This window comes from Balaenoptera ricei, chromosome 6 (assembly GCF_028023285.1).
Source record: "Balaenoptera ricei isolate mBalRic1 chromosome 6, mBalRic1.hap2, whole genome shotgun sequence".
NCBI classification, from domain to species: Eukaryota; Metazoa; Chordata; class Mammalia; order Artiodactyla; family Balaenopteridae; genus Balaenoptera; species Balaenoptera ricei.
The window spans coordinates 31,290,601-31,360,425 of record NC_082644.1 but is presented as its reverse complement, the minus strand read 5'-3'; the positions used below and the strand labels follow the sequence as shown (position 1 = coordinate 31,360,425).

General features: G+C 52.0%; 3 protein-coding genes and 1 pseudogene across 9 annotated transcripts in view; 2 read left to right on the top strand and 2 right to left on the bottom strand.

Moving 5' to 3' along the window:
• LOC132368042 (NUT family member 2G-like) overlaps nt 1-5,337 on the bottom strand; it is a 7,562-nt gene extending 2,225 nt beyond the window's left edge. Inside the window, exons 1-4 of the mRNA XM_059926658.1 lie at nt 5,322-5,337; nt 2,654-3,368; nt 1,571-1,699; nt 385-524 (exon numbers count right to left, since the gene is read on the bottom strand). Of these exons, the coding sequence (XP_059782641.1) occupies nt 385-524; nt 1,571-1,699; nt 2,654-3,368; nt 5,322-5,337 (1,000 nt within the window). The remainder of the gene's footprint in view (nt 1-384; nt 525-1,570; nt 1,700-2,653; nt 3,369-5,321) is intronic.
• Nucleotides 5,338-11,160: 5,823 nt separating this feature from the next.
• On the top strand, nt 11,161-13,087 carry LOC132368041 (RNA transcription, translation and transport factor protein-like; annotated as a pseudogene).
• Nucleotides 13,088-32,470: 19,383 nt separating this feature from the next.
• Nucleotides 32,471-43,487, top strand: NINJ1 (ninjurin 1). Its single transcript, XM_059924424.1, has 4 exons — nt 32,471-32,660; nt 40,531-40,756; nt 41,577-41,739; nt 42,896-43,487. The coding sequence occupies exons 1-3, from the start codon at nt 32,586-32,588 to the stop codon at nt 41,729-41,731; spliced, it is 456 nt and encodes a 151-aa protein (XP_059780407.1). The 5' UTR covers nt 32,471-32,585; the 3' UTR covers nt 41,732-41,739; nt 42,896-43,487.
• Nucleotides 43,488-51,236: 7,749 nt separating this feature from the next.
• On the bottom strand, nt 51,237-65,778 carry CARD19 (caspase recruitment domain family member 19). Of its 7 annotated transcripts, XM_059924420.1 has the most exons (6): nt 65,442-65,773; nt 55,004-55,146; nt 53,369-53,522; nt 52,112-52,171; nt 51,793-51,864; nt 51,237-51,502 (listed from the first exon to the last, which is right to left on the bottom strand). In XM_059924420.1, the coding sequence occupies exons 1-6, from the start codon at nt 65,446-65,448 to the stop codon at nt 51,387-51,389; spliced, it is 552 nt and encodes a 183-aa protein (XP_059780403.1). In that variant the 5' UTR covers nt 65,449-65,773; the 3' UTR covers nt 51,237-51,386. The 7 variants fall into 7 exon arrangements, with proteins under 7 accessions (XP_059780403.1, XP_059780405.1, XP_059780404.1 ...); XM_059924422.1 differs by lacking the exon at nt 52,112-52,171 and having other exon boundaries at nt 53,365-53,522; XM_059924421.1 differs by lacking the exon at nt 52,112-52,171 and having other exon boundaries at nt 65,442-65,772.
• Between the last annotated feature and the right edge of the window lie 4,047 nt (nt 65,779-69,825).

The following is a 69,825-nucleotide window of genomic DNA, read 5'->3' as shown; positions in this document are numbered from 1 at the left end:
TGGGTGTGGGAGGGGTCAGGACCATCTGAAGCCTCATGCACAGTTGGAGAGGGGAGGTAAGGGGGTCATCTAAGGGAGTCACAAGTAAGGAAGTGGGGAACCTCCAATTTTCTAGGGGTCTCCCCTTCAAGCCCACTACTTAGGCAGACTTCGTGTGGGGTCCTTTGACAGGGAGGTGTGAGAGGAGTTACAAAACTGACCAAGGCAATACCCCGTAGTGACAAAGGGCAGCTGAGACCCCACCCCCCCCACCCCCCGCCTCGGTGGCTGTTTTGGTTGAAAGACCAATGCCCCTGTCTTGAAGGAAAAGGATCCACATGGGGACGGTGGCCAACCCTAGGCCCCTGTTACCTGTGCCTTCCGCTCCAGTGGGAACCTGGGTGCCTGGCTGGAGGCGCACTTTCGGGGCTGGGGGCCCCCGAGGATCCAGCTTCGGTGGGGCTGGAGGAGGCAGGTCCTGCGCGCACTGCATCCACTGCAAATGCTGAATGTGCATCTCCTCCTCGGCCGCAAATTCCATGAACCTGGGGGGTGACGGAGACACAGGCCACCCTGAGAAAAAGGCCTGGGTTCTGGAGCCCAACAAAGGCAGCCAAGAATGAGGCACTGGGAGAGGATGTGCCTTGGGGCCGTCAAGGCCCTGTGAGGTGCTGTCCACAGCAGAGAGCTGCTCCTGGAAGTGATAACAAGATCTGGGACCCTTCCTGCCTCACCAGCACTGGAGGGCATTCAACAGCATAGACCCAGGTCGCTGAATTGAACCAGGTCAACGGGACACATGGCTGACCCAGGGGGCACCCTCCTCACGCCCCCGTCCCCATCCAGAACCACATGAAGGGCTGACAGCCAGAGGCTGGAACAGGCATGTGTTCCCCACAGGGGTCCTTGCCCGAATCCAGGACCCTGGGCTGGGAATGAGAGTCCTGGAAGATAAACCTGGAGACAGGGCCCAGGAGAGGCTGGATGATGTGGATGCTGAGCTTAGAGGAGAGGCCTTCCTTTCCTCTGAGAGGCACTCGTTTGTTTGGTTTTGTTTCTTAAACCAAGGGGATTACCATGGAGCAAACACTGGAAGGGCCGGAGACCCTTGGGCTGACGACAGCTGGCTTCCCCAGCTTCTTCAGGGATTCCAGGGTACCCACTTAGGCCACTTTTCATAAGGAGAGGGGGTCCCAAATCTATGTCAGTGGCCGCCAGCCACCCACCACTAAGGAAGCAGCAGGCTGGCGGGTGGAGCTCTTTCCCCGGCCCAGCCCATATGGCCGGAGTTGGACCCCTACTGGACTCACAGCTTCACCCTGCCCCGTCCTGAGACCTTCATGTCAAGGCAAGGGTAGGTCAAAATCAGGGGAAGGCAGAGCTCCTGGTGGAGGAAGGACAGAAGTCTCAAACTCTCAAGGTGAGGGAGGGGTTTCTAGAGGACAGTAGGGCCCCTGGGCTGCGGGGACCCTGTGCTGGGTGACAGCCCTTCTCCTCTGTCCTCTCTGATGAGCACCCCCACGGCCAGACCCTGCCCTCACCCACTCGCCTCACCCTCCACGCAGCCCCTGGGCCCAGGACGCTGACTCACTTTTCCGCCATCTTGTAGTAGATCATCTGGTCAAGGTTGCTTATGCGCCGCCATTCCTGCACGGCCCTCCACAGTCCCTCCTCCTGCGTCATGCTGGGCTTCAGGCGGGCCAGGGATCGAAGCACTGGGCTGTAAGCCCTCGGGGTCAGTCTCTGGGCACAGCCCAGCCCCCACCTGCCTGACCCCACCCGACAATGTGGACCACACATCACTCAACACAGCATGACTGAGCAACAGGAGGGTGAGAGGCGGGCGTCTGGGAGGGCAAAGACAAGCCTTCCCGGCCACTGCTGTCACCGCCTCACACTCACTCAAGGATGACCACCCACTCCCAGGCTAGAGCTGGGACATTGTGCCTTGGGGAGCTCTTTTCCTCTTCAAGGCTGCATTTTCATCATAAAAATCACTATCATCAATGAGGCGTGGCATGTGCCAAGCAATCTGCTAACACTTCATAGATTAGCCCAAGGAGTCTTCTGCACAGTCCTCTGAGTGAAGTGTAATTGTCCCCTTTTTACGAGGGACCGGAGGTTTAGGATGGAAATGCCTGCCAGGCTCACAAGTCTAGTGGGAGAGAGCCCACGCCCTTAGGAGAGCTCTACCATCACCCTGTTCCTCGTGGAATTCTCCACAACGAAGTGGAGGCATGCATAAAGCGCCCTCCTGGGCCCCGCGCTCCTCCCCCTCCTCTGAAGTGACCTCCCCTGGCCATGTACACTCAAGTCCTGTATGAAAGGAGACGGCACCACAGGAGAGTGCGGTATCCACTCCTTGGCTCCTCACCTTACACCATCACCCTCTCTGACTGCAGGTCTTCAGTCCATATTACCATGAGAATCATGGAAGAGCAAGCTGGCCAGACTCACAGGGTGGTGGGGCCAGTTGAGATAGGGCACATTTCAGTCCTGATGTCACGGACTGGTAGGCCCACCCATGTGACCGACAATGTGCCTTCTCATAGCATGGACATCGCCCTCACACCTTCCTTCCAGTATCCCTAGAAAGCTAACGTGCGAGTCCATCCCCAGTTCCTCTTTATCTAAAAGCTCCCATAAGCTCAGGACCCCCTGAGCGTTCACTCACATGAGAAAGCAGGAAAAAGCTTCTGCATCAGGACTCCGGTGAAAGTGTCTCTGGGCCAGGGGCTTGAGGTGCTGCCAACGTCGGAAGTTACTGTACACGCTCTGGGTGTTAGAGGAGCCATCCTGCGAGGCGTTGGACTGGTTGGTGGCCAGGCGGCCCTCCCTGGAAGTGCCATGTGGCCATGGCCCAGAGTTCACTGGGCGAATGATAGGGGCCAGCTGGGCAGCTGGTGGTGGAGCTTGAGGAGGAAAGCCTGGGGTCCAGCCTCCCTTGCCAGCCTGACTAACTCCAACAGCTGGAGCAGTCACAACGGTCCCCATCACAGGGGTTGCTATGAATACGGGTGCAGGACATGCAGCACTCCTGCTGAGGGCCCCTGGAGCGCTCCAGTTGAGGGGGGCCTGAGTAACGACAAAGGTCTGAGTCTGGGGGGCCTCCACTGGCCTCCCTTGTGACCTGACTTGGACAGTGAGGTTGCAAGCCCCATGGGCACTGGGGCCACGGCCACCATTAGCCACCAAAGGCGTCCTGGGGAAAGCTGGCAGCAGCAGGCTGCTGCCAGGAGGGAATGCTGGGGTGATGGGACGTGGCAGGTGCTGCTGCCAGGGTGGCCGGTGCTGGGCGCCAGGAGTGGGTGGAGGGAAGGGCACTGCCGTGAAAGTAGACAAGGAGGCACCGGGGTTCATGGTCACATCCGTTCCCAGCACTGGCCATGCTGTGGAGGCAAAGGAAAGGAGTGAATGGAGGAGGAGAATGGGCAAGTGGGACTGAGGCTTTCTGTGGCATCAGAGTGTACATCTCCACAGGTGAGGGACACTTGGACAAGGGAAACTGTGCAGCGTGCAAATGTCTTCAAGTGATTTTCACGCCCTGACCTCCAGTTGAGAATTATTCCACTGGTGACCCCGTGCCCATCCACCAAGGTCCCTGACCCCTGTCTGCCGAGAAGAAATCGCCTCAGCAAGCACTGACTTGGAGAGCCTCCCTAAGGCACCCCCTGGCACCTAAGCCTCACAGGCTGTCTCCCAAGACCTGGAACTGGGTGGACATCCGCTCTGTGAGAAATGCCCCTCAGCCGGCGTACTAGCAGGTAGGGACCTTCTCCAAGGTAAGTTCTAGGCCCCCAAAGGCCCTTTGTGGACAGGCACTGTGTAAAATATTGGGGCCCCACCTCCTCCTCAGTCCTCCTTTTCCTGATGCTCAGTATAAATCCCCTCTTTCTTTCCTAGCCTCGCAAAACAAAACAAAATGCTGGAAAATATCTCTCTAATGGAATCTTGATACAAACCCTTAACACTGGCCCAGAATGCACCTGCATCTCAGAACAACCCACAGCAGACATGTAACATGGGCCAGGTCCTGCCACCCCCTCCCCAGTGCCCAGAGTCACTGTCATCACTCAGGAGTTCTGTTCCTAGGAGGCGGCGCGGGTTGGGGGGGTCTGAGAAGTAGGTGCGTGTCCCTTAGATTCTGTCATTTCACAGCCAGTGAAGGCTGCAGAGGATTAAACAAGGGCCAAAGAATTGTCATGTTACATTGGTCGTGGGAGTACAGACCGCCTGTGGTCCTTCCCCTTCCAGCTCCCAATAATGGAAAGACAATCTAAGAAGCAGGCATAAGCCAGGTGCCATGGCGATCAAGTTGTCTGGAACACATCCCTGTTCAGGAGAACAAGGTACACACCACGGTGCACCTAATTAATTAGAACAGGTGTCATAGGACGTTTAATAATAACACAGAAGATCGTCTTCCTGCCCCTGGGCTACACTCCTTCCCCCTTTAAAAGAGGAAGCAGCCTTCACAGACAATCCACCCATAACAACCCCACTCCACATCTGTCCCCTGTCCATGAAGGAGTGACATGAAATATGAACAAACTCTTCCTCTCAAGGCAGCCTGAGAGTCCACCATGAGATATGGGACGAGATGAAGTAGGTCTGAAGTACTGCGATTCCACAAAAGGAAGAACAATTCAGAGCAACTCAGGAATCTGAGCCCTCTCTTGGCTGAAGTTACACGGTTGCCCATCCCCTGTTGAATCCAAAGCAACAGTTACCTGAACTGAGAAGTGAGCTCTGGGCTGGGAGGAGTGGACGAGGTGTGGGCTGCGGCAGTTAGAGTAACCTCCTGCCTAGCTCTCGGAGAGGACACTTCACTGCAGGTGTGGCCACACACAGCCCCACTGAATAGTTTTCTCACCAAGACCATCTCTCCCCACGGCCCCCTTAGATACAGTATGCTCCTGTTCAAATCCCTTAGAAAGATATGGTGAGGCAAGCTTCAGGTGCCTCAGGAACACAAGACAGGTCTAGGCTTTCCTCATGACCCTCCCTGTGTCACCACCAGGACATCACACACATCCTTACACACACGTTTCAAAGTGGCTTGTCTCCCTTCTAGAAAGAATCAACCTGCCTGCTGCCATCCTTTCTCCATAGCCAGGGCAATTCCTCTTGATCCACCTCCAATGACCCCTCCTCCCCAGTGCAGTCTCGGGTTTCTTCAGGCTCCCCAGTCTCCCCAGGTGAAATGTCCTCGTGTGTCCAGGGCTCTCTTCTCCCTCTACTTCAGTCCAACTGTGTGCCCACCGTGAAGTGTCACGTGTGAACCCGAAGGATGTGAGGGATGGCAGGGTCTCTGAGAACACACCCCCAGCCTATAGGCTTACCTCCTTCTGAAGCCATCCTGCAGGCTTGGGCACGGACTACTGCTGCCTGGTAGCCTCAATGAGAAAAGTCAAGACCAGGACCCAGAGAGTGACCTGCTTCAGCAGACGCTCAGGATCCAAGTGAAGGAGGGGCAGGTTTGAATCTAAACATTCTGCAGTGGCGGAGGGGCAGAGGGCACGTGGGTCTGGGTAGGGTGGGGGTGGGGAGACATTCCACGAGGGCTCTGGCAGGTAGGCAAGAACCGGAAGTTCCTTCCACCTCACACAGTGGCAACACAATTGGCGTGTGCCTCTTTACCCAGTTTATAAACTGTTTTCTTCATTCACGGCACCGAGGTTGGACTTGATGTTCGCTTCCTTTCACTTCTTTTTCCATCAACCTAGTTTTGTGTCCCTCAACACACTCTGCTTCCTACCTGGCTCTTGACTTACTTCAACAGAGACTAGACTTTCTGATCAAAATTCAGGACTGTTAGTCTGATAAACACTTGGGTATTTATGGCCACATGGAACTGAGTATTTGAAATTAGGATTGTCTCAGCAGATCCAGTGTCTTTGACTGCTGTATGTACATCACTCCTAAGGGAGTGGTCCTTGTGCTCCAACCAACATCCAGCAGGACCAGCCTTACTAATGACCCTTTGTGCTGGAAAGCCCCCGTCCATCAAAAAACCGTCATGCAGCCCCCATGTCCAAGACCAGAATTCACTAAATGTCTTTCTCATAGTATTCCATGGTTGTAAAAGATTTAGTTTTTTACCTTTTAAATGATTTTAGTGTAATATTTTAAGCGAGTAACACCTTCTCATGGTTCAAAATTAAATTGTGCAAAATGGAATATGCAGTGGCAAGTCCTCCTCCCACCTCTTTCCCCTGTCAACCCAATCCTCTTTCCCGGAGGAAACCAGTGTTATCTCTTTCATTAAAATCTTCCCAGAGATACGTCATGCAACTAAAAACGAAGGCAATCTGTTTTCATTTTTTAAAATGCCTTCATTTTTTTTCTAGTTGAAAATTCATATATGTTCCTATATATCTGAGGATATTTCCAATGATTGCCTTTGTACGGGTATCGTGGCTCCTCTGTTTCTGCACTAGATTCCTAGAACAAGAATTTCTACAGTCTCTTACATTTCAAAGCACCTGAAAGAATAGGGTGGCTCGATCTAGTAAAGAAAAGTAACAAATGCCTAACTGAATTTGACTTTTGAATTTCACATAAACAATGAATTCATCTGTAGTACAACTTTGTCCCATGCAACATTTTGGACATAGTTTTACTGCAAATTCTTTCCCTGTTTATCTGAAATTTATGTTTAACTCGAAATCTGTATTTTATCTGGCAACACTACCAAAAAATTAGAACATACTAAGCTATTATCAGTTACTCATCCTTATGAGAAAGAGAACTTGGAGTGACGAGACTCAAGTGTGCATCTTGGCTCCAACAGAAAACACAATTGTAAACATACACAAAATCTGCAGGCTCTTTGGATGAAATGGATTTGGAACAGCCATCATATAGCACTGAACATCTTGGCTTAGTAGGGGTAAGGACAGAAGTAAGGAACAAGAAGGCAGAAAATCTTCTTCTCTTTCCTTATGTTAAAGGGACTAAACATCCTAGAGCCCTGGTTTTTCTAGGTGTTAAAAGTCCACTACCCATGAGATGGATGTGCACCTTGACACAGTGCCAAGAGTTTATCTACCAGTGTCCAATCCCCATTCAGACAAGCCCACTTCCATCTAAATCCTAGCCTGCAAGCCCTGCTTACAAGTTTGTTAATTTCCTGTCTGCATTACATACACTTGCTCTTTAGAATCTAGGCTCATCATTGCATATGGCCCCATCTGCATGGGAATGATGGTAGCATTCCTTTTACAAAACTTGTCTGATTATTATTTTCATATTGAGAATCCATGTCAGTCAGTTTACCACTATCAAAATGATATGAAAGAGTATTCGTGGTTTGTGTTGTGAGAAGAGAGGACTGTTAGGAAACTTGTCAAGGGAGATGAAGGCTGAAAACCTCAGAGGATGGCAACCAAATCTCTTGGGAGATGAGATTCTCTCACTGCTGTAGCTGCAGTAGAACTCCAACTGATTGTGGGGTGTTGGGGAAGGAAACAGAGGTTTAGAAGGACTGTTCCACAGTGTGAAAAAGACTCCTGTTGGTGCTTAAGAAGTTCCTTGCCCCTTGTCAGGAAAAATTGACTCAGAAGAAGATGAGAAGATAAGGTGAGAATATTTCAAGCAACAGCATGGTGAACTTTATATCTAAAGAAACTCCTGTCGGGGACTGAAAAAAAATAAACAGTTTGGGAATATCGCTCAGTACTGGAGCTTTTACAATGAAGGAAAACTCATATGATTTTCAACCAATAACTTCATACTAGAGGGATGGTGAGGCAAAATATTGTACCCAGGCACTCGAGAAAGGCAGGCTTCCTTGTTGCTTCCTCCCTTTGTTCAGTCATTCAACCAATTATTTACAAGATTCTCACTCATAATTCTGATACAGTATTTGAAGGACTCTTCTCAAGGCCGCTGATACAAAAATTGCACTGTGCAAAAATTAGCCAGTCCCAATTCTGCAATCACTTTTGTAATACTTTAAAATCCTACACCCCAGGGACAGAGATAATCAAATTAGCCCAAATGTAATTTGGGAAGAGCAGTCACAGAAGGGAGTATCTAAAAGTCCTTTGGATCATGATCTCTGACTATTCCTGCACAGAGGCTGCGGGCAGGCATTGACTACTGAGAAAAAACAACTCTGGACATGCATCACAAGCCTCAGAAGACAGTTCATCTTCCACTCAATCACGAAACATTAAAGAAACGAAGAGATACCGTGTTTGTGTCTTGTGGAGTTTTCAAGTCTGTGCACTTGGAGGCGCTTAGTGCTGTTAGACGTGAGGGGTCTTCAGAGGCATCCTGTTGAGTGAGAAATGCTCTAATCTTGTAATTGACCAGAAAGAGGATCTGATGATTGAAGTTTCTTTGGGAAGTATTACAAAGTCAGGTCAGTAAGTTGATCCTGCTACTATTTTTGTTGTTGTTGTTGTTTTTAATGCCAACTGAAAGTCTGCAAGATATTACAAAAAAGGAGGGAGGGAAAGGAAAATTTTTCCCATACTACCTGCTGTGTTGAAATTGGCCCAGATTGTCCACTCTCTCTCAAAGTTATTAAAAAAAAAAAAAAAAACCGTACAAAGGAAACACCTGTGAATCAACATTTATTGAAAAACCTCCATGTATTAAATACACTGAGAAAAAATATTCTAGTAGAGTAAATGCGTTTGGAAAAACTCTAGGAACGGAGTCAGGAGACAGTATCTTAAGAGTGTTTCCCAGGTCTGAATTCTTTGCTAGAATTGTTCTTTAGCGGAAACTTCAGGCTTGCTAGGAAAAAGGACCTACTGTTTTTTGAAAGGCATAAAGAAGAACCAAGGAACTGCAGTCCAAAGGGCATGAAAGCACTTGCCCCAATTTGAGGCTACTGTGCTTAGAGCGGAGCTCTCCAGAACTCTTTGTAGCTAAGTGCATGGGTTTCAGGTGTGCAATGGAAAAATCACGAGTGCACATCTCACAAGAGCTGGTTTTAAGAAGACACCGTCACAAAGGTTCCCGGCAAGGAGCGTCGCCAGAGATGCTGCGTAGCGTGCCCGACCCTGCATTTCTCTCCTCTCCTGCAGAGACCTCCTGGAACAGATCCCCGCGCGCCCCGCGCCTGCACGCCTGCGCACGCCCGCGCACGCCCACTGGGGCGGGGCTCTCTGGCACGCGGACCGCTCCTGGCGTCTGTTGGGGCAGTTGGCTCTGCTCCGGAAGACAGGAGCGCATGCGCGAGCGCGGAGGTTGGGGCCCCAACGGCCGTCCGGCGGGGGCGGGGCCTGTCATGGCCGCCTCTGGAGTCAATTCTAGGAACCCTGAGGTAAGGGGTACGGGGACTTTTCACCCCTCAGGTGTCACCGCTCTGCGCTGGTGTTCACCCTGTGGGATATTTGTGCCCTTGTCCGTGTAAGGAGACTCCCCACAATGTGGATTCACGCCCCCATAGAGCTCGATTCCCTTGAGGGGTTTACCCCAGGGTTATTGGCACCACTGGGGAGCCGGCTGCATGAAGGGTTCAGTGATTGCGGGGCCTACGGTGGGGGGTAAGTAGTGTGTGCGAGCTATTAAACAGGTGCCGTTCTAGTCTGCGCGTTCTGAAGAGTACAAAAGCTAGAGGGACGTTCTTGCGAGTTGAAAACCCTCATCTGGTTCCAAAGGTGTAGCTCAGGTCACTGGAATATGAGTGAAGATCCAGCGAACATCCTCATAGCTTCACTAGTAACTTTTTAACATAAAAATATCAAACAACACTTATGTTCAAACGGTACTCTTTTGTCAATGAGAGGAGTAAGTTTGCTGAATCTAACAATAAACATGTATTCGTAGTCTGATACTCTCAGATCATGACGGAATTGCAAGCATAGTTTGGCTGGTGATGCAAGAGTTCAGCAAAAATCAACGAAAGGATTAGGTAAGAATCAATTCTGTATATAGAATTTACAGTGAAGAATAGTGTACATTTTCAATTATTTGTAAATTATGTGCACACATCCATTATATCTTTAAAATTAATTATATGGTATATATCTCCACATTTCTTTAGGGAGTGCTGATTCAGGTTATTAAGGCTTTGCTTGATGACACACCACTGCAGGTGCGTATGGGGCTTAAGGTAGTTTATGTTTGTATTCTGAGGTTGTGAAAGTACTGTGTGGGTGTGTTTGTAGTGTGAATTACATATATGTGCGTTTGTGGCTTGTTGGAGTTCAGTGTCCGTATTTAAGGATATTAAGAAGTTACATCCTTGTTTTTGGCAGTTGCGGAGTTGTGGGTGTTTATGTGTATCTGGAAGTGTCATGTTGTATATGCGTATTTGTAGATCTTCCAGGGATTGTAGGACCTCATGGGCAGTGGGTGGTTTTATGTATATCATTATTTGGGAGTCTATTGGGAATGTGTTTCCATGAATTCCTGGCGTGAGGTTTATTTGTGTATTTATGGAGTTGGTGAGAATCTGAGTAGTGTATTTGTATTTGTGGGTTGGTGATGTCTGTGTGGATATTTGGGGTTATGTGGAAGACATGAGTGTGTTGTTGTGAGAGTGGATGTATCTGAGTTTATGTAGAGGGTTTGAGATGTAATTCAGATGTAGTCAAGTTGTTTGGGTTATGTATTTGTAGTGTAAGACTTTGGGAATGTGCGTTTATTTGTGTGTTTTCTCCCAGCATGTTAGAAATGCGTGTCTGATGGTGGGTCCCTGCAGCCACAGGTGGAGGCAGCCAGGAGGCTCAGTGGTCTTGAGCGGGTGGTGGCACCCCTCTCCAGCCTCGGTTTCCCCACTTGCAAGGTGAGGACAGGCAGATGAGTGAATGAATGTGGTAGTCTCTGCTCAAAGGATTAGAGGATGGAAAGAAGGGCAGGAGGGAGGGAGGGAGGGACACACAGAAGGAGGGAAGGAAGAAGGTGGAAGGAAGGAGGGAGGGAAGGGAGGAAAGATGAATAGGCAAAAAGACAGGATCACAATCTGTTAAGGATAAACTAGGAAGTTGCCCCCGTATGGTCAGCTGTGAAACCCTGGACAGGTTCACTGACCTCTCTCAAACTTACTCCTCTCTCTGAGCTCTCCTTGTTGACCTGCAGGATGGAAACAACTATAATAATAGAGGGGAAGATAGCTTGTCCTGGATTCCCAACACCTGGAGCTCCCAGACCCGGCACTGTTCTGGCACTTTTCTTGGCTGTGCACTTTAAGAAGCACACCGTGGTGCTCAGTGCCCGGTCATGGTCAGCTCGTGAGATACACCCCGCTGTGCTGGGCTCCTCAGGGTGGGGAGGTGCTGCCTCTATCTGACTTCACCCTAACCTCACTGCGGATCAGCAGTTCAGTCCCAGGGCCAATTATAAAACAGTGTTTATTTGTTATTTAGTTGAATAAATTAATCTACTCTGAGGTACTGCGGGTACCTCTGGAGATATTTTTTGAATGCATGCATGTTGTGCATGACAGAGAAAATCAACATCATCTGGTCCAGCCCCCAGCTGATACAGGAAGCCCCTCCCCAGGACCTGAGGGGTGACAGCCAGCCCTGCTGGCATCTCTCCAGGATGGGAGCACACGGCCTTCAAGATGCCCAGACTTACTGCACACCTGATGTTCCTGTGCTGTAACTGCCCTGGGACAGCCAAGCAGGGTCCCAGAAATAGTGAATATCCCCACCCCACCTACATAGCCGGGCCCCCGGCTGTGCTCCTGTCTGCCACATTGCAGTTTTCCATCACATCCCCCCACCTAGCCCCAGAGAAAGAATCACAGTGCGAAATGAATGAGGACATGAATTTGACAGAAAGCTGAAAATATGTGGAAACTGGGCAGAAATGTTTAAGAATGCCCTGGGTTGGGGGGCCAGAGTTGCAAGGACATGACCAACCCTCAGCCACCACATATCACACTGAGCAAGAAAGTCTTTTTTTAATTGAGACATCACTTGCATACCATAAAATTCCCCTTTTAAAGTGTACAATTCAGTGGTTGTTAGCACATTCACGGACTTATGCAACCATCACCACTAATCCAGAATGTTCTCATCACCCCCAAAGAATACCCCGCCCTCCCGACTGAAGCAGGGAGCACGATGGCCTTCAACTACCACCACCTACCTCTTCTACTGAAGAGATGAAACAAAATTTAGAAACGATGTTTGCATTGAAGACCAGAAAAGTAGACACTACAAGACTGAAGACAGAGGTAATCTAAGAAACATCCACAGCAGTGACCAGCCCAAGTTCTTTGAAAAGTATCTCAGAGATGTCAACTGTTCTTTCAAGATTCAAGATGGACAAGAAGCAATTGACTGGCTTCTTGGTTTAGCTGTTAGTCTTGAATATGGAGATAATGCTGAAAACTACAAGGATTTGGTACCCGATAATGCAAAAAATGCTGACAATGCAACTAAAAATGCAGAGCCCATGATCAATTTGGATGTAAACAATCCTAATTTTAGGGCTGGTGTCATGGTCCAGGCTAACTTTCAGCGTCAGCTCATGGTGGTTACCTGGCATTACTTCAGGCAATTAGCATTTTGGTCCAGGAGCCCTGACACAGGATGCAGTTGCTAGCACAAACCCAGCAGAAGAGGGCTTGCCTGTTGGTTTAGACAAGTATATTCTTGGTTTTGACACAAGAGATGTGGTTCTTAATGAAGCTGCTCAAATTCTGCACTTGCTGCATATCGAAGAGCTCAGAGAGCTGCAGACAAAAATTCATGCAGCCAGAGTGGCTGTTCAGGTGATTACTGCTGATCCAAAGACAGACCACAGACTGGAGAAAGTTGGAAGATGAACATTTTAGAATTTTAGCTTCCCCCTTACCTAGTACTCTCTGGCATATATTTGGAAATCAAATATCACATTTTCAATGGAAGAATCCCAGAAATTTGACTATGTTCTAGAGAGCTACCATCATTGCCTTTTCTTTAATAACTTTTGGGAAAGTGGAAAACAAAAAACAGATCCTGTACCCATCAGGCAATCACTCACCACTCAGGGCCCCTCAGACCTTGACAACCATGAATCTACTTTCTGTCTCTGGATCTGCCTATTCAGGACATTTTATATAAATAGAATCATACCATACATGACCTTCTGTGCCTGGCTTCCTGCACTCAGCATGTTTTCCAGATTCATCCACATTGTAGCATGTACTGGCACTTCACCCCTTTTATGGCTGATTAACATTCCATTGTTTGGATATACCACATTTTGTTTAATCCATCATCCAATGGTGTACGTTTGGGTTGTTTCTGTTTTTTGGCTATTATGAACATTCGTGTACACGTTTTTGTATATATCTAAGTGGAGTTGCTAGGTCATAAGGTAATTCTGTGTTAACTGTTTGAGGAACCACCAAACTGTTCTCCACAGTGGCTGCACCATTTTACTTTCCCACCAGCAGTGTATGAGAGCTCCAATTTCTCCACATCCTCACCAACACTTATTTTCCATTTTTTCTATTCTAACCATCCCAATGGGTGTGAGGTGGTATCTCACTGTGGTTTTGATTAACATTTGTGATGTTGAGCATACGTTCATGTGCTTACTGACCATTTGCATATCTTCTTGGGAGAAATGTCTATTCAAGTCCTTTGCCCGTTTTTGAATTGGGTTGTTTGTCTTTTTGTGGTTGAGTTTTAGGAGGTCTCTACATATTCTGGACACTAGACCCTTGTCAGATCTGTGAATTGCCAATATTTTCTCCCATTCTGTGGGTGGTCTTTTCACTCCCTTAATAGTGTCCTTTGATTCCAAAAGTGTTTAATTTTGATGAAGTGTATCTGTTTTTCCCTTGGTTGCCTGTGCCCAACAAAACCTTTGACTAAATTCTCCACACTCCTCAGACAAAGTCCTGTGCCCTCTCCCTGCTCAGTCTCCTGGACAGCAGGTCCATTCTCAGACCCTGGTGCGCTGCGCCCCCTGGTGGCGCCTGGCCATTCAGGACACGTGGGCGATCCAAGCAGCAAAGCACAATCAGGCTCTGAGGGCATCAATGTTAGATGTGACAAAGCAACATCTGTGCTCAAGGCTACTTTCTTCCTCTGGGAAGAGAGAAAGAGGAAAACATTGCCGCTTTCCAGTCCCAGGCACAGCTGGCCACTGGCCATCTCTCTTTGTATCCTGCCCCCTATACTGTGAGGTGAAGATTCCAGTCCCCACTCTACAGAGGAGGAAGCTGAGGTTTGGGGAAGTGCAGTAAGTACCCAAGGTCCAGAGTTACTGATGGAGCTTCAGGGACGAGCTGACTCTTTCATTTATTCTTTCAACAAATATTTGTGAGGATGCATCCCCACAAAGACCCCAGCTGAGCCCTGGCCAACTCAGTCAGGGACAGACTTAACAGGATTAATGCCATAGGGAACTTCAGGCCAGGACCCCGAGGATCCTGGCCCAGGGTCTGGGGTCAGCGTTTGGTGGGGAGCGTGGGAGAAGGGATGTCATTGTTCCCAGGCTGGTAGCCCAGAGCTGAATGCTGACTGAAGAAACCCTGAGAGGGAGATGTCAGAGGCCTCATTGGTCCTGCTCCTGCTGTGAGTGGAACCTATTGCCCACGGAGCTCCTGAGTCCCCCGAGAGCCGGCCAGGTGGGCCTCATCACCTGACAGAAAAGTCAAGAAAAAGTGCAAAGTGCAGGATGGTGAGAATGCGGCCCTGCCCTCATCTGTGTGTATGGACAAAGAACCTTGGTCTGTGTCTGCTTCACTCCTTCCCAACAAGAGATTCCAGAAGGAAACCCAAGGCAGTGGTTTCCTGGGTGTGGGGACCCTGAGCAGGTGGGGGCAGGCATGAGGGGAGGCCTTCTTAAAATGCCTGAGTCACTTGAATATGACTTTTCAAAAAATAAACTAAAAATAAAAAAGAATGATCAAAGTGTCCTAGAATTGATTGAGGTGGTGGATACACAATTCTGAATATACTAAAACCACTTTAAGTGGGTAAAATGTATGGGGTGTGGATTCTTTCTCAAGCAAGCTGTTAAAAAAGGGGAAATTTTCTGTGGTCCTGAATGTTCTCCGTGAAATGGTGGGAAGGACAGCACGAGTAGTGGGCTTCCACTGGCACAGACGGGCTGGGGCACCTCCACACATAGATGTATTTGCAGGCTCAGGACCCCCAAGGGGTGGCTGAAGCACAGATTCCTGGCTCTCTCCCAGACCATCCAACTCAGCAAGTCTGGAACAGGGGCCTAAGAATCTGCATTTCTGAAGTTTCCTGATGATGCTGGGCTGGTCCTGGGACCCACTTTGAGAATTGTTGGCCCAGACAACCTCTGGTAGCTCTGGGTACCTCTGGGGGCAGGTGTGAGAGGGAGAGGTTTCACCACACACCGTTTTGAATTTCATACTGCGGGATCAGGCTACTTAACAAAAAATACATAGGGGCTTCCCTGGTGGCGCTGTGGTTGAGAATCTGCCTGCCACTGCGGGGGACACGGGTTCGAGCCCTGGTCTGGGAAGATCCCACATGCCGCGGAGCAACTACGCCCGTGAGCCACAATTACTGAGCCTGCACGTCTGGAGCCTGTGCTCCGCAACAAGAGAGGCCGCGATAGTGAGAGGCCCGCGCACCGCGATGAAGAGTGGCCCCCGCTTGCCACAACTAGAGAAAGCCCTCCCTCAGAAACGAAGACCCAACACAGCCATAAATAAATAAATAAATAAATAAAATTTCAGAAAAAAATACATAAATAAGATTTAAACTTAAACAATGGTTAGAACTTATCAGAATTAGGTGTGTGTTGGGCTTCTCTAGTGGTGCAGTGTTTGAATCCACCTGTCAGTGCTGGGGACACAGGTTCGAGCCCTGGTCCAGGAAGATCCCACATGTCGCAGAGCAACTAAGCCCATGTGCCACAACTACTGAGCCTGCGCTCTAGGGCCCACGAGCCACAACTACTGAGCCTGCGTGCCACAACTGTGAAGCCCCTGCGCCTTGAGCCCGTACTCCGAAACAAAGAGAAGCCACCGCAATGAGAAGCCCGCGCACCGCAACGAAGAGTAGCCCCTGCTCACCACAACTAGAGAAAGCCCGTGGGCAGCAACGAAAGCCCAACACAGCCAAAAATAAAATAAATAAATTTATCAAAAAAAAAAAAAAAATAACATTCTAACTTAAAAAAAAAAAAAAAAGAATTAGGTGTGTGTAGCAGAGATGGCTAAGTGCACTCCACTATCCTTTCTCTTCCTCTATCATAGAAACTTTAGTTGGGAACATGGATGGATACCTGGAACAGGAAGTACATCTCCCTGATTCCCTTCCATCTAGGTATAGCCACGTGGCTAAGTTCTGACCATAGATGTGAGTGGAAGTATCCAGAAACTTCTAAGAAGTGTCTTAGAGAGTTCCCTGGTGGTCCAGTGGTTAGGCCTCGGCATTTTCACTGCCATGGCCCTGGGTTCAGTCCCTGGTCAGGGAACTAAGATCCTGCAAGACGCACAGCGTGGCCAAAAAAAAAAAAGGAAGTGTCTTAAAGTGTAGGATGCACACTTCTTTCTCTCTTCCTCCTTCCTGCTGGATAGATGCAAGCATGATGGCTGGAATTCAAGCAGCTATTTGGGCCACAAGGTGGAGACTACGTATTGAGAACAGCAGAACAGGAAGTTAGGAGGAACCTGGGTTTCTGACAGCATGGAACTGCCACACCAGGCTCATCCTGCTTGCCTTGGGACATCCTTTACATAAGAAAGATCATCTTTCTTGCTTAAGCAGCTGGTATGTTGGGGTTTGTGTTACTGATAGTCACACTTGCCCCGAGTGACACAGCATATAAAGTAACTGGCACAGCATCTGGCCCATCACAAGAATCCCAGCTGAGGATCCTACCCAGTCACACATGTATGACGGGAGTGGAGTAGAAATGAACCCAGGCCTGTGAGCCTGGGAGGGAAGCTGACACAAAGACCGTGAAATTCCACTGCCCCACCCCAGCCCTGGCCCAGCTATTGGTCATTGGTCCTTGGTCTCTGAAGGCCAACACCTAACAAAATGACATGTGTTAAGCCACACATTTTTCTGACTGTATGTTTTGCCAATTCAATTAGATTTTCCTCTGGTTGATATTGGAGTGAGTCTTCATTTCCTGACCATCTGCTGTTTGGGTGGCAGGAAAGTCCTCTGAGTGCTAGAGGAGAAGCCCAGATTGAACGTGCTCCACGGACGCCCCAGGAGCAGAGGGGCTGATGGCGGTGTTCCCGGGGAGCTCCCGACAGCTGCGCCACACACAGGGAAGCTCAGGGGCTGCCAGCCCCCGGTCTGAGCCTGCGTCCAGAGTTCTTCCCGCTCCAGACGCTCGTAATATTATTCAGTTTAAAAAGGAAGGCAATTCTGATACATGATGCAGCATGGTTGAGCCTTGAGGACATTATGCTAAGTGAAATAAGCCAGTCATAAAAAGGACAGATACTGTACAATTCCATGTGTATGAAGCATCTACAGTCATCAAATTATAAAATCAAAAAGTAGAATGTGGGGTGCCAGGGGCTGGGGGAAAGGGAATGGAGAGTTAGTGTTTAATGGGGAAAGTTTCTGTTTGGAATGATGAAAAAACTCTAGAGATCTTTTGTGCAGCGATGTGAATACACTTAACACTACTGAACTGCGCACTTAGAAATGATTAAGTGGTAAAAAAAAGATTACCTACCTATATCTATATTGATAGATCTCTTGTATCTCATTGGTCACAGACCTTCTTGGAGAGTATCTCTGTGACTGTGTCAATCTGTGTCCAGTCAGACGGTAGGGACCACACAGTGACCCGAACAGGATGTCTAATAGGCCCAGTTAGTAAGCACTGATGAGACATAAAAGAAAGCTCCAGAGAACCCGGGGCTGAGGGAGGGCACTCGCGGAGGTCAGCTTGGAAGGAGCTAGGCCTCAATGGAGAAGGCATGCCTGAGCCCACTAGATGTCAGGGAAATCTGCTGGTTTGTGTGGGCCAGGCTGGTCTGCAGCCACCATGGCGCAGGCGCTGTGCCTGGTGGCCAGGTACCTAGCAAGCTCAGGGCATCAGGATGCAGGTGGGGGCTGAGAGCGGGAAAGCTGAATCTAGAGGCCTTGGAAAGGTAATCACCAGGGTGGGGCTGCAAGGTCACAAGGCAATGTCATTTGGGGTGCATGGCTGGGCACCAAATGTCCTGACCCCCACACCTCAGACCCCCAGGCATCAGAGCCTCCTCCCCCTTCCACCCCTCCAGTGCCCTGAACTGGAGGAGCCTGACATTTTGCTCACCAGGAAGGAGAAACGTCCAAGGGTACTTGGAGCTCAGAGGCAATGAACTGGTACACTGACCTTGGGAGAATAAGAGGCCTCCAGTACAGGATGCCAAAAAAAATAACTGGTAAAATAATATAAAATTATTATTTTATCTGAATTTATCTGAATAAAATCTAATAAACTGGACTACATAAAATTGAAAACTTCTGCTTATCGAGGAATGGGCTGCTGATACACAAATAGCACTGGTGAACCTCAGAAATATTTTGTGAGTGAAAGAAGCCAGACATATAATAAATGAATCCGTTTATTTGTGGTTCCAGGACAGGCAAAGTGAATTAGAACAGTGGTGGCTTCTGTAGTGGGGGGAGAGGGCTTGACTGCACAGGGGCCAGAGGAAACTTTCTTGGGGACAGCAATGTTCTAAGACTTGATATTCGTGATGGTCCATCTAAACAGTTCTCAAAACACATCAGCCTGGACCTCCAAGATGAGTGCTTTTTCGGTGTATGTGAGTTATAATTCACTGCTAACATCTAAAGCATATCTCACCCTGTCTAGCCCTGGCTGGAGAGGTAGCTCGAACATGGGCTCTCCCTGCAAAGTTCAGAGAAGTAAGACCAAGGCCTGAGGCTGCACGGCCAGAGGGCAGAGGCCAGCCTTGAGACGAGAGTGTCCCTCAGGTTCCCTCTGCCCTCCCCAGTCCACACCCTGGTGACTAACTTCTGCATCCAGGAGCCACCCGCACACCTCTGGCCACCCCAGCTGACACAGGGCGTTCCCTAAGGAGTGTGTGATGGACAGTGCACTCAGTGGGTGGTGGGCTGGGAGCAGAGGCCACCTTTGGTGGGGGGCAGGGGGGCGTCCCTCGGTATCACTGGGGGGCTATGGGCATCATGGAGGTCATGAACATCACAGGGGCCATGAGCACCACTGGGGACATGTACATCACAGGGGGTCACGGGCATAATGGGGACCATGGGCACCATGGGGCCTGTGGGGGTCATGGATATCATAGGAGCCATAGGCATTTGGGACAATGGGCATCATGTGGGCCATAGATATTATGGGAGCTATGGGCACCAAGGGGGCCAAGGACATCATGGGGTGTCATGGACATAATGGGAGGACATGGGCATCACAGGGGCTGTGGGCATCATGGAGGACACGGACATCATAGGGGAATATGAGCATCATGGGGGCCATCAGCCTCTGGGGCCAGTGAAGTGGGAGATGTCCCCAGCCTTAGGCTGGGCTCTCGCTTTGGCCTGAGTGGGTGGTGCCCAGGAGCCCAGGGTTATCCCCACCCCATCTCTGGGGATGCAGAACCAGGACCCTGGTACTCTCTGAAGCATCCCTGATCCTACCTGGCCTGTGCCTTCTCCTGCATCCACTCCTGGGGAAGCTTAGGGAATGCTGGGAAGCTGTCACCTGAGAGGGGACAGTGAAGCCAATAGACGTGCCTTTGACTAGGGATCAAAAAGACCAGCAATACTTTTTAAGTTGTTTCTTTTAACTATTTTGTCTGGTTATAAAATAATGTAGGAAGTATACACACAGAACTGTAACTGACAGAGGCAAGTCCTCTAAAAAAAAAGGCATTTTTGTCATGCCATTTTTGTTATGGATGAAGAAAGAAGCCAGCGGGCTTACAAGGTGTCACATGCCCACTGGAGAAAGCTTGGTAAGTCAGCAAAGGTGATTAGGAGGAAGACCTCATCCCACCACCCAGGGAGAACCATGGTTAACATTTCAGTGGGTTTTTTCTAAGGAAGTGTGTTTGTATCATTGAAATCATTTAATTTTGCAACCTCTCCCCATAACAGTGTAGTGTCAGCCATAACAAGCTGCACTGTAAGCATCTCTTGTAATGGTCACATGATATTCTACCACGGAGGGGCCACAAATCATCCTTTCCCTGGCATGCATTTAAGTTGCCTACAATTTTTCATTTCTTCATATAATGCTATGGTGAATTATTCATAATGCTTTTATCATATTAAACAATGTCTCTTTAGAATAGATTCCCAGCAGCAAAATTATTTGGGTCAGAGGATATAAATATTCTAAAGGCCCTTGATATATATTGCCAAATTGTTGTGTGGAAGAGTCAGTCACTGTGTTTGCAGATGCTTCTCATGTAGCAACTGTGGAAATTTGTGTACATTCAGGGTTTGTTGTTCATTGTGAATCATGGTTTCAACATACAGGTCTTTAGCTCTGAGGCTATTTTTTAAAATATGTGGTAGCCATTTATATTTCTTTTGATTCACTGGCAGAGACAATGCTCAGAGTTTGTCAAATTATTTTCTTGGTCCCATACATCTGGGTGTGATCACATGACTAATTCTCATGTGTGAGAGGAAGTGACCTGCTACTAGATTGAAATACGCTGGGTCCCTGGGCACCACTTGGTTGAAAAGCAGGAGAGCCCCCTTACCCACATCAGGTGTGTGAGAGTGAGAAATAAACCACTCTGTATTAGCCACCAAAATGCTGGGGTTTATCTGATACCACAGCAGAGTTTGGCCTCTCGACCAAAATACTCACACTATTAGTTATCTATCACTTTAAAACAAATAAGGGGCTTTAAAAAATAATCATTTAGTGTCTCTAATAGTTTCTGTGGGTCAAAAATTCAGAAGTGTCTCTGCACAGTGGCTCTGGCTCAGGGCCTCTTATGAGGCTGCAGTCAGATGTCGGCTGGGGCTATAGTCTCACCTGAAGATTTGAGTGGAGCTGGGGATGTACTTCCAAGGTGATTCACTCCCTCATGGCCAGCTGGTACCGGTGGCCATTGCTTGGAGGCTTCAGCTCCTCCCCACACTGGGCTCTCCTCAGTGCTGCTTGAGCATCCTCACAATATGGCAGCTGGCTCCCGCAGAGAGAGTGATCCAGGAGAGGAAGACAGAAGCCACAGTGCCTTCTATGACCAAGCCATAGAAGTCACACACCATCACCTCTGCTGTAATTTATTGGCCATATACACTAGCTCTGATTTACTGTAAGAAGAGACTACAGAAGGGTGTGAAAATGAAAGCAAGGATTATTGTGGCCATCTTTTTTTTTTTTAATTTTTGGCTGCATTGGGTCTTCATTTTTGCACACTGGCTTTCTCTAGTTGCGGGGAGAGGGGGCTACTCTTCTTTGCGGCGCATGGGCTTCTCATTGTGGGGGCTTCTCTTATTGTGGAGCACAGGCTCTAGGAGCGTGGGCTTCAGTAGTTGTGGCTCGTAAGCTCTAGAGTGCAGGCTCAGTAGTTGTGGCACACGGGCTTAGTTGCTCTGCAGCATGTGGGATCTTCCTGGACCAGGGCTCGAACACATGCCCCTTGCATTGGCAGGCAGATTCTTAACCACTGTGCTACCAGAGAAGTCCCTTGTGCGCATCTTGAGGCCAGCTATCTCACTCCCTAAATCTGCTTTAGAAATTTATTCTTTAAAAAAGTCATGGGTATGCGCAAAGATTTAGGTACCAGGAGAGGATGATCATTGCAGTATTGATTTTAGAAGCAGAAGAAAAAGGTGGGGGGGACATAAATTTCATAAAGTTGAATAAGGCATAATATGACATTAAAATAGAATTGTATGCAGTCATATGTTGCAGAAGAATTTTTATGACACGGAAAGTTGTGTTTGTAACATAATTAAGCAACAAAATAACATAAGTAGAATGATTCTGTTGTGTAAAGAACATGTCTTTATAAAAAAGGATAGAAAAGGTATGAAAGGCTATACGTCTGGGGTAATTTGGATTATAAATGGGCATGTATCCACACACCTCCCCTTCAAATGTGAGTGGAGGACACTTTCCCACCATGTTGATCTTGGGCTTGGCCAAATGGCTTGCTCTGGCAGCAGCATCAGTAGCCGATTCCAATCCTAAACCTTCAGAGGACTTCCATGCTCTTCTTGCCAATCTGGGAGCTCCGGACTCCCAACAGGAGAGGAGCATGCCGAGAAGCATGTCCCAGGAGAATGGGAGACATGCGGAGCACACCTGGACCACACCTGAAGCTGAGGCTGAGCCCCATCCAACCCACAGGTGCAAAAGCAAGACGTACACCCTCACCCTCCTGCACCTCCTAGTGTTCACGATGGCTGTGACTGATGATACAACATCAAACTAGGAAAAGCTGTTATTCCTGCATGATAGAATCATTTTCCTTTTTTTCTCTTACCTTCATTGTCTAAATTTTCTGAAATGAACATAATATTATGTTATTATATTAACTAATTATATATTTTATTCAATATATTCATTATTTATATAATACATTATATTTTATTATTTAATTATATTATATTATTTATATAAATTTTTATTGTTTATTTAAATGTTTTTATTATTTTATATAAAGAATGTGTGCATGTGTGTGTATGTGTAAAACAAGGTTTTGGGAAGTTTAAAAAGAAAACCTTGCCCTTAAGGCCACCCTGTCTCTCTGTTCCCTGCCTCCTGCAAATGCACCGTAACTAGTGATAATCACAATGCACATTTTGATATCCTGTCTTTTCTCTGAAGTTACATTGTAAACACTCTTTTTGTTACTATATGTCCTTCATGAGTAACATTTACAGTGATGACAGAATATCCCACCAAGTGAATATAATAGCATTCTCATGTGTTTTACCTGCTGGAAATTTAAGTTACAGGCATAACTTGTTTTACAGTGCTTTGCTTTATTGCACTTTGTAGATACTGCATTTTTCACAAATTGAAGGTTTGTGGCAACCCTGCATTAGATGATAGTTAGCATTTTTTAGCAATAAAGTATTTTAAAATTAAGCTATGCACATTGTTTTTTTAGACATAATGCTATTGCACACTTAATAGACTACAGTATAGTATAAACATAGCTTTAATTTGCTCTGGGGAACCAAAAAATTTGTGTGACTCACTCATTGAATTGTTCATTTTATTGCAGTGGTCTGGAACCAAAGCTGCAATATCTCCAAGGAGGTCTGTATTTCGGAATTGTCGTTTAGTGAATGTGTGACCATGAATATATTCATGCATGTGCATTGTGTTTTTCCCTTTGCTTCCCAAAGATAAAATCACAGACTTGAGACACACAGGAGGGGATGAATATTTTACTCCCTCTTGATATGTATTTAAAAGTTTGCCTTCCAGAAGGAATCAGCCAATGTACCTCTCCACCAGCTGTACTTACAGGTGTGCCGGCCTGTAGAAGACACCACAGATTACCCACTGCATGTCCCTCAGGAAATGAGACCTGATTTGATTCTGGAGTGTGGGGGGCAATTTGCCCATCCCACCCTGTATCTATGGGTAGCTAATGAGATGTAAGCAGAATTACTGAGTGAGTCATCTGGAAAGCTCCTTAAGAGGGGATAACTGGAAATGAGCCCTTTTTGCCCCCATGCCTGCTTTCTGTTGTGATGGTTGGATCTCCAGCAGCCATCTTGGGCCATGAGGCTATTTTGAGGATGGAAGCTCCACACTATGCAAGGCAGAAAAGAAAGATCCCCCCCACTCCCCCCTGCTGAGCTGACATTGCCCTGTTGCATATCCCAGCTGCTCTGTGGGTTTTGTGAAACTGTGTGTGAAGTCTCTATCTCATTGTATTATATGCAGGCAAGACTGAACTCTCCTACAGATGTCTGGAGTAAGCTACGGTGTAGTGTTTTTTTTGGCACATAATAAGCACGTTACAGCAGAAAATAATAATAATAATAATAATACTGTGGAGGAGCCATGCCAGCCTTAGATTTCCTGTCTCCAGGCTTGTTTCAATGTGAGAGTAAAATAAATCCAGTATTAGTTAAGTCTTTGAATTTTAGACCTCTATTACTAGTAACTGAGCTACTTCTTAACCTCTCCAGAACATTACTAGCATTGGCTTTAGAACATTACATTTTTTAAAATTATGTATAGGTGTCAAATAAGACTTAATTGTTGCTTAATTGTACATTTTTGGAGGAACATTACAGGCAGAAGGAGTAGCACAAGCAAAGCTGTGCAAATTGGGAATGACAGCCATTTTCAAAAACACAACAGTCACTTCCTGGGGCATAACACCGTCTGATATCATCTTACTGAGAGGGTGTCAGGTAAGACATAAATGCACGTCACTCCCATCATGGAGAACCATTGAGGCAGAGCATCCCTATGGAAACTCAACCTGTGTTTTCATGTCTCTAGTCTCTCTCTCTCCTCTCTTGCTCCCTCTCCCCCTTTTTCCCTCTCTCTCTAACAGTTTTAGCAGGAGAGGGATCAGCGAGTCCCCTGCCCAGGACAGGGTGAGTAACTCACATAAAAAGGGACAGGTTGCACAGCTTGGAGAAAGAGCTGGAAAACTGACACCCTCAGAGCAGGAGAGCCCAGCCCTGCTGGCACTCTGTGAAAGGCTACTTCTCTCCTCCCTGCATTCAGATGGAGACACACCATCCAGCCCAATAAATGCCCCTTTGTGCTGGATGGGTTTCCATCAACTTATGAGATGTCTTTAATGAGAGCTGGTTGTACTCTGCCCAGCCTCTGCCCAGCAACAGGCCTGCCAGCCTGGACACCATAAGAGCCAGCAACAGGAGATGGACGTTTTGGGGAGACTCCCCGGAGTTTTTAGCATCTGCACAGTGCAGACAACATCCACGGGCTGGACAGGCAGCTGGCCCCATGGAGAGGCCAGTGGGTCACATGCAGGGCCTGGCTCTTGGACCTGCCTTGATTATGCAGCTGGAGGCCCCAGTGGTCTGGTGGTTCGGCCCCCAAGCAGTTGTGGCCCCAGAACCAGGCCCTGGGGTCAGCCAGCTCCCATCCCACTCCATGTCAGACCAGGAGGACACACCTGCTTCCTACCTGCTCCTAAAGGGACAAGAGTCCTTTCCTTGGGCAGGCCAATTCACCCCTCAAACCTCCACACCCTCTCCCTTAGATGGGAGGTAGCAGTTGTGGAATTGAAATGGAATATCTCAGCTTCCAAATTCTTCTGATCAGCCTTAGCTGAAAGCAAGGAAAGAACCAGGGGTTAGCCAACCAAACAGGATTCAAGAGAAACTTGAAAGAAGAGGCTGTGGGGACCAACCTTTTCAGACCGAGAAGCACAGCCCAGGCATTACAGCAGGCGAGCAGCGGCCAGAGGGTAAAAGGCAAGTTAAAGTAAAACCATCTTGCTCCCTCACCTCGTTGCCCTACAGTTGTTCTTAGCAAACAAGGTCCTCTGGGAACTCCTGCTTTTTGATGACATAGGCTTTACCAGGATGAAGGTAGCCTTGCTATCTGTTGGACCAAATCTGCTCATCATCTGTGAGAAATGACCGATGACAGGACATCACCTGGTCATCGGGAACCCAGCCAGCATGAAAACTGTGTCGGCTGACCCTGGAACCTATATAGGATCCCTCTTTAGGACTCTTTTCTTCACGGATTTATGCAAGTAAAATAACTAAAAATGGTGCCTTTGCAGTATAGTCATTTCTAACATGCTACACTGAGCAGTCAATTTTTCCACAGCAGAAGACACATGCCCTGTGCTGAGGGGCAATTAGTGAGTGCATCTGTGCAAGGGTGCCATGGCAGGTGCTGAGAAGTGGGGTCTCTTCCCCTCTGCACCCCTCAGTCAAATCCACTTGACTCAAATTCCCACCTTGGGGCTCAGAGTGGGGTCCCCAAAGCAGCCACACCAGCCTCCCTGGGGCCTGGGTAGAAACGCAGGGGGTGGGCAGCAAGTAATGTCTCTCAGCAGTTCTGATGCTGGCCTAACCAGGATCAGAACAAGGACACCCCTTTGGATGGCACTGCATGACATCCAGCAGGCACAGGGGCCAACCACTGTCCCCTCCCCACCTCAGAGCAGGAGAGATCTACGCCTGTGCTCAAAGCCCCCACCCTGTTGTGGCTCCTAGGGCATTTGCAGGGGTCTCCCTAAGGAAAGTGAAGCCATGGGTCAGCCTGAGATCTGAGGTGGGCCACGCTTCTCCAGGGTAGAGAGGAAAGGGCCTGAGATGGCTGAGTGCTCCTGCGGGACTCACCCCAGCCTCGCGGTAGCTCCCAACACCCATCTGGGGTAGGTGGGGTGGACTCAGGGGACCTGGGTTAAAATCTCAGCTCTTAGAGCCTCAGTTTCCCCACATGCAGAATGGGTTCATAGTGAGATAGTGCACAGCAAAGCCCCAGACCAGGGTCCCTTAGCAACGCCTGCTAGTTCTATCCTCGGCTTCTCAGTGGCAGTGTCTCCACTTGTCCACAACCTGTGGGAAGCTGTGGGTGCTAAAGGAGACAGCCCCCAGCCTGAGCCTCCAGAGCCTCAGTGGGGCTGGGGGTCGTGAAAGGTGGTGGGAAAAACCTGGGGATGCAGAAAGCATGTCCTCAGGGGCATCTGGAGGTTTCCTGGAGGAGGCAGTCCCCAGACTTGGATAATGAGGAGACTGACCCTGGGCCAGGAAAGGCAGGAAGGCGGGGGGCTTCAGGCTGGGTATGTGCGGGCCCCACCAGTCCCTCAGCAACTTTTCTCTGAACACCTGTGTGGAGCTTTCAGACCCAGTTTACTATGGAGGAGCCATCGCCTGTCCACAGGACCTCCTCATGGCCTGAGTTTGGGCCTTCTGCCCAGCTGGCTCCCTGGACAGGCCAAGGCTAGCAATCAACCTTCGGGAAAGGAAGGGGGGTACTTAGACTAGACCTGACCTGCCAGCAGACACCTCTTTGCCAAACCACAAGCCACCTACCCCAGCAGAGCTCCAGACACCTGTCCTCACTCCCACGTTCACCTGTGGCCCAGTGGTTTCGTGGTCTGAGTCAGCGGTCAATGTCAGAGCCAAGAACATGGCGCTCCATCATTAGTGGTTTGCAAAGCATGGGCTTGGCCGAGCCGGCTAGGCTGAGGAACTCCTGGAGACTGGACAAAGCCCACATGGCCAGGGCATGCCCCGGGCAGCCACCAGGTGTGGACTGAGGGTCAGCAGTACCTGGGGTTTTGCGTCTGTGGTTGCGAGGGAGGGGGCAGTCAACACACAAACAGCAAGCATGGTGCTTTCAGGAGCTGACCCAGTGCACGGGGTAAGGGAGGCCAGGGGCTACTGCAGACAGGTGGTCTACAATCAGAGGTTATGAAGAAGCAGGCCACATGAAGACCTGGGGGTAGGATCTTCAGGTAGGGAATATGGGGAGTGCAAAAGCCCTGAAGTAGAGATGAGTCCAAGGAACAAACAGAAGGGCAATGGGGAGGGTGAGGAGAGGGGAGGATGTAGGGGTTTCAGTTGTACAGGTTCCAGGAGTGAGGATTTTCATCAGAAGACTTCAGAGGGACTTAAGCTGGTCAGTGATATAATCTGATTTACTTTTTCGAAATAGGATTGTGGGGAGGGATGAGTGTTTTAATCTGTTATATGTCCTGTGTTTAAAGAAAAAAAAACCTATTTATCAATGAAAAATATAACATATAAAAACTAGGACTGAGATCAGATGTATCAGGAAAAAAACAAAATTACAGTACCCTAAAACAAGACAGTGTTTTTTTTTTTCACATTTAAGAAATATTGAGGTGGGCAGCCTAGGGAAGGCCTGTGATCCAAGCACTGGGGACACAGGCTCCTTCTGTCTTTGGTTCTGCTGTGTGAGACTCCCATGCCCAAAGTCTCATGTTCCAATATAGCTGCTGGAGCTCCAGCCATTACAGCCACATTCCAGCCAATGAGAAGGCAGAAGTAATAAAGAATGGCATACGTCCTCTGTTTAAGGTCTCTTCCCTAATGTTGCACAACCCTTCCATTGCCAGAATGTAGCCACACGGCCACACTTCGATGCAGGAGAGGCTAAGAAATGCAGGAGAGACTCCTATTCTGGGAAGCCATTTGCTGAGCTAAAAATCAGGAGCCTGTGACTAAGAGAGAAGGGAAGAACCAATAGTAGGGATGACCACTGTTCCTGCCACCTTTGCCCTGCTCCTGGCGACAAGGACTTTGCTGGGCATAGATACCCATAGACAGCAAGTGGAGTCAGCCCCTCGGGGACTGGGGAGAGACCAATGCACAGACAGGCAGGACGGATGGGTGGATCAGGGCTCCACAGAGGAAGCTGCATCTCACTGTTCTCTCTCCACAGTACTGGGTGGGCACCTCCAAGCCAGCTGACCTGCCTCTCACTAGCTCTGTCGATAGCTACATGACAGTCCAGAACATGATGAGCATAACTCAGCAACAACCTCATGGGGGGAACTCACTTTGTTTTGGGGTTGAGGGCCTTACTGTGTGACCTTGGGCATGTCACGTCTCACTAGAGGATCAAGTGAGGTGGTGCATATGCCTGCCTGGGTGCCCATCTCATGCTACCTAGTCCATTACCATGCTTGACCCAGGCATGTCTGCATGACCTTGGCCAGTGCCTCCCCACCCCCATCTTTAAAATGGGGGTGATGACACAGAACCTCCTCACAGGCCTGGCCTCCTTCCTCTGTCCTTCTGGAAATGGGGTGGCAGCCCTGCCCTGCCTCCCGGCTCTGTGCACTGAACTAGTGGGAGCAGTGGTGCCTGGAAGTGCCTGACAGAAATGCAGAATCCTAGGCCCACCCCACTGCCATGAGATGGTTCCCCTCAGGTGGGTGGCGGGCAGGCGGGCCACCAGCTCCCAGGGAGTGCCCATTGCCCCAGGCTGTCCTCCTCCTCCCGCACTCCCTGGTGGTGGTCATGTGTAGGCCAGCCTGGGCCCTGGCAGAGGCAGGAGCTGTAGCTGCAAAGCCAGCCTCCCAGGGTAGGGTTGAGCACAGGCCTGCTTCACTCAGCCTGGGGCACCTCAGACATGCCACACCATGTTTCCAACCTTGGTCTCTCTCTCTCTGTAAAATGGAAATGCCATCTCTGCCTCCTTGCCTCTCAGGAATGGAAAAGGGCCAGGGATTCAGCCACTTTCGAAGGTTCCCATTCATGAGGTCTATCTGAATGCACATCTTCCCAGATCCCAGGTGACACAGTCATGATCTCCCCACAGTAATTCGGGGGCACAGGCAATGTTCATCCCCCTCCTGGTGGTGTGTTGGGTGAAGTGGGACCCAGGCCCTTCTAGCCATGAGACCCCCATCCCTCCTGATGAGTGAAGCCGGTCAGGCATCCTCATCTCTGTATCACCCAGAGCATGAAGCCACCGCCCTAAGAGCCACCAGACTCTGGTGATGTGGCCCTTGGCTATCACTGGCCAGCAGGATTTCAGCACCTGCTCAAGGCAGCAGCATGAGGAGGGGGCTTAGGTCAAGGCCACCATCACCCTCAATGCCGGGAGCTGGTCTGGGCTTCACCTGGGCTGGGTCAATTCATCTTCACAGCATCCCCATTTTACAGACAGTAAATGTATCCCCAGTCACACAGCTCGGAAGGGGCAGGTGAACTCAGCATCATGCTGCATGTGTGTGTCTGCACATGTATGTTGGCTGCACATACAGCCCCTCTATCACATGTGTCTCTCTGCTGGAGCATAGCTGCTGGCCCTGTCCCTCCCCAGCCCACCCCCCTCTCCTGGGACATTACCCAATTGTCACTTCCCCTTGGACCCAAGCCTCATGGTCAGCATCTGGGAACCGGCCTTGGACAGTCATACTGGTCTCTCCAGCATTAGAATTTGAAACCAGGTAGATGTGAGGACACACGGTAGGCACTGCCCCTTTCAGTCTGTCCTGGGAACAATCTGGTAAACAGACACAGCATAGGCAAATGAAAATGACAAAGCAGACAGGGGAAGTCCCTCCCTGAGGACAGGCACGCCTGGAGAATGAGACCCTGCCCAGGGCTGACCAAGCCCCCCACAGGTCTACCCTGGGAAGGTGAAGTGCCTGCCTGAGTCCCTGGTGGTCAGTACAGAGCAGTTACAAACCCAGGTTTAAATGCCCAATTATTCCACCACGATCTTCCCTCGCTTCCGCCTTTTGGACAGAGGGAATAATGAACCTCAGCACAGAGCTGCCATGTGGCCCACATGAGAGACCCCTGTGACACCCACCGAAACCCTCTCACTCAGCAAACAGGCAGGAACAAAGCCCTCTCCTCCCGCCTCTCTTCATCTGCCCCACCCCCGGAACCTGGGGCCTCCCCTGCAACCTCAGAGCCCTCTCTCCTGGCTGCCTTCTCCCTGGCCCCTCCAGGAGCCAGCACTGCCCCTAGGGCAGAGAGGCTAGTGCTTTTGTATGAATAATACCAACTTAAAATATCTGGATTTCCAGCTGCTCATGAATAGTTAGCTGTGGGTTATGTGAGAATAACAGTAACTGCTACTTGTAATGGCCACCATGCCCAGGCCTGATCAGACCCCCAGGCACTGCTGTGTCCCCACTCATGGTGTCTTTGTGAACTAGGACTGAGGCAGCAGCCACCTCTGTGAGCCTCAGTTTCCTTAGCTATGAAGTGGGCCAACAGCAGTTCCTCCTTCATGAGACGGCTGTGTGTGGGCAGAACTGATGTCCCATTGGGATGCATTGGGCCCTCAGCAGTGCTGCGACTGGGCAGGCCCTGTCCACACCTGCACAAAAGGGATACCTGTCGGTCTGAACTGTGGGCTGCAGGACTTCAGGGCTAAGGTCAGGACAAGCTCCCAGGGCAGCCCATACAGACCCTAGATACTAGGCCCCCACCATGGGCAGAGCACTGAGGAAGCAAATCCAAACACCTCACTGAACGGAGAAGGAAACCAGCCACATCACACAGCGGGCGAGCGCCCAGCTGGGTTCAGCCAGTACTGTGGGCACCCCATGGCCCCCAGTCTGTCCTCTACCACAAATGGTTTGGACATGCCAGCAGGTCAGGAGGAGGACGTGGAGCAGGGTTTAGCGGAAGATTCCTTTTTCTGATAAGTCTCCAGGGTGACTTGCATTTTCCATGCCTTCTATTTCACTTTCAAAACTCCCTCTAGCAGCGGGGGTGAGGCTCTGGGCAGGGGGAAACAAGGAGTGTCCAGTGTGGAGGGCAATCACAGGTGAGGCAGGCACTAGGTTACAACGCCCATGGGTGCCCACCTGCTGGCTGGGTAGACTAGCCGGGAGAGCATCCAGTCCACGCTTACAGGACGGCACAATCTCCCCAGTTCTGAGTGTGGCCCTCCTGGGTCTCTTCCCAGCTGTGCCTCAGTTTCCTCCCATCATGTGAGGGGGTAACACCTGCTTCCCAGGGCTGTAAGACAAAAAGTGATGCACCTGGCCCCACACAGGGCTGTCCCATGCCACCTCCCACCTGCCCCAGAAGTCCTGGTCCAGCCCACAGCACCTAGAACAGGGCATGGCATACAGCAGGCACTCTGTGGTTACAGGATGAATGAATGAGCCTCCAGCTCCAGACCAATGTAACTCACTATCTCCTGACCTTGGGCACTGCTGCTTACCCTCTCTGGTCTTTGGTTTATGTGGAGGGGGAAGGTCATGCCCACATGGCCTTGGTTTCCCTCGCAGGCAGGGAAGCTGATGCACAGAGGTCAAGCCACCTGCCTGAGCCACTCTGCTGAAGACATCAGCAGACACCGTGACAGAGGGCAGAAAAGGGGCAGGGGTGGGGAGGGGGAGGGCGGCGCAACTAGGAGGAGTGAAAAGCAGGTGGGCCTGAGAGCCGGGTCAGGGTCAGGACAGGAGAACACAGAGGCCTGTACTTTCGCATACCTGCCCGGGGAGATAATGCCTGGCCCCTTCGCACACGCCTGGCTTCTGGGAGAGGCCCGCGTCCTGGCCGACAGAGCCAAGGGCTGGAGGAACCAACACGCTCAAGCCACCCCCAACGGCTGGCACAGGCACAGACAGGGTGCCACCCCAAACAAGGGGGCCCTGCCTGAGGACACAGAGGCTGTTTCATGAGGGGCAACGGCGGGCACTGGCACAAAGCGGGCCCAACCTGTGGTGATCCGCCCTCTGCCTCCCCCCTCCCTCCCCTCGTGAGTGCGTAGGAGGCCTTCATGCCCCCATTTCCTAGACGAGAAGGCCGAGGCTCAGAGGGTGTGAGACCCACACGACTCGTTGACTCAGGTTCCGGGTGCGGGGCGGACGATGTGTTGGCGAGACCTGCAGTGGGGCCCCCGGGGTGAGCCTCACCCCGTTAAAAAAAAAAAAAAAAAAAAAAACAAACCCACACCCGCGGGAGCGCCCAATCGCCTTCACAGCTCGTTCGGCAGTTAGCGAAGCGGCCGGGGAAAGGCCGGTTCTCGTCCTCGTTTTATGGATTAAAAGAGTCCACGACAGGAGCACAGAGGGCGACGTGCTTTACCCACGAACACGCGAGGTCCGGGGCCTAAGAGTGCCGAAACGCAGCGCGGGGTCCTGCGGCCCTTAACGCCCACGCGGCGAAGGAGAGCGGTAGTCTACGTCTAGCCAGCCGGGCCTCCAGACCCGGCCTGGGGGCGGAGTCTGAGGGCTGTGGCGTGCACTGGGCGGGCCGGGGGGGCGGGCGCGCAGCAGGGTCTCAGCGGCTGAGGCGCCGGCCTCCCTGAGGCCCGGAGCAAGGCTGCCCCAGCGCCGCACCATGGACTCGCGACCCGAGGAGTATGAGCTCAATGGCGACGTGCGCCCGGGCTCGCCTGGCTCCCCGGACGCCTCGGTAAGCACCCCTAGCCCCGTGCCGCTGTGCGACCTTGGCCGATGCCCGCCCTCTCTGAGCCCGGCGCCAGCGGCTCCCAGGGACCTATGGGCGCCGACCAGCTGCGCGCCGCGGCCTTAGGGTGGCGGTGGTCGCCACGCGCCGTGCGTTCCGCCCCCTACCCGCGCGGTCGGGGGCCCCAGCGGTGGCCCTGGGGCTCCAGCCACCCCGGAAGGTGAGCGGGGGCGTGGGCTGTTGGCAGAATGCCGGACGTGGCCCGGGGCAGGTAGCGCCCACACCGAGCTGCACAGCCGAGGGGCCTGGGCGCCACCTTCCTCCCTCCCCCCGCCACTTCCCGCGGGCCCCTGCCTTCCCGGCTCCCACACCACACTCCAACTTTGCCTCTCCTCCGGTTCGATGCGCTCCCGGACTGGGCGGAGTGGATCTCGGCTTCTGGGCCCCAGGCCAGCAGCGGGCAGACAGTTACGTCACCCACGGTGTCCACGGAGACCGCACAATCTTGTGCGTGCCCTGATGGGGAACTTGGGGCCGCTGTGGCCCCCTCTCCTCTCTCCACCCGCATGAGAGGCTCTATTCAGAGCCTGCCCTGCTGGCCTGGAAGCGCTGTGGGCATGGGGCAGGCCCTGGCAGTGGTCCCATATTACAGCTGGTACCCTCCCTCCCTGGGGTCCTGTCCCACTGGCAGGGCCAGAGTAGCGGTTCCTAACTGGCTTTGCCTTGGACTAGCCCTTCCCCAGGGCCTCTGTTCCTGGCGCAGTCCTGAGCACTGCTCTCCCAACTTGTTGACTTTGGACATTCTTTCAGTTTCTGACCCCCTGGGGATGGGGGTAGGGACGGTGGCCATGAGCGCCTGACTGGGGCAGAGACCGGCCCTGCTCAGGTGTGGGTGACCAGTCCTAGGCGATGTTGTGGTAACAGGCCACGTTTAGGGGTGGGGGGAGAACATGTGGGGCAAGCAAGGCCTTGCACTGGGGAACGGGCCCTCAGCAGGCAGGACGGGCGTGTTCAGGGATCACTGCATTCATTGGCTTTGGGACCAGTTGCAGTTGCTGCAGCCCTGTACCACTCGGTCTGAGAGCTGAGACCCGTCCAGATGGAGAAGCCACGGCCAAAGTGCTGAACTCCCCGGGGTTGGTCCTGAAGGCAGGTGGGAGTGGGGCCAGGAAGGCTTCCTGACCAGTGGGGACATTGGCACTGAGCCCTGGAGGACTGGAATGGGGTACGGGTATGCCTGGGAAGGGCATCCCAGGCAGGGAGAACAGTGGGAGAAAGGCCCAGGGGCTGGACCACCAAGTATCAATACATTGGAGCTGGGGAGCTGGAGGTGGTATGGGAGGTCAGACCTTGCCAGCTATGGAGGCCCATGGAGGGGCTGGAAGCTCATGTGAGAGTGAACACATTCTTCCAGGGTGGCTCCAGTCACAGGCAGCGAGGCTCTGGGAGAGATGGTCAGTACTGAAGGCTGCTCTGCTCACCCTGCCTGGGGCCCAGGCCCACCCAACACTGCCGTCCAGCCTCCGCCTTCCCCTTCCCACCCTCAGGACCTGCCTCACTGTGTTCTTGAGCACATCACTCTGTGTCTCAGTTTCTCGTTTGTGAAATGGGGTGAGAGTAGTGCCTCCCTCAGAGGGTTATGGTGAGGATTAAATGGGTTAGTGCGTGTGAAGTGCTGTAGGAAACTGGGCACACAGCATTGTTAACATTCCTGCCTGCCACATGAGACCATCTCCCAAAGATGAAGCCCAGGCAGGGTTTGGAAGGGGCAGCACCTTCCCTCAGGTGCAATCCCTGTGGACAGGCATGGCCCTCCCCCTGCACCTCACCTGGCTTTTCCACAGCCTTTTCTCCCTGCAGTCCCTGCCTGAATCTGAGCCCCAAGCTCCTGCTTGAGGAGGGGTAGAAAGGCTTGCTGGGAGGAGGGGCAAACCCCAGGATCTTCAGATGTGTCCCCACTTAAGCAAGAGCCCCAGACAGCAGGGTGTGTGGGCTGGGTCACCACTATGTCCTTGGCTGCAAGAGGACTGAGTGGGAGGCCCAGGCCCAGAGCCCCCATCGGTCTCGAGACGCCCTGCCATGTGGCCTTGGGCAAGTGCAGACCCTCTGTGAACCTCAGTTTCCTCCTCTGTGAAGTGGGCAGGATCACTCACCTCCCAGGGTGGCTGGGCTCAGGGAAGAGTTGTATGTGTAATCCATGGGCAGATGAGCCCTGTCGGGCCAGGGTGGTGGGGGAGCTCTGCAGATGTCCCGCTCCACGTGCCCCATATCCCCATGGCCTCCATGCAAGGCTGGTCTGCTCAGGTGCCCCGCGGGAGTGAGTTGGAGTCTTCACTAAGTCAGCTCACTTTTGGCTGGCAGCAGAAGGAGTAGTAAACAGCAATTTTATTGTGAAAATAAATGTGGCCCTTGACTGTGTCATGCCCAGGGATTTATCTCAGGGGGCAGCTGCGTTGGACCCTGCAGCAGACTCTGGGACCACAGCCAGCTGAGGACACAGCAGGGAGGTGGCAGGACAGGGTGCAGTGAGGCTCCTGGGGCCACAGTTGGGCTTGGAAGCCAAGTCCTGGGAGGGAGGGGTGCGTGCACAGCCTCAGCTGCTGGGGGAAGTTTGCTCCTTTTCTCTTAAACTTTTTTTTTGGCCATGCTGCACGACATATGGGATCTTAGTTCCCCGACCAAGGATCGAACCCATGCCCCCTGCATTGGAAGCGTGGAGTTTTAACCACTGGACCGCCAGGGAAGTCCCAAGTTTGCTCTTTTTCTCATTTCTGCTCTCCTGGCAGATCCCGAGGCTGGTGGGGTCTTGGCCATGTTCCAAAAGGCAGCCCTGACGTGGCTGCGGGGTTACTGCTGGCCATTGCTGAGTCCACAGGAAGCGGGACTGCCCAACCCAGCCCAGCTGCAGCAGGGAAACCCCCCCGCCCCCCGCCCTAGGAAACTTCCTGCCATGAACTCAGACATGGAGCAAGAGACATCTCGGGGCTGGCTGGGTGCTGACGGTATGGGGACAGTGCAGGAGTAAGCCAGTGTGACCTGAAGCAGGTGCCTTCATGCTGAGTCCAGGCAGTGGCCACAATAACAGCTTATGCCCCGCACTAGTGGGTCAGACAAGGGACACCCCAGGCCCCAACAGATCCTACTCAGTCAGTTCTCAGGTCCCAACCAGAGGCAAGGACACCAGAGCCCGCACATCCACTGTTGCCCACTGAGCCCAAGGGGAGGGGCCTTATGCAGGAGTGGCTGCGATAGCCCAGCATCTGGAGCTGGACCTCCAGTGCACCCTGGGTCTCACTCAGCTCATGCATTTTCTGGGACTAGTACTTTCTCTTCCTTGTTATGGATTTTTTAAATGGAATTAATTACAAATTGGTACAGTTCGTTTGGGAGGTAACCTTTCAAAGTGGTGAGGCCTGGGTGGCGAGGAAGAGGAACATCCAGTCCTGCCCTGCACCAGCTGTGCTCTGACCAGCCACTGGGCCTCTGAGCCCTTCATTCACTCCCCCTTATGTGCCCATTTTATAGATGAGGAAACCGAGGCACAGACCAGTCACTCTGTTGGTCCGTGGTGTGGCAGGATATGGGGATGATAAAAGATAGGTGCTGATGGAAGGCCTGCACCCCAGCTCCTCCCAGGGTAGCTGATGAGCCTCATAGATTTGTTGGGAGCTTGGTTCTACAGATGTGAAATTGGGCTCTGGGAGCGTGGGCAGGAATTCCCATGTGGGCTCCTTGTTCCATACTTGTACATGGTGTTTGGAGTCAGTGGCAGAATTGGGGCAGGCAGGATTGGAGGAAGTCCATAACCAAAACCCTGAGGGGTCCTGCAGGGGTTCAGTGGGCCACGGCCCTGGCCTGCCCTTGTCTCCCAGGGGAGCAGAGACTATACAGGCAGGAGGCTGGGGGTGGGCCAGACCTCCTGGGCCCAGCTGGAGGCCATGGGCAGCCCATCCAAGCCCAGGGTGGACTGGAGGATGCATTGTGCTGAAACTGGGTTCTCTGAGTACCACAGATCTGCTTTGAATCCCGCTTCTGTCCCAACTCCCCTCCCTGTCCAAGCTGAGGTTGCCCAGCAGTGTGACCCTGGGCCAGGTGGCCTGGGTCCCTGCGAGCTGCCTACCAATGGCTGGGATGAGACCCTCTGTCCACAGAAAGTGGGCTCAAGGAGCCAGCCCTGTGGGCACCACTGCCAAAGCCAGCTCCCTCCCCACAGGCTCCTTCCTGGCTTTTAGGGGAAAAAGTCTGGCAGCCCCGAGCTTACTCAGCTTCTGGGATGCCTTTGAGGTTTCAGGGAAGTCCTCTTGGCCCTAGGGACACGTTAAACTGGGTATTTGTTCCCTGCACTGCCCAGGTCATGGGCAGGGGTCTCGGTGAGAGGGTCCCAGCATGGCTCCTGGCAGCTGGGTGGGCAGGTGGCCTGTCCAGGCCCATAGAGCTCCGCACCTGTGAGAGGTGGGCTCTGACCGCCCCCCCAGCCCCAGTGACCTTCTCAAGATAGCAGCCTCCCTGGGATTTACCTGTGCAGCAGTCACCTCTAGGGCCCAGAGCTCCCTCCACAGCTCAAAGCCCCTCCGCAGAAGGCCTAGGACACCAAGGTCAGGCATGGGAGAAGGGGATCAGCCCTGCGGCCTCCTCCCCACCCAAGCCCCTACCGCACAAACCTCCTGGGCCCCCTGACCAGGGTGGACATGAAGCTGTGCCATGTCCTGGGTGGCCCTAAGCTCTGAGGTGGATAGGCTGGTTCAAATTCTGACCTGCCCCTCCCTCACAGTGGCCCTGGGTGAGCCCCCCTGAGCCTTAGTCTCCCACTCTGTAGAATGGGAGAACAGTGCTCTTTCTCAGTGTTAGTGGGGGCACTTGGTGGGTTGTAGAGCTTCCCAGACTGTGGCCTGGGGTGTACAAATGGGGAAGCTAAAGCCCAGTGAGGGGGAGCATGTTGTCAAGGCTACACTGCCAGGCTATAGTGAGCTGGGGCTTGACCAGAGCTCCCCCCACCAGCCCCCTGGCCTGCAGCCTCTGGCCAGCGCTCCTTATCACTGCACAGGTTGAACAGGAAGCAGATGGCCATATGTATGGGCAGGAAGTGCCCTGTATCAGGAGGGGCACATGGCCTGGGGCCCTTGCTTGCTAACTGGGGCCCTGAGACAGTGGCCAGACCCCCCAGAACCTCCCAGCATGTTTGCTCCGTGGCCCTGTTGCACACATGGGAGACTGAACCCCAGAGGGGGCTGGCTATCCTGAGGTCACTCAGCTAGAGCCAGGGGCTGGGGACTTCTGAGCACTCAGGCTCACAGGTGACCCAGACCCCAGACCCCCACTGCAGGGCCCAAGGGGACTGTGGTGTCAGCTCTCAGGGCTTCTGAGCCCTGGGACCTGGGTTCAAATCCCAGCGCAACCCTCACTTGCCATTGGCTTTGGGCAGGGTTCCTCCCCATATAGCCTCAGTTTACCCTTGGTAAGTGGAGTGTGAGGACAGGGGGGAGCTCCCTGGAGGAAAGCACCTAGCTAAAGGGTGAGTAAGATGATGGACTGTGCCCTGGGCACCCAAGGTGGAGAACAGCAGGGCACAGGCGCCCTGTTCTGGGGGCACTGCTGCTGATGGTGTCATTCTGTGTTTGAATGTGCACGTGGCTGCATGGGCATAAAATATTTAAACAGTTCAAGAGAGCTCAGAATAAAAAAGAATTCTCCCTCCTCCTCAGAAGCCTCCACAGTTAGCCTGGATGTGTACATATGTGTGTGTATGTGTGTTTGTTAATGCATATATACATATGTATTGTATATGTGTGTGTACATGTATGTATACGTGTGTGTGCATGTGTGCTCATATGTGTTTGTGCATGTGTACTGTGTATACATGTTTGTGTATGCTTACACACATATATGTATTGTGCTTGAGATGTGTATTAGGTACTTACGTGTGTGTGGAAGACATTTTGGCACTTCTGGTTTATGAAACATAGGGGCACATGGCCAGCGGGCCAGTGTCTCCAGGATGCCCGCACCCAGAGGAGCACACACATGGCGAAGCATGGCCAGCTGGGCCGCTTTGCAAGAGCAGAGCTGGGAGACAGCCTGGTGCTTTTGAGGGGGGGTGGGGCACAGACCCTGGGGAGGAGTGGTGTGCCTTGGGTGTTCTTGGTCTGGGGGTGTGGCCCACCCAGATGTGAGTGCAGCTGTAGGCCTGGCATGGAGAGGCAAAGGGGAGACTTGAAGAAAGAAAGAGGAGACCCCAGGCTGCACATGGAATTTCCCAAAGAGTAGGCCAGGGCCCTGGGTCCAGCGGAGGAGGCTTTCCCTGGGGGCTCTTGGGTCTAGAATTTTAAACCAAGTGGATTTGCTACTTAAGAACAACTGACACTGAGGGAAAGCAGGACATAGCAGAGCCACCTACTTTCCCGTCCTCCCTCCTGGGCATGTTATTCTAGATTAAATTTAAAAGACATAATGTAAAAGTGAAGACCCCGCCCTTCTGTAGTTCTGTAATTTCCATGGTGAAATATCTCCAGCTGCAGAAAGTAGAGGCTTGCCCTCCCCAGAACCCCCACCTCCCATCCCTGCATCTTTCATGACTCTAGAAACAAGATCCGAATGGCCCCAGGAGGCCTAGTGGCTCAGGGATTCCTGTGGACAAGTGGCCAGGGCTGAGGGGTACAGGTTTGTCCTGGGAGGTTGGGGAGGGGCCTGGCCAGGGGCAGCTTGAGGAGGGCAGATGGGCTGGATACAAAGAGGAGGCCTGGCAGCTTAGAGCTGGCTTCAAGTGAAACAGCCGCCCCAAGAGGTAAACTCCAGTCCTGGGAGGGGTCTTTGTGGCCTGGACTCCAGCCTCGGAGGCAGGCCTTCTCCTGCCTAACTACCCTCCCCACTCCTGCCCCAGGAGAGAAGAGCCTATCCAACAGGGGGAGTCAGCTCTGGGTGGGGCCTTGGGGCATGGAGGGCACTTGGGAGTGACAGGGGCCCTGGCCTTGAGGACTGGGGATGTTCTCAGGCAGAAGTGAGGGAAGAGGTATCAGAACTTGTGTTCCTGTTTTATCAACGTGAACATGAAGGCAGAATGAGCCCTGGAGATCGACTGTGCAGCATGTCGTGACCAGTACAGCACTCTAAGGGTGATATTAGTATTATCACAAATACTAATAATAAAGGGTCAGGAGAAGACTCTGGATGTGTGGTGGCCTGGATGTCGTGATGGTGTCACGGTACACATTTAGCTCCAAACTCTTCAAGTTGTTCACATTTATTATGTACAGCTTTTTATGTGTCAATCACACCTCAGTAAAGTGGTTTTAAAATTTTTTGTAATAAAAATTAAGGAAGAAGCTAAGCTCAGTTGCATTGTAGAATGCAGAGGCATCTCTTGAGCACCTGCTGTGTGGCCGCGCGGCTGGGAGACGGCCTGGGTGGATCGGCCATCCCAGGAAGACTTGTTTCAGGTCTGGGCGAGTATGCAGGAATCTGGGATCCAGCTGCCGTCACGTCATTTCCCGCCCTGGCACCAATCACCTCCTGGAGAGGAGGGCAGGCAGGGGCATGCAGGGAAGGCTACCAGACGGCCCCGCCCATGGCAGGCAGACAATCGGCGGCATTTTCCCATCTAGAACCAGAGTGTGTGCTAAGGTTGTGTTTTGTTTCCTTTCTCTTCCAGGACTTGATTCGTAGGGTGGGTCTTGCAGGGGCTGCACAGCCTTCTCTGGGCCTCTTGTTCTGTTAATAAGCACTTCCCTTTCGAGCCCTCATCTGGGCCCTCACCTGCTGATCCGATCAACCCCCACATCCCTGGGAAGGAGACCAGGCTCAAAGGGGGGGGACACCAGGGTGGGCCCAGGCCTGCAGCCCCCTGCCGCAGAGCCCGGGCTGACCACCCCCCTCCCTGCAGCCACCCCGCTGGGGCAGGAACCGGCCCATCAACATGAACCATTATGCCAATAAGAAGAGTGCGGCAGAGAGCATGCTGGACATCGCACTGCTGTTGGCCAACGCCTCCCAGCTGAAGGCTGTCATCGAGCAGGGCCCTGGCTTCGCCTTCTTCATCCCCCTGGTGGTCCTCATCTCCGTCTCCCTCATGCTGCAGATTGGCGTGGGCGTGCTGCTCATCTTCCTTGGTGCGTGCCTGGGCAGGGGGCCCCAGCAGTGGGAGGGCCCTGGGGTACCCCTGCCCCACGGTCAGCTGATTCTGCCTGCACGCACCCTGGGATGCGTCACTTACCCCACTGAGCGTTTTCCAGGCCCTCACAGAGCTGCACGGGAGCCCCGGCCCTTCTCACTAGGCACGTGGTCCAAAATGTAGCTCCCATCGTGGCCCCCAGAGGGACCCCCATGTCTCCATCTTTCCACTCACCCAAGCTGAGGACACAGGAAAATGTCATAACCATACTAAGAGTTGATATGTACTGGGCACCTACTGTGTACCCTCTAGACCTTATGGCGGTCTGTAGGGACTAGGTGGTAGTCCTGCCCCCAAGGTGAGGGTCAGGGCTAGGAGCAGCGAGAGCTTTGGGCTCCCCCCAACCTCTGCCTGGCTGTGGGACCCAGGCAGGTTACATGACCTCTTGGGCCTCTGTTTCCTTGCCTAGAAAGTGGACATAAGGACAGCCTTGGGTAGGTGTGAGGATGGCTAGATTATCATGCACCAGCACTCAGAAAGGTGCTTGCCTGTGCATGTTCAGCACGTTGTGCCTTAAAATCCAAGCCTGGGCCTTGGGCCTCCACGCCTTCCACTTCGTGACCAGGCACCAGGCCCCTCTGAGCTTCTGTTCACTGAACAAGGGGGGATGCAGTGGTCAGGCCACAGATACCAGACTGCCCAGGCCAGAGCCCATTGTCTGTAATGTATCAAGGCAGCCATGTCTCTCTCTGGGGGACGGAAGAGGGCCCCGTGGTGTCGCACAGCCCTGGGCAGTGTCTGCTCCCTCTCGCCCACAGTCAGGTATGACCTCAACAACCCTGCCAAGCATGCCAAGCTGGACTTCCTCAACAACCTGGCCACAGGCCTGGTCTTCATCATCGTCGTGGTCAACGTCTTCATCACTGCCTTTGGCGTCCAGAAGCCCGCAATGGACACGGCACCCCGGCAGTAGGGGCTCAGGTGAGCTGTCAGGGCCGGCCCCGGCAGGGTCTACTCCACCACGAGCCCACCCGCTCACCCCACTGGGCCACTGACCCAGCGTGGGGGACTCAGGGTCTTGCATGCAGAGCCCCTGTGACTGCATCTGCCCTCAGCTGGGCCTTGCAGGGTGGGCGCCCCTGGCCGTTTGCACCCCCACACCACACTCAGCCCACTGTCCTCGCTCGGAGAGACCCAGCGCCTGCCCAGGGTCACCCCACTTGGGAGCAGGAGCCACAAGGAAGTCGAGTGACCCTCGTAACACACTCAGCAAGCCCCTACTATAGGATGGTTCGTGGGGGCTCAGACACAGGCAACCCTGAGGGCAGATGCAGAAGGTCAGCAGGTCTGGCGTGTGTCATGTGTCCAGAGTCTGGAGCCCTGGCCAGGGCTGCACAACACAGGTCCACCCACCCTTGGGTCCAGCAGTCCTCGGGCCTGCCCCAGAGGAGAGGTGGGTGCCACAAACAGACAACTGTCCATCCACTAGCACAGAAGAGTGGACAGGAGACTGTCCCTACACAGCAAGCACCTATGTGTCAGGGGCATACTGGAAAACCTTACAGATTGACCAAGTGGACAATGAGGTAAGATGCTGAGAGCAGGGCCTTTGTGTGGCCCCATTGTGAGCATCTGGCCCCCACTTGCCCATGCCATTGCTATTGGCCCCACCTGGCATCCGATTCACTGCCCAGCTGCTGGCACCAGTTTGTTGTTAAGTCTGTCCCCCATGGAGCCCTCTGGATGCCAGCCTGCTCCCTCACTCATTGCATGACGACTGGGCCACTTATTAATCACCTGCTTGTGTGCCCCAGACACAGTCCTGACTCTCCCCAAGCATCAGCCTAGCAAGGAGACCTTGTGGGCCCCACGGCACATGTCCACCCGCCGGCCCCTGCTCTCAGAGGCCCCCTATCAGAGTGTGCTGGGACCAGGCTTTTAAATCCTGACAGTGACCCAGGAGGGGAAACTGTGGCTGTCCCAGGTCAGAATTGGGCTGTCTGATTCCGGAGTCGGAGTGACCCCAACATTTGTGGGCTGGTTGCCAGACACAACACTGAGGCAGGGTCACCAGAACAGAACTGGAGGCCCCTCTGGCCTTGGCGACCCTCATGCCTCTCCTCTCCCTTCTTTGCAGATGCCCCCGGATCATGCCTGGCTGCAGCTGCCTAGACCCAGGAGGCGCCTTGCCCTTGAGGCCCACCCTCCTGTGCGCACATTCCCCCAAACCGCCATAGCCCAGGCTGGCCCCACTGGACTGCATCCAAACAAGCCACACACGGTCAGGCCACTCTGGCCAGCACAGGGCCTGCTCCATCCTCAGCTGCTCCTCCTCCTGGAGCATGGCGCGGTGAGGCCCAGAAGACAGAACTGTAGAGTCCTCAGCAAGGGTCGTCGCTGCCGTGGACATGCAGCAGGCCCAAGGATGGGGGGGCAAGAGGCTGGCGCCGTCTCAGGACATTTCCAGAGGGATGAGGAGATGCCTGCCCTCTGCCGGTGCAGCAGTGTCCTGGCCTTGTGTGCTGCCCACCCTGAGTGACCCATGACCTCTGCACTTCCTGACCCAGGACTGTAGACCACCAGTGACCCTGTGGGACCCCCACCGTGGCCACTGACTCAGGCCTCACACCCTCCACCAGCAGTGACTCGGCAGGGCCCTAGCCCCTCCTTGGCGGTCTGAGCCCCCACTTTTCTAAGTACAAGTAACCAGTAAAGCTGATGCTCCTCCTCGTGTGGCTCCCAGTGCCATCCTCCCCTCCCCCAGGCCTGGGTGCTGCACCCTGTCCCTCAGAGCACCAGCCTGTGCAGGCCTCCTCTCTCTCTCTCCCCACAAGCCTGTGACCTTTGTGGGGAGCAGCCTCTGTTGGCATCTGCAGACATCACCCCCATGTGTCCTCGGGGCACTCAGCCTGGTGACCCCTGACCAGACCCTCATGGGAAGTTCCAGCACTCCCACGTTTCCTGCAGTTTGCATGCCCACACAGGTCCCTTCTGTACCCACAGTACTGGCTCACCTTGTGGTAGTGCTGGGCACTGCTGGTCAATCAGGCCGAGGGGACCGAGGAGAGTGGGGCTGGTGCTGAGCAAGCCTCGACCCTGCGGAGGCACCAACAAGGGCCAGGTGCTGTCTCGGGGGGCCATGGGGCCACATCTCACCTGGCTGGGCCCTCCAGCTCCCTCAGTCCACCCTGTGGCCTCTAGGGCCTGAGCCCTCACTCTCTGCCCCCTTGTCACCTCCTTTCTGACTCCTGCTGGCCCCACCCCCTCATCTCCTTGAGGCAGCAATGCCCTTACTTGGTCCTCTCCAGGTGGGATACCTGAGAATCCCCTCCAAGCAACTGGAGCCCCAGGTGGGGATGCAGCCCCTAGGAGCTCCCAAGGCCCCTCCCCCATCACTTCTGTTGCCCTCTCTACTCTGAGCCTGGGGCAGCTCCAACACCTTGTTCCCTTAAGACATTCAGGTGACCCCACAGACTCTTCTGTGGGGCTGAAAATTCAACTCTGCACAAAGTGATTGATAAACAGGAGTGCTTATGGGTGAGATGATCTAATCCTGGGCTTTACTTTAAAATAAATAATCCAGGAAAAAACATAGGGAAATGGATGAAATAAGATGGAAAGTGCTAGTGGCTGCAGAGCTGGGGCCACGGGGCCAGCTCTCTGCTCTTCTGAGTGTCTGAATGTCCCATAAAGAAGGTTTTTAAAGGTGATCCACACATGGGATGAGGTCCATGAAGAAGCAAGACCAGCAGGTAGGCAGTGGGTGGACACATGTTCCCAGAGGATCCAATGAACCTGGGGCCACCCCAGCCAGAGGGGTCAGATGCAGAGCTGTGCAGGTGGCTGGGCCCTGGGAGCAAGTGGTACAGAGGACCACCCCTCCTGCCGCTCACTATGAGCACATCTTACCTTGGCTGTCTTGTTATTGCCAGGAGGCAGCAGAGGTCAGGCTCCCGGCTGTGAACCTCCCCTACCACCTGGCCCTCATGGTGGGTCCAGAGTGGTGTCCGGGCCCATGCCCCCAGGTCCAGCCCTGCCCAGGGCCCAGCACAAGTGGATGCTGCCCAGCCCTACATGCCTGGTGTAGCCTGCAGCGGTCTGTGGCCTGTGGTGTGGGCTGGGTGGCAGCCATACCAGACGGATGCCAGCCTGTGTGGACCATGGATGTGGCCAACAGATGGCCTAGTTCCTCCTTTGGCCAGGACAGGAAGCTGGCCCAGATGTGGCCAGAGGTTAAGCCCCAGATGGCTGGACTGGGTCCCTGGTCACCAAGCCAGGCTGGCCTCCACGGGTGCTAGGGGCATTGGGGACAGGGCATGACAGAGGGTGGGTCTGTGCATCCCAGCCCCCTACAGCCCCTGCCCCAGCTGCTCCCACAACAGGTACACATGACAGCCCCCCACCTGCCCACCCACCAGCACCCAGGCTCATGTCTCTACAGTTCCGGCCCCCTGACCCTCACTCCAGATGTATTCCTGTCTCAGGTCCATGGCATGTGCTGCTGCCCTCTAGGGTCAGGGCTGTGCCCTGAGGTCTTCCCCACTGGCCCTCCTGACCACCACTGCTGGTCACTGTCATGGTGGGCCATTTGGGTTTACTCTGCCTTTGGTGCCATTGGCTAGCGTCACTGCCCACAGTGTCCCCCTGGGGCCCATATCTGAGCCCTGACTACCCTTGCACCGTCTGGCCCAAGACCAGGGCTGCTCCCTGAGAAGGAGGGTCCTGCCCACCAACTCCCTGAAGGCTGAGGGAGCTCTGCCTGAGCTGGGGGAGGAGGTGGACCCCTACTCATACTTGCACTTCTATTTGGTCTGACCTGGCTCTCCCACCGGTTGCAACCACCCACAGCCTTTGTCCCCAGCACTGTGTCTGACATACAGTAGGTACTTAGTAAATATCTGCAATAGATTCACTCCTCCTCGAGTTCCGAGCCTTGTGCATGTGTCACAGTGGCCAAGGGATGGACAGAAAACCGAGGCCCAGAGAGCGAGTCAGGGCCAAGCCAGACCCAGGGGGGTGTGACAACCCTCAGGGAGTCCTCCTAGACCCTAGCACATCCACTGCTTGTTAACTACCCCCTCTGCCCTACCATGCAGCTGCCTCACCCGGGGACACTTCTCTGCCCTCCCTGGGGATGGCAGAGACCCTTAAGGAGTAAGAAACAAGGAAACATATGTGCCAAGTTGGAGGACTCCACAGAGGGACACACAGGGAAGTCGAGAGCTGGGGAGCTCTCAAGACCGATGCTCTAGGACCCAGGACCGGGAGGGAGCCCCAGGAAAAGACAGGCTGTGGTGCACGAGCCCTGAGGCCACGTGAGCTGGGGCTGGCTTTGAAGGAGTGTGGGGTGGTCAGTGCAGGGGAGGGGGCAGGCAGTCATGCAGAGCTTGTTGAGCAAGCTCTGGGGGGACTGTGTGCTTAACCTTCTTACTGTAAAAGATAGATGATGGCTGATGGATGGATGACGAAAAGATGATAGATTGATGGACAGATGGATAGATGATAGATAGATGATAGATAGATAGATAGATAATAGCTAGATAGATAGACAGATAGATGATAGATAGGGGTAGGGATAGATGAGTCATCCCCAGGTCACCCCTGGCAGAGTCACCAGATGAGGAAGTAGCTCTGTGCCAGTGGAAGCCCAAACAGGACCCCTCTGTCCCTCCGGGAACCCTTGTTCTTGTCTCCTCATTTCTCATGTCCCCTGCATGTGTCTGAGGACACCACAGTTTATTCCCGCCTGGCTCAAACCCTGGGAGTATTCTAGGTCCGTTTCACTCTACATGTTCTCCTTCCCTGACTCTCCATCCCCACTGTCCACCCTTCAAGGCCATGGCCCACTTGACCTGGGTGGGGGGAGGACAGGGTGAGTCAGGGGGCTCTGAGGAAGGTAGGCCAGGATGGGATGGGGGCCAGTGGACCAAGAAGGTGGACTTTTGCTGCAGGATTAGGTCATTCCTCCTTCCCACACCTGCCACACCCACCTACCCATTTCCCTCCCCTCTTAGGTGCCTTCTCTCCCACCTGCCTTTAATTGAACTTAATTCCTCTTTTCTCACCACATTATTTATAAAAATCAAGGAGCTGAATGTTTTAACATTTTTCTTCCTTTTCTCTCAAGTATTTATTTCAGGGGAAACTAAGCTAAGCTGCTGGATCTGTGTGTGGCCCAGGGAAGATGCCCCATGGCAGCAATGCCCCCCAGGCCCTGCCCTAGCCCTTGGTGTCCTCAGAGGGGAGATGGGGCTCCAGTCCTGCCTCTAGGTGGAATAAGAATTGAGGTCCCAGCTGCCACATGGCCAGTGATGAGGAAGGGCCCCTGCTCCGTGCTCCCAAACCCCCATCCAGTCTACAAGACTGGGGTCCCAGAGCCCATACAGCAGGGACCTGACCCAGGGCTTGGTCAGGCCTGGGGTTTATGCAGAGGTTTTGGGGGCACAGGGTGAGCAGTATCTTCTCTGAGATAGTCCACAAAGCACTGACCTGGCGAGAACTGGATATAACAACCCCGGATTCCAACAGTGTCAGCACCCCCACCTGGACCCTGTGCCCTCCCCCCAGAGGGAAACCCTGCATTGTGCAAATTGCAGTTGCATTTCTGGTTCCACAAACACCATCCTGTGACCTCATCTGGCCTGAACCACATCACTGCTGGCAAGAGTATCTAGGGCCCTAACTCCCTCCATCACAGGACCACTACTCTTCACACACACGCCTTCTTCTTCACAGACACACTTCTCCCAAATGCCCGCATCACTTCCGTCCCTCCCATCCTCCTCACACCCTCCCTCATTCCTCTCCCTACACATGGGAGTTCTTCCCCACCCCAGGCAGACTGGAGATGGGAGTCATCCCAGCACTGTGGTAGCCAGGATGAGGAACTACTCTTTTCTTTAGGAGTTTTGGGGGGACTTTCCTGGTGGAGATGGCATTTTACCAAAGACCCAGGTTGAGTAGATGGGGGGTGGAGGGCGGATGGTTAGTAAAGAGTGTTCCAGCCGAGGGAATAGCATGTGCAAAGGTGCAGAGGTATGGATCATGGGCAGTTCCAGTTGTTGAGGTATGGAGGTGGGGACAGGGGACAGAGGGTCAGGGGGCCAGCAGGGGAGACGGTGGCCCATGGTGTCTTTCACACCCTGATGAACTTCATTCATTCCAGGTCGTGGTCACTGACTGACAAGGTGGTTGGCAGGGCATGGCCTCACGCAGGGAGGTACTGTGCCTAGACATGGATGCCCCATTGTTCCACCTCCCTCAGTCCCAGCCCAGGAGCGGAGGCATTGCATGAAAGCAACCAGCCAGGGGCAGGCAGATGGGAGAGGGGCCTGGCTGCTGGTCTGGGCTGTTGTTGCAGACTTCAGCTGCAGGCATGGAGTCCAGGCACAGTCGGGGAAGGGGCCGTTGAGGCAGGGATCCACGGAAGGGTCCAAGAACAGCCTGAGCTCGGGGTGCTGCTTTGGACCTCCAGGGCAAGGCCTTGGTAGGTCATGGATGGAAGGAGAAAGTCAGCAGTCTCAAGAAGTAGCCCAGCTCGAGCCAAGGGAATAGGTGTCCTGGACTATCACAGCTCACCACACGGGTCCTGAGACCTGGGACAGGCACTCACTGCCCCTCGCTCAGGGAATGGAACCCTGCCACAGGGCCTCACAGGTCTCAGGGGGTGGACAGTACCCAGGCCTTCCCTGCCACAGGCCTGCGGGGCCACAGTGGTCTCATTTACTTTTGCCCAGATGTCTCTATCACCTACAGTCAGGCGTCTGTCACCTTCACCCAGTAGTGCCCTTTACCTAGTTGTGTCTGTCACTTTCACCGGGCATGTGTCACTTTTACCCAAGCGTGTCTGTCAGAGAGCAGGACAAGCATCAAAAATACCCCAGGCATCTGCCCAGGAAGCAATTACCCTCGGAATCAGAATCTCGCTCGCTCACAGTGGGTGGAGGGGCTGCAGACTGGACAGGACATGCTGGGCTGGGCCTCAGGAGTCTGCTGACCTCAAGAACCCCTGCCACCTTCTGAGCTCAGAGTCCAGAGCAGGTGCAGGGACTAGTCCCCTGGTCTGGCTGGCCAACCAGGAAGGTGGCCTCCAGTCAGTCTCTGCTGCAATAAGAGCCAGTTTACATGGGGATCTGTCTCCAAGAGATCTGGAGTACGGCGGTGCACGTTCACAGCCCTGAGGATGGAAGGGAGTGGGCACGTTCACAGCATCCCTAACCCTGGACTCTGAACAAGATCAAGAGGAACCTTCACAGCCATTGGGGGATCCGTTCAGCCCATTCAGCTCAGGGTGGCACCTGTGTCCTCCCCGCTGACCACTGGCAACTGCACTCCTTTCACCCAATGGGAGTCTGTCCCAGAGAGAACATGCATTAGCTGTGCCTTCCAGCAAAGTGGTAAATTCATGAAGCAATTTCCAGAGAACAGTACTTGGAGCAGTGCTATCCAGCTCAGGATAACCATGCTCAAGGAGGGGTCCCAAGGTTGTGTCCCTTTTTACAGATGGGTAAACTAAGGCTCAGAATTTGGAGACACACACCCACAGCCTGCAGTGCAGAGGTGGAGGAGCGAGTGGGAAGCTGCACTGTCCCGGGCTTCAGGGTAGAAAGGAGAGCTCTTATGCCTGGCTCTCCCTTGCCCTGGCCCTCACTTTAATGGCTGGGCATGCAAATGAGTGAACTAGCCCACAAGCTGGCTGAATGAATCAGCCAGAGACCATGTCCTGAAGCTGATTCCTCTGCCTCCCATCTTGTCTCCTTCCCACATGCTCTGAGAGACTAAAACCTGGGAGTGGAACCCTTCCTGGGGGCCCAATGGTAGCGTCATTCCTGGAGTCAGGCTGTGGGTTCCTCCAGAAACCCCCTATGGAAAATGCAAGCTCATGATGATTCTTGGGTTGACAAACATACTTCTGTTTCCCCAAAGAGGCTGGAGAGGGAGGAGCTGACAGGATGGGGGCAATGGGGAGAGGAACCCATCAGGGGCCAGGCCCAGGCCCCGGCAGCCCATGGCTAGTGCGGTGCACGTGTGTATCTGAGCATTGTGCACGTGTACATGTGCACACTTTTCGTGTATGTGTGTATGCCTGTGTGTGCACGTGCACGCGCGTGGGGACGGCACTCTTGGCAGCTGTGTGGTCCTGGGCTCTGAGCTTCAGCTTCCTCATCAGTAATGAGGGTGGTGACAGGGGTCCACATAAAAGACAGGTGCCAGACAACCACAGCCTGCGGGAGGGTAGTAGGCACTGGGGACTTGGCTCACAGGGCCCCCAGAGCCAAAGGCAGAGCACCCTCTTGGACATGTACACTCACCCTCTTGTGTCCGCAAGGGACATTTCCATGACAAGATCCTAAGCCTGAGGCCGGCAGGTGAGACAGATAGGTACAAACACCCTGGTCAAGGGGACAGGCCCATGTCCCCAAGACAAATACAGGGGCTCAGCTCTGAGGAGGACAAGGTGCTGGGTATGGCCAAACCCCAGGCTGTTGGGGGAAGGTGTGAGGAGCCAGAGCCCAAGACTTCAGATGGCACAATTACATTTTTCATCTCTAAAAGTTCTAGAAGTTTTTGTGGACTCTTTTTTTTCTGTCTCAACCTCCTCTCCACTTGGGATCAGGGACAAGACTTTGTACTTATTTCTAGGCTCTGACCACATCTGTGTCAACTGAACCCTCCCCAGACCCGCCCAGCGCAGGTCATCGCCTCCCAGGGGGGAGGGGCTCCATTTCCAGGATAGTAGTCTGAAGGGCCTCGAGGGCCCAGGGTCTGGGTGTTGGCTCTGGTGACTGGACAGAGACAAGGGGGATGATGGGGGAGGGGGTATCTCCCTGGGACATGTCACAGGAAGGGAATGAAGATGGCGGTGGAGCCTCTCATGCACTGGGTCCCCCTTCCTGGCTGAGTGACCTCTCCGTTCAGTCTTAGATTCTTCATCAGGAGAGCGGGGGCAGCAGCCCACCTCCTGGGGCTGCTAAGAGGAATCACACTAACACATGCTGGTACGAGGTATCATGAGGCATTTGGCTGGCGCCCCTCCATGGCCCAGGGCTCGGGTAACAGAGCAGCCCAGCGGGCCCTGTCCACCCTCGCCACCTGGGGCTGAGGGCTAGGGAAGGAGGGAAGATGGGCAGGGGCAGGTGTGGGGACCAACAACACCCAGGCAGGGGATGGCAGGAGGGGTTCGAGGTAGGGAGTTCTGGAGAGAAGCAGTGGAAGGCAGCCAGGGAGGGAGGGAAGGGAACACGTGGCGGGGGATATCTGGATGTGGGCACTGGGGGACACAGCAGGGGTCATCTGGGGCAGGTAGCCCACATGGAGGGGTGAGGCCCAGGCCCACAGGGGTCTGAGAAGGCGGCCTGAGCAGGACCTGGGTCTTGGGTTGGACTCGGGAAGCCAAGAGCCCACAGGGTCAGCCCCAGCTAGACATGCTGTCATGTCTTGTGTTGGTATCATCTAGAAAACACTCCTGAGAGAAAGGATAAGACTCAAACATTTAATATTGTTGAGCACCTCTGTACAGTGAAGGTAAAGTGCTTGTTACATAAGTTATAAACAGTGAAACGTAAACACTTAGAAAAGCAAGCCAGCCCCAGGGCAGCAAGCAGCCAGGCGGGCAGGGCTGGGATTGGTCAGAGCCCCCCCAGGTCATCTGTGAGGAAGGTCAGCAGGAAGCGGCTGACGTGCCTGTCGACGATGACAGGGGAGAAGCCCAGGACACGCCGGGCCCCTGGCAGCACCTTGGGGTCTGGAAGACAAGGGGGTCTCAGAACCCATCGAGAAGGCGCCTTCTCTCAGCCTCATGGCATCGCTAGCCCCACACCTGAGTGATGTGGGGTCCCCATGCCGAGTGGGCCTGCTTGCCACTGGCTCCCCACACAGGACCTTGACAAGGTCAGCATGGCAGGAAAGGAACCGCAGGGCTGCCACGCTGGGCCACAAGTAGGGGGCCTCAGGTGTAGGCCTCCGTCCATCCGGCAGGGCTCTGCCCCATGGTCTGGAGAGGACTGGGCTGAGGCTTGGCCAGGCAGCACCCACCTGGGGGGCAGCAGTAGACGAGGAGTGCCAGCCCTGCGGCCAGGCCGAGACAGGTCAGGAAGGCCACGGGTCCTGGGGAGAAATGCACGTGAGCAGCTCCCCGAGCCCAGGAGGGCGGGGAGGGGTCCAGAGGCCTCAAGGGACAGGCTCACACCCTGTGCTGTGGTCAGCTGGGCAGGGACGTCCCCAGTAAGCACCCTGAGGGGGTCTGTCCAACAGGAAGCCAGGAACAGAACCCGACTTGGAATGGAGAAGCCCCCGAGGCAGAGATGGAGCCCTGGGTGGGGGAACAGAGAGAAGGAACATGGGAGGCGGTTACCCCTGTCACTGAGCTCACGGCCTGCGGTGCCCGAGTCTAGCTCTGTGCAATCTGAGTTCTCTGGAAACAAAATCACAGGGTGCAGTTAGTCGTGGGTGGGCCAAAGGGTAAGGTGGTTGCCCCGCCCTCGGGAAACCAAGGGGGCTGTCGAGCCCCCTCCCCCAGACCACCCAGGCTTTTCAGGTTGTACCGGCGCTAAGCCCTCCAGGCTGTGTTTGGGGGAAGTCAGCGCCAGGGAGGGAACCCTGCACAGTTTTGTGTCTTCTCCTTTTGTCCACTTCATGAGAACTTGAGGACCATGGAGTAGGGGGTTCACTGTTCCGTGGCAACCACAAGGCACCAAACACAGCGCAAACACCTGCCTGTCCAAAGTCTGATGATGTTGATGTGAGGGCAGGGCGCTCTTTCTCTTTCCCCAGACCCCACTGGGGCTCCCCCTAACCAGCCAGCTGCCAGACAGCCCTGAGGGCACCCTGGTAAGTACTTGACTCCAGGCAGGGCTGTGTGGTCCTGACAGCTGTGGTGACAGGATCGTCCCATGCTGGAGCTCAGGGCTCAGTCCTGCCAGCCTGTCCTTGGGGCCAAAGACACTGGCCCCAGGTCCAGCTGAGTGGCCTGAGATGAGCCACCTCTTCCCTCCCGGCCTGCAGCCTCTCATCCGAGGACTGAGGGACAGTAGCCACTCCTCCTGGGGACCTGGGTGCAGAGGCCTCAGGACTGAGCTGCCATCCCCGCTTGTACCTTCCCTGCACCCAACCTGGCAGCTCAGAGGATCCCTCGGGGCTCACAAGCCTCCCAGGCCCACAGGCCAGACCCTCTAAACCAAAACACATGTGTCTTGGACCAGCCATCTGTGTTAGAAACTGTTCTACAGAAACAGCCATGCCATGAGGATCTACCTGGGCGAAAGTGGACGCAACCTGCGTCGTGGGGGTTGGGGGGGTCAGTTCACTCAAGGCTGGTACAGCCTTCAGCTGCAAGCTATTTCTGATCAGAAGTGTAAGGGTTCCCAGATTCATTAGATTACAGAGGGAAGGGCAGAGCTGCATGCAAGAGATGCTACCTTTTGTGTAAAAATTGGCACAAGAAAAAGGGAGACAGAGGGACAGAGAGACAGAGAGAGGGAGACGTGGAGACAGAAATATCTATATTGTCTGAAATACTCTGAGGGCCACACAAGATGCAACCAGAGGGCAGTCTCTGGTGAAGGGCTGAACAAGAAGATGCCGAGGCCTGGGGACTGGGACACGCACTTACGCAGGGTGTGCCGGCTGGGCAGGCAGCTGTGCAGGGGCTGGGCATGGATGTACAGGGCCCGGTAGAACTCCTGGCAGTCCCGCTCACCGCTCCGCTGCAGGTGGCCCAAGAGGTCGCAGAGACGTACTCGCAGAGATACCTTGGGGTTCCGGAACTGGAGGAGGAAGGGGCACAAGACAGGTCAGGCTGGAGGACTCTGGGCTCAGCACCCAGCCCCAGCTTCCTCAATGGCTGTGATACCATCTAGGTGCTTGGAACACCCACGGGGAGGTAGCAATTGCTACCACAGCCTCATGCACTCCCATGTGGCACCCAAGACTGTGCTGCATGGCCACTAAGCCTTGCACTCCCACTGGAGGCCAGGACAGGTCAGCAAGAAAGATGGCGGTGACATTATTCCAAGTGTGGAAATTTAGTGGCTTGCTGACTTGGTTTTCCCATTTGTAAAAAGGGAATAATAAACCCACATGGTAGGGTCATTACAGGGAATCTCTGAGGTAATGATAATTTCTAGTGGTTTACACTCTACAGGAATGTGATTCAAGTTTTAAAAAATAAATCAAGGATTAAGGAGGAAAAAAAGGTGGCTTTTTTGATGTGGTTGACTGAAAAATATGTGGTTGTAAAGGTCAATGGACAGGGTACTTGGCATTGACCCCCAGAACCTGGAGGCTATGGCTCGGTGCTGCCACCTGGTGGTGGTGTACCATGCTACAAGGAACTAGAATCAAACCACAAAGGTACAGAAGCTGCAAAGCAAAGGCAGATGTGCAGCAGAAGCCATGGGTACCTATGAGGAAAGGAACTGTAGTTTTGTGTGTGGAGTTTCCTTTTTCTCATGTAAACATCTGAGCTTTTCAAATTGTTTTTAACAATGAATGTGTATTCAACTTTTAATTACAAGATATAAATTTGAGCCCCTACTTTTTAACTCACTGTACTACTTCTGTAACTTAAGAAGCATCTGGGCCAGTAGCAGGGTCTGTGTTGATTCTAGTTCTGTTGAGGATCAATCTCACCTGTCCCCAGGAGAGACCACCAACCCTCCAAATAGCCCTGCACGTGGCACTGTTACCCTGTGCCAAGGCAGGAAGCTCAGCTCCAAGAGGAGAAGGACTCGCTCAGTCACCCAGATGGGAGGCAGGTCCTGCACCCCAAAGCCCAGGCTGGTCTCTAGCACCCACCCCAGCCCCACGGGGGAGCCAGAGAAGTGGGTGGGGCGAGCAAGGAGCACCCACTCTCACCCAGTGTCCCTGAATAGGATGGGCCAGATTACACCCAAAACGTTTGCCCACTTTGAACTTTTGGAAGATGCAGAGTAAAGAGCCCTATGGCACTGGGTAGGGCCTATCTGGTATCCCTGATCCCCTCCCACCCCAGCACTCCCCCTGTTCCCCCTTCCAGGTTTGTCTCATGTTGTGGCATGTTATCACATGTCTCCTGTGATCCTCCCAGCATTTCTGGAAGGGGCCAGAAGGCCTGATGGCATATAAAGAGACTAAGGCTCAAAGAGCTGATGTTCTGGGCCCAAGGTCACCCTAAGGAGACAGGTTTTCACCACCAAGCTGTCCTGCCCCCCGCTTCTCCCAGCCCAGAGAGGAAGGGATGGGAAAGCAGCCTCAGGTTCCTTGGCACCTTTTCCGCATCCTTGTTGCTGAGGATCTGGGGGTAGTAGCGGTTCAGCTGGAGGATAATCCTGTCCACCTGCTGCTCACTCAGGCGCCCAAGGCCTGTGAGGAAAGGCATGTCCTGGACCAGGCGGTCACAGTAGGTCTGCTCTGAAACAGAAGCAGAGAACACAGAGGGAATGAGCCAGCTCAGCCCAAAAAGGGGGTGGCGAGACCCACACACCATGATGCAGCCACGGCAGGGACCCTTCGCAGCAAGGTCCCCATGCCGACCGAGAGGTGTACCAGCTGTAAGCAAGCACCTGGACAACTGCTGACATCCCAGCTCATGCACAGCCCAGAGTTCCCCCATGTCATGCCAACATCCTTGCCAGAAAGTGGGGTGGGTGAGTGCAGTGATAAAGGTTCATAGTGCTCAAAAGCAGAGCAGAGCCTCTGGCTCCTATCTTTTATGCCTGAGAGCTTATCGCAAAAAACCTCAGAAGGGCGAGGAACCTGCTGTCTGTTGGGCTCCCTCAGTGCCCTCTGGAAATAGCCAGGCCCGAGGAAGAGCACAGGCAGCCTGGAGAAGGCCCAATCTTGAAGCTCCTACAGTCGCTGTTGTCATGGGGACAGGAGACACAAAGACAGGAGCACAGGGTTTGGAATGGCCTGTGCTGGCATGGCCACCAGACACAGTGTATCTGCAAGGCCTTGAGAAGCTGCCACCAACAGCAGACCAGCATGCTTGCTGCCCAGGAGGCTGGGAAATGCCTTTTCTTTTGTTTTTTTCTGTCAGAATCACCATTAAAGCATCACTGTTGCACTATCTTTCCCATTAAGAATGTCCCTTAGAATGACAAGTCTTTAAAGGCAAGGGGTGGGAAGAGGTCGGTGGGCAGTTGACAAAGAAATCTCTGAATCTCTGAGGGAGGGTCCCAAGTTCCTGCAGCACCAGCTGCCTGAACAAGTGCACCACCATACCTACCTGTGGCACCTTGTCCTGTTTCCTGGTGGACCCAGGGGATTGGGGGGGGCAGGCAGAGCTGTATAGGAGGAGAGTTTCTGTATGTGACTGAAGTTAAGTTGGTATCAATTCAAATTAGATAGTTGTAACTTTAGGGTATTATGTATAATCCTCATGGTAACCACAAGGAAAATGTCCATAGAATATACACAAAAGGAAACCAAAACGTGTTACTACAGAAAATCAACACAAAAGAAGGAAGGGAAGAAATGAAGGAAAAAAAGCTACAAGACAGACAGAAAACAAACAGCAAAAAGGCAGAAACAAGTTATCCCTTATCAGTAATTACTTTAAATGTAAATGGATTAAACTCTCTAATCAAAAGACATAGATTAGCAAAGTGGATTTGTAGTATCGTGATTTATAATAAGAAATACATATTTGGTCTTTGTCCCAATTCCTGGCACACAGTTTCTAAAACCCAAGGAATTTCCTAAGTGATGAGAGCTGTGAAGGTGAAAGGATATCTTTTGTTACTCATAACAATCCCTTTCCAACCTCATCTGACTTTGTATTAATGAGGTGATTTTGGGAAAGCCCCTAAATAACCACAGGGTGGGAGCTGATTGCCAGTGGAACCAACCACGTAATTCGAGGGGTGGAACTTTCAGTCCTCCCCATCTCACTTCCCCTTGCAATGTCTGGGGAGGGGAGAGGGGCTGGAGGTTCAATCAATCACCAGTAGCCAGTGATTTAATCAGTCATGCCTACCTAAGGAAGCCTGCATAAAACCCCCAAAAATGGGGTTTGGAGCACTCTAAGTTACTGAATATGTGAAGGTGCTGACAGGGTGGCCTGCCTGGGAGGAGCATGGAGCTTCCATGCTTTGCTTCTCACATGCTTTGCCCTATGCATCTTTTCCATCCGGATGCTCATTTATATCCTTGGAATATCCTTTGTAACAAACTGGCAATAGTGTTTTCCTGAGTTCTGTGAACTATTCTAGCAAATAGGGTCACAAGGAGAGGGTCATGGGAACTCTGATTTACAGCCAGTCAGTTAGAAGCACAGGGGACAACCTGGACTCGTGATCGGCATCTCAAGTGGTGGCAATCTCGTGGAACTGAGCCTAAAGTTAACCTATGGGATCTGACGCTATCTCTGGATAGATGGTGTCAGAATTGAATTAAATTATAGGACTCCCAGTTGGTGTCCACCAAAGTCGCGATTGGCATCTCAAGTGGGGGCAATCTCGTGGGACTGAGCCTAAAGTTAACCTATGGGATCTGACACTATCTCTGGATAGATGGTGTCAGAATTGAATTAAATTATAGGACTCCCAGTTGGTGTCCACCGAAGAACTGGAAAATTGCTTGGTAGGGGAAAAACCCCACACATTCCATAACCAGAAGTGTCAGAATTATTGAGAAACATAAGTGTTGTATGTAAGAGTAGAAGAGAAAATGAATTTTTTCCTCTCAGGATTTAAAAAACATGATTTAACTATATACCGTCTTCAAAAGACTCACTTTAGGTCTAAAGACAGAAAAAGGTTGAAGGTGAAAGAATGGAACAAGATATTCCATACAAATAGTAACCAAAAGAGAATTTACATTGCTATACTAATATCAGAAAAAAATAGGCTTTAAGGCAAAAGCTGTTATGAGACAAAGAAGTACATTATATATTAATAAAGTGATCAATCACCAAGAAGTTAGAACATATATGCACCAAATATCAGAGCCCCAAAATATTTAAAGCAAACATTGGCAGAATTGAAGGGAGAAATAGAAAGCTTTATGATAATAGCTGGAGACTTCAACAGACCACTTTCAATAACAGAATAACCAGACAGAAGATCAATAAGGCAATAGAGGATGTGAACAGCCCCATAAACTAATGATACCTAACAGACATAGACACAACACTCCACCCAACAATAGCAGAATATACACTCTTCTCAAGTGCACAGGGAACATTATCCAAAATAGACCACAAAACACAGTTAACCATAAAATGTGTCTTAATATATTTTAAAGGACTGACATAATAAAAGGATCTTTTCTGATCACATGGAATAAAGCTAGAAATCAATAACAGTAGGAAAAGTGGAAAATTCACAATTATGTGGACATTAAACAACAAATGCATCAAAGAGGAAATCACAAGAGAAATCAGAAAATACCTTGAGAAAAATGAAAATAAAAATACAGCATACTGAAATTTAAGGGATGCAGTGAAAGCAGTACTGAGAGGAAAATTTACAGCTGTAAATGCACATACTAAAATAGAAGATCTCAAATCAATAACCTAATGTTACATCTTAAGGAACTAGAAAAGGAAAAGCAAACTAAACCCAAAGCTTGTAGAAGGATGGAAATGATAAAGATTAGAGTGAAGATAAATGAAATAGAAAAACAATAGAAAAATAGAAAAACAAAACCAAAAGTTGGTTCCAGAAAGATCAACAAAATTGGCAAACCTTTAGCTAGATTAACAAAGAAAAAAGAGAGGAGATTCAAATTACTAATATCAGAAATATTACTATGAATTTTACAGAAATAAAAAGGATTATAAAAGAATACTGTGGACATTTATACCAACAAATTGGACAACCTAGATAAAATGGACAAATTCCTAAAAACACACAACCTACCAAAGCTGAATCATGAAGAAACAGAAAATCTGAAAGGACCTATTACTAATAAGGAGATTCAATCAGTAGTTAAAATGGTCTCAACAAATAAAAGCCCAGAATCAGATGGCTTCACTGATGAATTCTACCAAACATTTAAAGAACTAATACCAATCCTTCTCAAACTCTAAAAATAAAGTTACCATATGATCCTGCAATCCTACTCCTTAGCATATATCTGGAGAAAACTCTAGTTTGCAACCCAATGTTCATAGCAGCACTATTTACAAAAGCCAAGACATGGAAGCAACCTAAATGTCCACTGACAGATGAATGAATAAAGAAGATGTAGTGTATATATATATACACAATAAAATATTACTCAACCATAAAAAAGAATGAAATAATGACATTTGCAGCAATATGGTTGGACCTAGAAATTATCATATTAAGTGAAGTAAGTCAGACAGAGAAAGACAAATATCATACGATATCAGTTACATGTGGAATCTAAAAAAATGACACAAATGAGCTTATTTACAACACAGAAATAGACTCACAGACATAGAAAACTTATGGTTACCAAAGGGGATGGGGGGGATAAATTAGGAGTCTGGGATTAACATATACACACTACCATGTATAAAATAGGTAAACAACAAGGACCCACTGCATAGCACAGGAAACTATACTCAGTATCGTGTAACAACGAATAACATAAAAGAATCTGAAAAAACTATATATATATGTATGTACATATGTATAACTAAATCACTTTGCTGTACACTTGAAACTAACACACACTGCAAATTAACTATATGTCGATTAAAAAACTTAAAAAAAGGAATAAAATACTTAGAAATAAATTTAACCAAGGATGTGGAAGACTTGGACACTGGATCTACAAAACATTGCTGAAAGAAATTTTAAAAGACACACATAAATGGAAAGACATCCCATGTTCATGGGCTGGAAGACTTAATATTGTGAGTATGACAATACTACCCAAAGTGATCTAGGAATTCAATGTAATCCCTATCCAAACCCCAATAAATGTTTTTTGTTTTTCATCCTAAAATTCATATGGAATCTCAAAGGACTTTTATGGCCAAAACAATCCTGAAAAGGAAAGAAGGTGGATGACTCATACTTCCTGATTTCAAAATTTACCATAAAGCTACAAGAATCAAAACTGTGGTACCGACATAAGGACAGACATATAGACCAATGTAATAGACTAGAAAGTCCAGAAATAAACACTATTTTGAGTGGGGGAAAAAAAAAGACTGAAGACAACCCACAGAATGGGACAAGTATTTGCAAAGCATATATCTGATTAGGCATTAATATATATAGAGAGAGAATATAAAAAGAACTCCTACAATGCAACAACAACAAAAAAATCCTATAGGGCTTCCCTGGTGGTGCAGTAGTTAGGAATCTGCCTGCTAATGCAGGGGACACGGGTTCGAGCCCTGGTCTGGGAAGATCCCACATGCCGCGGAGCAGCCAGGCCCGTGAGCAACAACTACTGAGCCTGTGCGTCTGGAGCCTGTGCTCCGCAACAAGAGAGGCCACGATAGTGAGAGGCCCGCGCACCGCGATGAAGAGTGGCCCCCGCTTGCCGCAACTAGAGAAAGCCCTCGCACAGAAATGAAGATCCAACACAGCCAAAAATAAATAAGTAAATAAATAAAGAAAAGAAAAGAAAAATAATATAAAAAAAAAATCCTATAAAGTAACCAATACAAAAATGAGCAAAAGACTTGCATAGGTATTTCTCCAAAGAAGATGTACAAATGACTACTAAGCATATGAAAAGATGCTCAACATCACTAGTCATTAGGGAAATGCAAATCAAACTACAATGAGATAATGACTTCATACACATTAAGGTAAAATAAATACATGGAGAGAGAGGGAATATGAATATGAGGATGAGGAGAAACTGGAACTCTCATGCATTACTGGTGGGCATGTAAAATGGTGCGGCCACTATGGAAAACAGTATGGCTATTCCTCAAAAAGTTAAACAAATACTTCAGCAATTTCATTCCTGGGTACACACTCAAAAGAACTGAAAGCAGAGACTCAAACAGGTATGTGCACACCAAGTTCAGAGCAGCATTATTCACAAAAGCCAAAAGGTAAAAACAACCCAAGTGTCCACGGACAGATGAATAGAGAGACAAAATGTGGTATACATACAATGGAATATTATACAACCATAAAAAGGAATGGAATTTTAAAACATGTATTTGACAACATGGATGACTGTGAAAACGTTATGCTAAGTGAAATAAGTCAGACACAAAAGGACAAACGTTGTATGATTCCACTTACATGAACTATCTAGAATAAGCAAATTCTAAAGACAGAAAGTAGAATAGTGATTACCAGGAGCTGGGGGTAGGGGAGAAAGGGGAGTTATTGTTTAATGGGCACAGAGTTTCTCTTTGGGATGATGAAAAGTTCTGGAAATGCATAGTGGTGACAGCTTCACAACATCGTGGATGTATTTAATGCCACTGAAATGGTTAAAATGGTAAATTTTATGTTCTGTATATTTTACCACATACATACATATAAAGGTGAATGGATAATATATTAAACTGTGGTTCAGTTTAGTAAGTTACAATGGAATATAATTCAGTGATAAAAAGACCGATGAAGTCACAAAAAGACCTATGAAGTCACAAAAAGACATGGAGGAAACTTAAATGCATTTTGCTAAAGGTTAAAGAAGCCAAGTTGAAAAGGCTATATACTATATGATCCCAAGTATATGATATTCCAGAAAATGCAAAACTATGGAGAACAGTAAAAAGATCAGTGGTTGCCAAGGGTTAGGGAAGAGGGAGGGATAAATATGTAGAGCACAGATTTTTAGCCAGGTAAAACTACTTGTATGATACTGTAATGGTGGACACAGGACATTACGAATTTTTCAAAACTCATGCAATACACAACACAAGGACTTTAGTTAGTAATACCTAAAGTTATTAATATTCTATCAACATTGGTTCAGTAAGTGCAACAAACATACCACACAAATGCAAGATGTTAATAATACAAGAAACGGGGTGTGGGGACCCTCTGTGCTATCTGCTCAATTTTCTATAAACTAAAAATGTTCTAAAAATAAAATCTATTAATTAAAAAGAAATCCTCTTTGGAAATTTCGTAGCTGAATTTTAAAGAAAAAAAATGAGAGTCACAGAAAGCAGATGAATTCTTGGATTGGGTGGGGTTCCCTGGAAAGGAGCATGAAGGAACTTTCTGGAGTGATAGAAATGTTCTGTCTTGATTAGGCCTGGGCTAGTTGTTCCATGGGTGCATTCATTAGTCAAAACTTATAGGATTATTCACTAAAAATGAATGTATTTGTAAGTAAATACTACCTCAATAACGTTGATTTTTTTAAAATAGGGTCATTGAGGTGGAACAAGTGGGGCCTCCTCCCTGATTTCTTCCATGAGGCCAACTCAACAGACTGTCTTTCTCATCTCTCTCTCCTGATGCTACCTCCTCCTGGATGGTCTTTTCTCCCCCAGAATATGAATTTCTAACTTCTGATCCTCCGAGCCTCTGAAAGTCAACCTTGAAAATGGACTTGTCAGCAGCTCCAACTTGGTGAAGAAGCCATGGACAGGGATGCAGAGAGACCTGCCACCACCACACGGCAGGACCCTCCTGGCCACCTGGCTTCAGCATCTACAACCTCTCTGATTAAAGAGTTAATATTGGCCATAGTTCATGGAGTGTGCCCCATGCTTGGGCATTCTGTGGGCTCTAGGCATACAGATAATCATCATTCTTCCATCAGCTCTGCTACACAAGCATGACTACCACCCCCATTTTCAGAAGAAGAAACTGAAGCACAACGAGTAGACTTATCTAAGACCTGCCTGAGACCTCAACCAGCTAGGGAGTGATGTATCGAGGTCAGGACCCAGGCACAGTATTGGGGCCAACTCTTGACATCTAAATTTTCTGCCTCTCTAATCAACCTACTAATTAACTATGCAATTAGCTGCATCATGTCTGTTCCTGGCCAAGCCATAGGCTGTCTTGCCCAGCACTGCCAGTGTGTGCACCTGTGCATAGAGCCAGCACACACTAAGCACTAGGGAAGTTTGGGAATGAATGGACGTAGGTCCAAGGCTCAAGGGCGAGGGCTGTCAGTGGATGGTGGCCAGCATCTTGCAGTGGCTCCTCCTACCCTGCAGGCTGCTAGCCAGGTGGTGCCTCCATCGCCTGCAGCTGCCAGTCACCTGGCACGATGGCACAGCCTGGGGGCCAAAGCTCTGGGCTCTGCTGTGCGCTGTGCTTCCTGTGGTCTTTGTGAGCTGTGCACACAAACCACACCCAAGCAGCCATTCAGAGGCATGAGAAAGCACAAGAAAGGAAACCACTTTGGTCCCAAGTGCTGATAAACAGTCCCAGACAGTTTTTACAGGACAAAGGAAGAGGAATGCTCTGGCATAAAATTCACCAGACCTTCACCAGCAACCTCTGCTAAGCCCTACCTCCCCCATCATCTTGCCCTCCTGGCAGCACCACAACCATAGACACCCCCCCCCCCCAACCTGTTAGCCTGGCTTGGCAATCGAGGCCCTGTGGGAGCTGGCCTCACTTGCCCTCACCGGGCCTCCCAGGCCCCTGAGCCATCCCTGCACAGCAACCCCCAACTGCAGTGTACTGCCCAGGATTCCCGCCCTTGGCACAAGAATACCTGTCCCTGTGGTTTCCGCCTGGCTAACTCATGCTCACTGCCCTCCCGCCAAGAGACCTTCCTGAGCTCCCCTGCCGCCCCACCCCAAACAAAGTCCAGATGCCTGGACCTCAACCTCCCCTCCCAAATTGAATCTCCCAGAATCCCCTCCTGTCCCAGTGCCCAACCTGGCCCCAGGCATGGAGTTGAGATGGCGCACTCCCCAGCACACCACAAGGCAGGGACTGGTTCTGCAGCAACAGCAATTGCTGCAGTGACACTCGGCCAGTGCTGGCCCTGAGCAGACGCATCAGGCCCCACACACTCACTCTGCAACCCTTTGTAGAGGCCCCAGAAACAACACGAGGCAGGTTCCTGTTGGTGCATGGAGACAGTGAGCCAGGAACTTGAGGCCCGCAGCCTTGCAAGCCTGCCCATTTGACCCTCCCAGGCCTGTGCTCTCTGGGCCCCAGTTCCCCATACCAAAAATGAAGGGCTCTGAGGGAAGGGGTCCCTAGAGGCCCAGGACACAGAGATGGCAGGGAGAAAGGGGATTGGCGGGCCTGGGCAGGGTCTAGTCCTGGCTCTGCCACTGACTGCCCCAGCGGTCTGGGGCACCTGCCCAACCTGACACTTTATTTCCTCATCCACACATAGAGATATTCCACTTTTCCCCATAGAGCAGTTCTGAATGGGAAGCACCTGATGCAAGACCATGTGCACAGTAGGTACAATAGACCCTGGAACAATGCGGCGGTTGGGGGCGCAGATCCCTGAGCCGTCGAAAATCCACACATTACTTTACAGTCAGCCCTCCATATCCATAATTTTGCATCCAAGGATTCAGCCAACCTGGGGTCATGTGGTACCATAGCATGTATCGAAAAAAAATCCACATATAAATGGACCCTCACATTTGAAACCTCAGCTCAAAGGGTCAACTGTACTCAGAAACAGCAGCCACAGATAAAAGAATTCAGAGAGATGACAGGGGAATGCACAGCAGCTGGGGTCTCTTCTGGCTAAGGCTGGGACACTGGTGTCCTGGAAATCACCAGGTTCCTGCCCATGAAATCCTACTTGTGTGCAGGACTCAGGCTGGGACTCCAGTGAGTGCTGGGGAGAGAACAGGGGCTTCTGGGGCCTCCCTGACCCCGTGGGCCACCCCTAGGTAACTTCTACCTCATGAAGCAGCCTGACCATGCTGTCATGGGCTCTGTCACCAGCCTGTCTCTGTCATGGAGCTTCTCCTACAGGGAAAGGTCCATAGAGAAGGGTCACCCTGCTCAGTTAGGGTCAGGAAGGTGGTGGGCGGGTCCCCATTCGAGAGGCCCTTGGCGGATGGCTGGGCTGGAGAATGCATCCTGGGAAAAGAAGGAGGGACTGGGGCAGTTCAGTATGGGGCACAAAGCCTTCGGGGACCGAGTCTGTGTCCACAATTCCCCTGGGCCTGTCGCTGGGCAAGGGGTGCAGCCTGGGAAGCACCACAGAGTCCCACGGGTACCACGCACTGCCCAGGTATGCACCACCTGTTGGGCATTCTCCTCAGGTGGCTGTGAGGATGGAGTGTCTATATTCCCTGATAGAAGCACAGTAGAATCATTTTTACTTTCACCTCCCACTGTCAGGCCTCAACCCCCTCCCCCCCCCCCACTGCCCATGCAGCATCTCCCCACCTACAGACGTGCACTGGTCCCTGCCCACGACGTGGCCCCCACCCACTAGAACCTTTCATGGCCTGACCTGGCCTCACCCCACAGAACCATTCCAGGCCTAGCCTCTGTCCCCCAGAACCCTCTAGGGCCTCACCTGGCCTCGCCCTCCAGAACCCTCCAAGGCGGGGCCCCCAACGCTCAGAAGCCTCCAGGGCATGACGTGGCCTTGCCCAACAGAACTCTCCAGGGCGTGTCCATAGCCCCCGCCCCCAAGAACCCTCCAGGACCCGGCGTGGCCTCGCCCCCCAAGAACCCGGCCCCGGGCCGCGAGCTGCTCTGCCGTCGTCTAGTCGACAGGACACTCAGTCACGGGCAAGGTCACTCGCCGCCGCGAGGAGCGACCCCCGGTGTGGCATCGGGACACCCGGACCCTATGGGCCACCGTGGCCGCGCGCCCGTCCCTGTATGGCAGGCACGACCCCGGACCGCGCTCACCTGTCATGGCGCCGGCACGCCGTGCACCCAGCTGGCCCGGCCAGTCCCCCTGCCGCCGTCAACCCCCTGGCTGGCCGTGCGCTGCCCGTCGACCCCTATGACGGTCGCCCGCTCTTTCCCTGTGAGCCCCGCCCCCGGCATCGTCGCGGCTAAGCCCTAACCCCGCCCTCACTGAGCCCGCCCCTTCCCGATAGGCCCAGTCTGTAGCGTCCGCTGCGTAGCCTCGAGGGCTCTAAATCCCCATCCCTCACTCGAGCCCCGCTTCCGAACGCGTGGGCTACGAAAGCTGCCGAGCCCTTAGCCCCTCCCCTCACTGGGCCAGCGCGGGGCATCGGCTCTGTCACCGCGAGAGCTCTAAACCCCGCCCACATTGAGCCCCACCCTCACGGACGTTAGCTCTGTCGCTGCTACAGCCCTTGAGCCCCGCCCCTTGCTGAGCCCGGTCCTCATCAGTTACTGGGCCTCTAGAAGCCTTAAGCCTTGAGCCTCGCTCCCGCCCGCAAGGGGTACCCTCAGCTCCGCCTCTCACTGAGTTCCGCCCCCGCTGTCCTGGGCTACGTCACCACCAGATCCCTGAGCCCCGCCCTTTTCCACGCGGCCCCGCCCCCGCCTGCGTCGATGGCGTCGCCGTGACCACTCTAAATGCCGCCCCCATTCTCGCCCCGCCCCCTCCGGCGCCAGCTAAGTCGCCGCGCAGCTCTGTGTCCCGCCCCTCACCCGAGCCTCACCTCCATCGCTGGCACAGCCTCCATTATAGCCTATGTTCTCCTCCTTGGCCTTTCCCTGCTTTGGACCCGCTCAGTCTTGGCCTCCCGGGGCGGCCAGGGTCCGTGCCCGTGCGCAGACCCCCCCCCCACCCCATGAAGGAACTGGAGGATGGGTGCAGCTGTCGGATGGAAACACCAAAACTCTTGGGCCGAGTCGTGGTGGTCACCACACGGGAAGCATCCCCGCTCCGAACACTGAGAGTGAGTCTGGCCCGGCTTACTGGAAAAGCCCAGCCGGGTCCTACCCCAGTCCGTGGGACAACACGGGCAGTGCCTGCCTGCGGCAGGAGGGCTGTATAGCATGACCTGGGGGTGCACTACGGGAAGTCCAAGCCTGCTCTAGGTCCCACGGCCGTCCTCCTGGAGGGGGCCTCCTGCCCACCAGTGGAACTGGTCTGACCCCCCCTCCCCCATTACTCTGCATCCCTCATGCTGGGTCATGACTCTGCAGACAAAAAGTGTTGCCTGTGACATCCCAGTAAACATAAATGTTATCCACTATTAAGCCATTAGGCACTGCAGCAACCCGCCTTGAGGGGAATTCAGGATGGAGAAAAACAGGATACAGGCCCCAGATAGTTGAGATGCATATCTAAGGAATAATTTCAATAAGCCCAGATTCTTGTATCTTCCCAAACAGAAAAGCACTAAGATCATTAGCTTGACATGTCTGTTTTTGTGATTAGTAATCTTTTGATGTTCGACTACATGGGTTTTTTGGGGTTTCTTTGTGTTTTTTTTCTTCAGCAAAAACTCTTGTGTATCCTGGCTCCTCCTTAACTCTTTGAAACTGTCAACTGAAAAAAATGCACAACCTAAAAGTTGAGAATTATGTTTTATTTGGTAGACTTTCTGAGGACTTCAAACCTGGGAGGTAGCCTCTCAGATAGCTCTGAGGGACTGCTCTAAAGAGGTGAGGGAGGAGCCAGGATATATAGCAGTTTTGCAACAAGGACCAGGTAGTTGGAACATCAAAAGATTACTGTGTAAGACTTCCCTGGTCGCGCTGTGGTTAAGAATCCTCCTGCCAATGCAGGGACACAGGTTCGAGCCCTGGTCCGGGAAGATCCCACATGCCGCGGAGCAACTAAGCCCGTGCACCACAACTACTGAGCCTGCTTTCTAGAGTCCGTGAGCCACAACTACTGAGCCCGCACGCCACAACTACTGAAGCCCCTGCACCTAGAGCCTCTGCTCGGCAGCAAGAAGCCAGTGCAGTGAGAAGCCTGTGGACCGCAATGAATAGACCCCGCTCACAGCAACTAGGGAAAACCCGTGCGCAACAGCCCAAAAATAAATAAATAAATACAATTTATGTTAAAAAAAAAAAAAAAAGATTACTGTTTGTTAAAGAAAACCAGGTATCTCAGGTTGATGAACTTAGTGCTTTTCTTTATATGGGAAGATGCAAGAGTCTGGGCTCATCGAAATCATCCCTTTGATATGCACCTTACCTATCTATGGCCAGTATCCTTTTCTTTCCCATCCTGAGTCCCCTGATGGTGCACCGCTGGGGTTGGCTGCAGTGGCTGAGGGCTTGGGGGGTAAGGGGCAGCCTGTTTGTCTGCATCCTGAGTTCCCTCAGCGCTCTCCATAGGAGGCAGTGGTAGCGGCTGATGACTGCAACATCCTTTTCTGTTTACTGATATAGCAGGCAACAGTTTTCATTCACAGGACAGTTCCTCAGAGCTACCTGAGAGGCTGTCTCCAGGGCTATAGTCCTCACTAAGGTCCCTGAATAAAACATAACTGGCAACTTTCAGGCTGTGTGTTTTTTAAAAGTCAGCGGCTCCTAGCATTTACTTCTCTCTGTTCCTTTCACTTTCTAGGAGTAATGTCAGTGGCATAAGTGTGAGATCTAGATGGACAGGGGACACAGTGAGGAAGGGGAGCTCCTAGGCCTGACTCTTTCCTGGGTGGCCAGCATTCCATGCCACTCCCACCAAGGGACAGATAGGGAAACTGGCTCAGAGCAGCAGATTTCTGGACCTTGCCCCTGTTCAGCAATGACAGGGCCTCCGAAGTGCAGGATTTGCTAGAGGGACCCCACTCCCTGGCAGACAGGCCCTGTGCCCCTCGGGATGTGCATGCCAGGCAAGCTAGGGCACGGGATCCCCACCCTGTGAGTGGCAGGCAGACGCTCAAAGGGTCAATGGGTGGGCCCTGGGCACTCCCCTCCCCAGATGGGGTGGGGGGTGTGTGCAGTGTCTCCCTCCTTGCGCACTGCCCCACTGCCACTGCACGATTCGGATCGAAAGTGAGCACTCAGTAAGTTGGGCCATCTAGGGTGGGAGGGCGGGCCTCCTGGGGACCCTCCCCAATCTGCTGAACACTGTGGGTCTCACATGCAGAGGGAAACAGATGGCCCTGTGTGGACTTACTGGTGCGAACTGACGTTGCTCCCCACCTGTCCCTAAACATCCGGGATGCACTGACCCTGACCCTCACCCCCACCCCCACTGCTTTCACTTCTGACTTTTGCTTCCATAGAATTTTGTAATCCTGGCATGCTTTATGTGATCAGAAAGTAAATACAAGTTTAAGTCAGGTATGGAGAGCTCGTCCCACATGGTGTCTGCACTTGCCACTTGCCTGATCTCCTCAGGGCTGCCCTCCCCTCCAACATGTAGGCAAAGTCAAAAAGCAAACAAGAAACTGGGACATGTTAGCAACTCATCTCCCTAATTAATAAAGAGCTCCTAGAAATCAGAAAGAAAGAAGTCAACATTCCTATATTCAGAAAAAGAGGAAATGCCTAAGGAGCTGCTCAATTTCATTCATAATAAGAACATCATGTTCCATGGTTACAACTGGCACAAATCCAAAATCCTGATCAGAACTTCCGTGGACCAGGCCATGGGAACACCTCACCACAGGGCACCACCACAGGCTCCCCATCCTGTCCCCCCAGGCACTTCCGGCTACCCATCTCCCTACTAGAGTGTCAGTTCCTAAAGGCAGGGCCATGTCTACTTTGGTCACAGTGCCAGACTTACAGCAGGTGCTCTGTAAATGCACTTAGAGCCTAACTAGATGAGCTGAATAAAGCGGCAAGCACAGGCCAGAGGCAGGAGGAATGCAGTGTGTCTGTGGGCTGAGAAGCAGCCTGCCTGGGTAGAGCTGACCATGCGAAGGGTTGGGGTGGGTGATGAGGGGCCTGAACACTGAGGAGGTGCAAGGGCATTCTCCTCCCACATTCTCATATGGCCAAGGGCCACAATTCATTCATTCAATCATTAATTTACTTAATAAATATCTCCTAAACACCCGCCATGAGCCCAACCAAGAGGTAGATTGTCACTGGGAGAGCAGAGGAGCCCTGATCCCATGGAGCTTCCATCAATAGCAGCAAAACACATCTGAGTGCAGGTGCTGAGTGTTGTGAAGAGCAAGAGGCTAGAGGCTGCCTGGGGAGGCTGCCAGCCTCCAAGATGGCCCCTCACATTTTTACTGAACTCAGGTTTGGCTGCTCACTGCTCAAAAGTCAATAATTGAGGACCAAGTGTCGATAGAAAGAAAAGGTGCTTTATTCTGAAAAGCCAGCAATCTGGGGAGAAGGTGAACTCTTGTCTGGAGACCAATTCCAAAGATTCTGCTCAGCCATGACAACTTTTAAA

Coding starts and splice junctions, on each gene's coding strand:
- NINJ1 (XM_059924424.1), top strand. CDS start 32,586: ATGGACTCGCGACCCGAGGAGTATGAGCTCAATGGCGACGTGCGCCCG. Junction 32,661..40,530: donor CTGGCTCCCCGGACGCCTCG/GTAAGCACCCCT, acceptor CCCTCCCTGCAG/CCACCCCGCTGGGGCAGGAA. Junction 40,757..41,576: donor CGTGCTGCTCATCTTCCTTG/GTGCGTGCCTGG, acceptor TCTCGCCCACAG/TCAGGTATGACCTCAACAAC.
- CARD19 (XM_059924417.1), bottom strand. Junction 53,523..55,003: donor GCAACAAGGATGCGGAAAAG/GTGCCAAGGAAC, acceptor TTCCTCCTCCAG/TTCCGGAACCCCAAGGTATC. Junction 52,172..53,368: donor GCCCAGCCGGCACACCCTGC/GTAAGTGCGTGT, acceptor TTTTGTTTCCAG/AGAACTCAGATTGCACAGAG.